The sequence below is a fragment of the Mobula birostris genome, chromosome 9, assembly GCF_030028105.1.
Source record: "Mobula birostris isolate sMobBir1 chromosome 9, sMobBir1.hap1, whole genome shotgun sequence".
NCBI classification, from domain to species: Eukaryota; Metazoa; Chordata; class Chondrichthyes; order Myliobatiformes; family Myliobatidae; genus Mobula; species Mobula birostris.
Genome location: NC_092378.1, coordinates 40,561,320 through 40,633,408, shown reverse-complemented (window position 1 = coordinate 40,633,408; position 72,089 = coordinate 40,561,320). Strand labels below are relative to the sequence as shown.

Genomic DNA, 72,089 nt, shown 5'->3' with positions numbered 1-72,089 from the left:
AGCAATCTCTGCTTTAAATATATCCAATGACTTGGCCTCCATAGCTGTCTATGGCAATGAATTCCACAGATTCACCACCCTCTGGCTAAATAATTCCTCCTCATCTTTGTTCAAAATGAATATCCTTTATTCTGAGGCTGTGCCCTCTGGTCCTAGGCTCCTCCACCATAGGAATTATCCTCTCCACATCCACTCCGTGTAGGCCTTTCAATATTCAATAGGGTTTGATGAGATCCCCCCTCATTCTTCTAAACTCCAGCGCATACAGGCCCAGAGCCATCAAACGCTCCTCATATGCTAACCCTTTCATTCCTAGGATCATTCTTGTGAACCTCCTCTGGACTTTCTCCGGTGCCATCATATATTTTCTACTTACATATCACTCATATCACTACTTACAATACTCCAAGTGCAGACTGACCAATGCCTTACAAAACCTCAGCATTACATTCCTGCTTTTATATTCTAGTCCTCATGAAATGAATGCCAACGTTGTATTTACCTTCCTTACCACTAACTCAACCTGCAGGTTAACCTTTAGTGAATGCTGCACAAGGACTTCCAAGTCCCTTTGCATCTCTGATTTTGAAAGTTCTCCCTGCTTAGAAAATATTCTTCACTTTTATTCCTTCTACCAAAAATACATGACCATACACTTCCCTAAATTACATTCTATCTGTCACTTCTTTGCTCATACCTCCAATCTGTCTAAGTCATTCTGCAGACCACCTGCTTACTCAACACTACCTGCCCATCCAACTACCTTTTATCATCTGCAAACCTGGCCACAAAGCCATCAATTCCTTCATGCAAATCATTGACATATAACATGAAAAGAAGTGGTCCAAAACACTAACCCATACAGAACACCATTAGTGACCGGCAGCCAACCAGAAAAGGCCCCCTTCATTCCCACTCTTTGCCTCCTGCCAGTTAGCCAATCTTCTATCGATGCCAATATCTTTCCTGTGATACTATGGGTTCTTATCCTGCTAAGCAGCCTCGTGTATGACGTCTTGTCAAAGTCCTTCTGAAAATCCTGTAAACAACATTCTACAAATTTACTTTATCTATCCTGCTTGTTATTTGATCAAAGAATTCCAATGGATTTGTCAGGCAAGATTTCCCCTTAGGGAAACCTATTCTGTCTGGTGCCTTCAAGTACCCCAAAGCTACATTCTTACCAATCGACTCCAACATCCTCCCAACTACTGAAGTCAGGCTAACGGGCCTATAATTTTCTTTCTTTTGTATTCCTTTCTTCTTAAAGAGTGGAGTGACATTTGCAATTTTCCACCCCTCAGGAACCATTCCAGAATCTACTGATTTTGAAAGATCATTACTAATGTCTCCAGAATGTCTTCAACCATCATTTTCAGAACCCTGGGGTGCAGTCAATTTAAGAGACCTATCTACATCCAGACCTTCCAGCTTCTCCTTAGTGATAGCAACTACACTCATTTTAGCCCATTATACTCTTGAATTTTTCACGGACTGCTAGTGTCTTCCATAGTGAAGATTTATGCAAGGTACTTATTAAATTCATCTGCTATTTCCTTGTCTCCCATCACTAACTCTCCAGCATCATTTTCCAGCAGCCCAATATCCACTCTTGCTTCCCTTTTTACTCTTTATGTACCTGAAAAAAAGTTTTGGTATACTCCTTTGTATTATTGGCTAGCTTAGCTTCATATTTCATCCTATCTCTCTTTATGGCTTTTTAGTTTACTTCTGTTGGTCTTTAAAAGTTTCCCAATCCTCTAACTCCCCACTATGTTTTGCTATATTATATGCCCTTCCTTTTGCTTTTATGTTGGCTTTGATGTCCCTTGTCAGCTATGGTTGTGACATCCACCCTTTAGAATATTCTTCATCTTTGAGATATATCTACCATGCACTTTCTGAATAGCTCCCAGAATTTCCAGCTATTGCTGTTCTGTTGTTATCCCTGCTAGTGTCCCCTTCCAATCAACTTTGGTCAGCTCCTTTATTGTGCACTGTAATTCCCTTAATGATACATCTCACTTAAGTTTCTCCTTCTCAAATAGCAGGGTGAATTCTACCATATTATGATCACTTTCTCCTAATGGTTCTTTTACCTTAAGCTCCCTAATCAAATCTGGTTCATTACACAAAGCCCATTCTAGAATTGCGTTCCCCTGGTGGGTTCAACCATGAACTACTCTAAAAAGCCATCTCACAAGCACTCTATGAATTCCCTATCTTGAGATCCATCACCAATCTAATTTTCCCAATCTATCTGCATATTGAAATCCCCTATGACTATTACAACATTATCCTCTTTGCATACCTTTTCTATCTCCCTCTGTAATTTGTAACCTACCTCATGGCTCAGCGATCTGATGTGATTTCCACCAGTCTTTTACCCTTGCAAATTATTAACTCAACCCACATAGATTGTATATTTTTCAATCCTATGTCACCTCTTTCGAAGGATTTGATTTCATTTTTTACCAATAGAGCAACCCCATCCCCTCTGCCTACCTGTCTGTCCTTTTGATACAATGCCTATCCTTAGATGTTAATCCCCCAACTATGATCTTCTTTCAGCCACAACACTTGATGCCCACATCATCATACCAGTCATCTGCAAGCATGCTAAAAGATCAACTACCTTATTCTGTATACTGCATGCATTCAAATTTAACATCAGCCATCCTTTATTCATAACTCTTTTTAATTTTGTCCCTCATGTTACACTTCAACTCATCGCTTTAACTGTAATTCTATCCTATCATCTGCCTGTCCTGCCTCACTACACACTGCCTCTGCTTATAAACCAACGGCCCCATCCTCAGCCATAAGACATGGGAACAGGATTAGGCCATCTGGCCCAGTGAGTCTGCTCTGCTATTCAGTCATGGCTGATCCTTTTTTTCAATCTCCTCCTCAACCCCAGTTCCCGGCCTTCTCCCCATAACCCTTGATGCCATGCCCAATCAAGAACCTATCAATCTCTGCCTTAAATACACCCAGCAACCTGGCCTCCACAACTGCACATGGCAACAAATTCCACAAATTCACCACCCATCGGTTAAATAAATTTCTCCACATCTCTGTTTTGATAGGGCACCCCTCTATCCTGAGGCTGTGCCATCTTGTCTCAGACTCTCCCACCATGGGAAACACCCTTTCCACATATATTCTGTGTAGGCCTTTCAACATGCAAAAGGTTTCAATGAGATCCCTCCCTCATCCTTCTGAATTCTAGCAAGTGCAGACCCAGAGCCATCAAACTTTCCTCGTATGATAACCCTTTCATTCCTGCAATCGTCCTTGTGAACCTCCTCTGGACCCTCTCCAATGCCAGCACATCTTTTCTAAGATGAGGGACCCAAAACAGCTCACAATACTCAAGGTGAGTCCTCACCAGTGCCTTATAAAGGCTCAGCATCACATCCCTGCTCTTGTATTCTCAACTTCTTGAAATGAATGCTAACATGGCATTTGCTTCCCTTACCACCGACTCAACCTGCAAGGTGAACTTCAGTGTATTCTGCACAATGACTTCCAAGTCCCTCTGCATCTCAGATTCATGAATTTTCTCCCCATTTAGAAAATAGTTTGCACATGTATTTCTACTACCAAAGTGCACGACCATGCATTTTCCAACATTGTATTTCATTTGCCACTTTTTTGCCCATTCTCCTAATCTGTCTAAGTCCTTCTGCATCCTACCTGTTTCCTCAATGCTATCTGCCCTTCCACCAATCTTCATATCATCTTCAAACATGGCAACAAAGCCATCTATTCCATCACCTAAATCATTTATATACAGCATAGAAAGAAGTGGTACCAACACCAGTCCCTGCAGAACACCATTAGTCACTGCCAGCCAACTAGAAAAGGATCCTTTTATTCGCACTCACCACCTCCTATCAATCCGCCAATGCTTGAACCATGTTAGTAACTTCCCTATAATACATGGGCTCTTAACTTGCTAAGCAGGCTCACGTGTGGCACCTTGTCAAAGGTCTTCTGAAAGTCCAAATATATAATGTTCACTGCATTCCCTGTATCTATCCTATTGTAATCTACTCAAAGAATTCCAACAGGTTCGTCAGGAAGAATTTTCCCTGAAGGAAACCATGCTGACGCTGTACTATCTTGTTCTGTGTCACCAAGTACTCCATCATCTTATTCTTAACAATTGACTTCAACATCTTCCTACTGAGGTCAGGCTAATACCAGAGTCCAATGATTTTTGAAAGATCATTTCTAATGCCACCACAATCTCTAACGCTACCTCTTACAGAATCCTGGGGTGCAGATCCTCTGGACTGGGTGACTTTTGTACCTTTAGGTCTTTCAGCTTTTTGAGCACCTTCTCTCTTGTAACAGTAACTGCACCCATTTCTCTTCCTTCACACACTACAACATTAAGCATACTGCTAGAGTCTTCCACAGTGAAGAATGATGCAAAATACTCATTTAGGTCATCAGCCATCTCTTTGTCCCCATTATTATTTCTCCTTTCTCATTTTCTATTGATCCTATATCCACTTTCATTTCTCTTTTATTTTTAACATACTTGAAAAAACTTTTACTATCAAATTTGTTATTATTTGCTAGCTTGCTTTCATATTCCATCTTTTCCCTTATAATGATTTTTTTAGTTGCTTTCTGTAGGTTTTTAAAAACTTCCCAATCCTCTATCTTTCCACTAATTTTTGTTTTGTTGTATGCCCTTTCTTTTGCTTTTACAATAGCTTTGACTTCCCTTGTCAGCCAAGGTTGTACTGTTTTACCATTTGAGTATTTGTTCATTTTTGGAAATCACATGTCCAGCACCTTCTTCATTTTTCCCAGAAACGCACGCCATTGCTGCTCTCCTGACATCCCTGTCAGCAGCTCCTTCCAATTTACTTTGGCCAGCTCCTCTCTCACACCACTATAATTTCCCTTACTCCACTGAAATACTGCTACATCAAACTTTACTTTCTCCTTATCAAATTTCAAGTTAAACACAATCATGTTGTGATCACTGGTTCCTAAATGTTTTTTACCTTAAGCTCCCTAATCACCTTCAGTTCATTACATAATACCCAATCCAGTATAACTGATCCCCTAGTAGGCTCAACAACAAACTGCTCTAAAAGGCTATCTCTTAGGCATTCAACAAACTCACTCTCTTGAGATCAATGTGATTTTCCCAATTGACCTGCATGTTAAAATCTCCCATGACTACCATAACATTGCCCTTTTGACTCACCTTTTCTATTTCCTATTGTAACCTGTGGTCTACCTCCCAGCCACTGTTGGGAGGCCTGTATATAACTGCCATCAACATCTTTTTACCCTTGCAGTTTCTTAACTCAACTCACAAGGATTCAACATCTTCCAACCCAATGTCACATCTTTCTAATGATTTAATGCCATTCTTTACCAGTAGAGCCACACCACCCCCTCTGCCTACCTTCCTATCTCTCTGATATAACGTGTAACCTTGGACATTCAGCTCCCAACTACAACCATCCTTCAGCCACGATTCAGTGATGGCCACAACATCATACCTGGCAATCTGTAATATTGCAACAAGATCATCCACCTTATTTCTTCTACTACGCACATTTAGATACATCACCTTGAGTACTGTATTTGCTATCCTTTCTGATTCTGCATTCCTTATGATTTGATACTCAGCCTGTTGGCTGCAACTAAGTCCTATCACCTGCCTGCCCTTCCTGACAATCTGACTGCCCGCCATCTTTACTTTTTTACCTTCCATCCTATCCTGAGTCCCTTCACTCAGGTTTCCACCCCCCCTGCCAAATTAGTTTAAACCCTCCTGAACAGCTCTAACAAACCTGCCCCTCAAGGATATTGGACCCCTTTTTTTTGTACAGGCCATATATTTCTCAGTAGTGACCCCAATGATCCAGAATTCTGAAAGCCTGTCTCCTCCACCAATTCCTCAGTCACACATTTATCTGTCAAATCATCCTGTTCTTACCCTTACTGGCACATGGCACAAGCAACAATCCAGGGATAATTACTCTGGGGGTCCTGCTCTTCAGCCTTCTATGTAACTCCCTAAATTCTTTCTTCTGGACCTCCTTGCTTTTCCTACCCATGTCATTGGTATCAATCTGTACCACAACTTCCTGTTGCTCACCTTACCCCTTTAGAATGCTGTGGATCCAATCTGAGACAACCCTGGCCCTAGCACCTGGGAGGCAACATACCATCTGGATGTCCCCATAGAATCTCCTGTCTCTATTTCTAACTATGGAATCCCTATCACTACTGTACTTCACCCCCCCTTACCTTCTGAGTAAATACTGAGACTCAGTGCCAGAAACACCGTCGCTACAGCTTCCCACTGGTAGGATTCCTTGCCCCCCCCCCCTGCTAACAGTATCCAAAGTGGTATAATTATTACTGAAGGGAGCTACCCACAGGGGTATTCTGCAATGGCTGCGTATTCCCTTTCCCTCTCCTGACAGTCACCCAGGTACCTGCTTCCTTCAACTTAGGGGTGACAACTATCTTCTCGTTCTCCTAAATGAGTTGAAGGTTATCAAGCTGCAGCTCCAGTTCCTTAACACTGTCTCTAAGGAGCTGTAGCTGAATGTAGTTCATGCAGATGTAGTTATCAGGGAGAAAGGGGTATCGCAGAGTCCCTACATCTCATATAGTGAACATACCACTAGCCCTGGACCCATTCTCATCGCACTACCCAGGTACTGAAAGGCAACGAACAAGAAAGAAAAATACTAGAAAATTACTTAGCACCTACATTTGTTCTTGCCCAAGCCTAACCACTCTGACACTGGCCCACTTTAACAATGGCCGCTCCGCCTTTACCTCACTTCTTTTTATTGTCCTTTACCAAGAGCCTAATAGATCATTATGATTTCAGCCCACCAAAAATTTCTGAAAGGCCCAAGCTCTTTTTAAACCTTACGTCGCTCAGCCAAATAAATGATCGCTTGCAATGATTACAGCCTGCCAAATAGTTTTGAAAGGCCCTGAGTGCCTTTTAACCCTCACACCACCTCAGTTATTATTTGCATTAATAATGTTTTGCATTGCAACACACTGGGTTATCTATCCTCTGCATATTCTAGGGTAAGTTCAATATTCAAAGCTCCAGCTTTCCACGCCTCAGATTTGAACCTCTGTCTTATCAGATACATTATCAGCTGTTAGCTAAGCTACCAGTGGAGCACTCCTTGATATTCAAATCAAAGCTTTCCACAATAACTTCAATCATACAGAACCTTTAAAGTCTAAAAGGGATTAGTAAACATGGGTCCTGCAGAAGCAAGGGAAAGCACCATGAGGAATAAGGAGATGACTTTGCTTATAAACGCAATAATGAGGAAATCTGCAGATGCTGGAACTTCAAGCAACACACATAAAAGTTGCTGGTGAACGTAGCAGGCCAGGCAGCATCTCTAGGAAGAGGTACAGTTGACGTTTTGGGCCGAGACATCGACTGTACCTCTTCCTAGAGATGCTGCCTGGCCTGCTGCGTTCACCAGCAACTTTGATGTGGTTTGCTTATAAAGATGTTTTGGGAAATAAATTGAAAAGCCCTGGAGAAGTCGCAGTGGGAGAGCCAACATGATAGATCTGTAGATTGTGACCTGATGCAGGATGAACACAAAGTAATCACAATTTTAGTATCTAAGTTGCACAATCAACACTATTTATTGACCTGGTGCTTGTCCACTGGCTCTGATTCCATGACTAGCTGCTCTCCCTCAACCAAATACAATTAAAGACATTTAAGGGCTATGCATTGCATGTGTAGAAAATGAAGCAATATGGACATTGTCTAGGTAAAGGTATTACTTTTGTTACATATTTCATTGCTAGTTTAATTAGAACATTGAACAACACATTGCAATACAGGCCTTTTGGCCTATGATGTTGTGCCAATCTCTTAACCTACTCCAAGATCAATGAAACCCTTCCCTCCTACATAGCTCTCCATTTTCTTCTTTCATCAGTGTGCTTATCTAAGATTCTCTTAAATGTCCCTTAAGCACCTATCTCTACCACCACCCTCAGTAGTGTGTTCAAATACCACTGTAAAAAACCAACATCTGACATCATTCCTGTACTTTTCTTCTATCCCCTTAAAGGTATGCCCTCTCTTAATAGCCATTGCCACCCTGGGAAAAGGGCAATGGCTGTCCAATGCCTCGTATCTTCTTCTACATCTCTACCAAGTTACCTCTTAGTTTGGTACAACATTGTGATACCTGTTCCTAAGCTGTACCCTTATGTTCCACGTCCTTTGCATCACTTTCCTGCTCTATTCTCAGATAGCCTGTTTCGATTAATATCTAATAATCTATCAATTTCTGTTTTGAAGGTACTGAGCACACACATCTTCATAAACCTCTTGGGTAGATAATTCCAAAGATACACCATCTTGTGGGTGAATATTTTTCTCTGATCTCCGTCCTGAATGGCTTGTTGGCTTAATGGTTGGTTCCAGAACCTCAGCCAAGGGAAACATCACCCCTGCATCAAACCCGTAAGAACTTTGTATATGTCAATGAGGTCATTCCTCTTTCTTTTTAACTCATTACTGAACTGATAATGCCACATAAGCTGAAATTGACCCTGCTTCCTTTTGATTCTGTTTATGACACCTAAAGCAATGGACAAGATACCCCATGCAAGGCTTATTGAGAAAGTAAGGAGGCACGGGATCCAAGGGGACATTGCTTTGTGGATCCAGAACAGGCTTGCCCACAGAAGGTAAAGAGTGGTTGTAGATGGGTCATCTTCTGCATGGAGGTCGGTGACCAGTGGTGTGCCTCAGGGATCTGTTCTGGGACTCTTACTCTTTGTGATTTTTATAAATGACCTGGATGAAGAAGTGGAGGGATGGGTTAGTAAGTTTGCTGATGACACAAAGGTTGGGGTTGTTGTGGATAGTGTGGAGGGCTGTCAGAGGTTACAGTGGGACATCGAAAGGATACAAAACTGGGCTGTGAAGTGGCAGATGGAGTTCAACCCAGATAAGTGTGAAGTGGTTCATTTTGCTAGGTCAAATATGATGGCAGAATATAGTATTAATGGTAAGACTCTTGGCAGTGTGGAGGATCAGAGGGACCTTAGGGTCTGAGTCCATAGGACGCTCAAAGCAGCTGCGCAGGTTGACTATGGTTAAGAAGGCATACAGTTTATTGGCTTTCAACAATCGTGGAATTGAATTTAGGAGCCAAGAGGTAATGTTGCAGCTATTTCGGACCCTGGTCAAACCCCACTTGGAGTACTGTGCTCAGTTCTGGTCACCTCACTACAGGAAGGATGCGGAAACCATAGAAAGGGTGCAGAGGAGATTTACAAGGATGTTGCCTGGATTGGGGAGCATGCCTTATGAAAGCAGGTTGAGTGAACATGGCCTTTTCTCCTTGGAGCGACGGAGGATTAGAGGTGACCTGATAGAGGTGTATAAGATGATGAGAGGTATTGATTGTGTGGATAGTCAGAGGCTTTTTCCCAGAGCAGAAATGGCTGCAAGAAGTGGGCACAGGTTTAAGGTGCTTGGGAGGAGGTACAGAGGAGATGTCAGGGGTAAGTTTTTTACGCAGAGAGTGGTGAGTGCGTGGAATGGGCTGCTGGCAACGGTGGTGGAGGCGGATATGGTAGGGTCTTTTTAGAGACTTTTGGATAGGTACATAGAGAAAAATAGAGGCCTATGGGTAGCCCTAGTAATTTCTAAGGTAGGGACATGTTCGGCACAACTTTGTGGGCTGAAGGGCCTGCACTGTGCTGTAGGTTTTCTATGTTTCTAAAACTGCTCAATTCATTCAGTATACATCACTCAGTTGCTATCAAATGCATCTATCTTTCCGATGTAGCCACCCAATTCTTCTTTTTTAAAATATTATTAATATCACCTCTTACTCATTGCTTATGAACCCATGAACTTTTTTTGTCTTATACCATTTTTTTTTAAACTTGGCCATCTCTGTCCCTTCCCGAAGAAGCACATGTTGTGCATTTTTTTAAACATCTCGCTGCACTTCAACTGGTAGATAAGCATCTCGGATTTGTTTTGAAACTTACTTGTCGCCACTGTTACGTTTCTTAACTCTGAAACGTAAATTTAATTGAAAGAAAAACATGGCGAGCTGGAGGTAACTCTTGTCTGTTCTTTGTTTTACTTTTGTCAAGGTCAGCACATATGACATGGTGGCATAATGACATATGCTAGTCACATATTTTTATATAAATTATGAATTATGTAAACAACAAAGAATGCTTAAGCAATCAATATATTTACAATATTATTCATATTATTGATATATTAAGTACACTACACTCCCCAAGATTGAGCACACCTGAACAGAGCGCTATCGCTGGAAAGCAGCACCCATCAAGGTCCCACACCATCCAGGTCATGCTCTCTTCTCACTACTGCCATCAGGAAGAAGGTACAGGAGCCACCACAGTAACAGTTATTACCCCTCAACCACCAGGCTCATGAACCAGATGGCATAACTTAACTCAACTTCACTTGCCCCATCATTGAACTTCTTCCACAAATTATGGACTCACTTTCGAGGACTCTTTATCTCATGTTCTCAACATTTATATTGCTTATTTTGCTTATTTATTTATCATTTTTTTGTATTTGCATTGTTGGTTGTCTTTTGTACATTTATTTGTCCGTCCTGTTGGATGCGGTCTTGCATAGATCCTGTTCCGTCTCTTGGATGTACTGTGTATGCCAGCAAGATAATTCATCTCCGGGTTGCCTATGGTTGTTTGTATGTGCTTTGATAATAAATTTACTTTGAATTTTGAATGGCAATAAACTTGCTGGGAGTTCAGTGATGACCCACATGCAGAGGGAGAGACACAGACAAGGAATGAACAGTTCACTGAGCTGTAATAAGAACTGTGCAGAGCAAAGGCAAGTAATGAACGCTAGGCCAACAGGACCACAAACTAAAATGCTCAAACTAACTAAAAACTAATGCCATCACTGTGATTCAAAGGCAGTAACCTGGAACTAAACTAATACCCATTCCTTTATCAGCAACTATCTAAATCACTAATCTTTCCTGGAATGTGGATTAAGGTAAGCAGGAAGAAAAAGTTTGAAGTTCAAAGTTCAAAGTAAAATTTACTATCAGAGTACTTACATGTCACCACATACAACCCTGAGATTCTTTTTCTTGAGGGCATACTTCGCAAATCTATAGACCATTAACTCTAAACAAGATCAATGAACAACAAACTGTGCAAATGCAAATATTAAAAAAAGCAATAAATAACAAGCCTGAAATAACAAGATAAAGAGTTCTTAAACTGAGACCATCAGTTGTGAGTATTCAAGAGGGATAGTAACTTTTCTTGAACCTGGTGGTGCAAGTCCTGAGGTTCTTGTATCTTCTACGGTGATAGAAGAGCATGGTCTTGGTGGTGAGGACTTTTGATGATGAATGCTGCTTTTCTACGGCAATGTTTCATGTAGATGTGCTCAATGGGGGTGGGGGGGGTGGGGGCGGGTAGGGTTCTACCCATGATGTACTGGGCTGAATCCACTACCTTTTGTAGGATTTTCTGTCCAAAGACATTGGTGTTCCCATACCAGGCCATAATGCAGCCAGTCAGCATACTTTCCACCACACATCTGCAGAAGTTTGACACGCTTTCATCGTCACTGTGCTTCAATCAAGACCTTACAAGACTAAAACAATAGATAATAGACAATAGGTGCAGGAGTAGGCCATTCAGCCCTACGAGCCAGCACCACCATTCACTGTGATCATGGCTGATCATCCACAATCATTACTCTTTTCCTGCCTTCTCCCCATATCCCTTCAGTCGGCTATCCTTAAGAGCTCTATCTAACTCTTTCTTGAAAGAGGAAGAGAGTTAAATACAATTACAGAGAAACCCTAATTGGCTGGAATGTGTGCGTTTTCACATGCAGTTGAATTTTGGCCGCCCACTTGCAAAAGCACCCAGAATCTGTGGCAGTGTCCACAGCTGTGACAAAACTTGAATTTGAACTTACACATTATTGCCTTCCTGAAACAGTAAGACCATATTTACATTCTGTCATTGATTTTCCTTTTGTACTATGTTGTTGTGCTTATGTTTGGAATGATCAGTTTGGACGACATGCAGAAACAAAGCTTTTAACTGTATCTCGGTACATGTGACAATAGTAAACAAAATACTGTTGGATTGTCGCAACACCATCAAAGTTGCTGGTGAACGCAGCAGGCCAGGCAGCATCTCTAGGAAGAGGTACAGTCGACATTTCAGGCCGAGACCCTTCGTCAGGACTAACTGAAGGAAGAGTGAGTAAGAGATTTGAAAGTTGGAGGGGGAGGGGGAGATCCAAAATGATAGGAGAAGACAGGAGGGGGAGGGATGGAGCCAAGAGCTGGACAGGTGATAGGCAAAAGGGATACGAGAGGATCATGAGACAGGAGGTCCGGGAAGAAAGACAAGGGGAGGGGGGGAACCCAGAGGATGGGCAAGGGGTATATTCAGAGGGACAGAGGGAGAAAAAGGAGAGTGAGAGAAAGAATGTGTGTATAAAAATAAGTAACAGATGGGGTACGAGGGGGAGGTGGGGCATTAGCAGAAGTTGGAGAAGTCGATGTTCATGCCATCAGGTTGGAGGCTACCCAGATGGAATATAAGGTGTTGTTCCTCCAACCTGAGTGTGGCTTCATCTTTACAGTAGAGGAGGCCGTGGATAGACATGTCAGAATGGGAATAGGATGTGGAATTAAAATGTGTGGCCACTGGGAGATCCTGCTTTCTCTGGTGGACAGAGCGTAGGTGTTCAGCAAAGCGGTCTCCCAGTCTGCGTCGGGTCTCGCCAATATATAAAAGGTCACATCGGGAGCACCGGACGCAGTATATCACCCCAGCCGACTCACAGGTGAAGTGTTGCCTCACCTGGAAGGACTGTTTGGGGCCCTGAATGGTGGTAAGGGAGGAAGTGTAAGGGCATGTGTAGCACTTGTTCCGCTTACACGGATAGGTGCCAGGAAGGAGATCAGTGGGGAGGGATAGGGGGGACGAATGGACAAGGGAGTCACGTAGGGAGAGATCCCTGCGGAATGCAGAGAGAGGGGGGGAGGGAAAGACGTGCTTAGTGGTGGGATCCCATTGGAGGTGGCAGAAGTTACGGAGAATAATATGTTGGACCCGGAGGCTGGTGGGGTGGTAGGTGAGGACCAGGGGAACCCTATTCCTAGTGGGGTGGCGAGAGGATGGAGTGAGAGCAGATGTACGTGAAATGGGGGAGATGTGTTTAAGTGCAGAGTTGATAGTGGAGGAAGGGAAGCCCCTTTCTTTAAAAAAGGAGGACATCTCCCTCATCCTACAATGAAAAGCCTCATCCTGAGAGCAGATGCGGCGGAGACGGAGGAATTGCGAGAAGGGGATGGCGTTTTTGCAAGAGACAGGGTGAGAAGAGGAATAGTCCAGATAGCTGTGAGAGTCAGTAGGCTTATAGTAGACATCAGTGGATAAGCTGTCTCCAGAGACAGAGACAGAAAGATCTAGAAAGGGGAGGGAGGTGTCGGAAATGGACCAGGTAAACTTGAGGGCAGGGTGAAAGTTGGAGGCAAAGTTAATAAAGTCAACGAGCTCAGCATGCGTGCAGGAAGCAGCGCCAATGCAGTCGTTGATGTAGCGAAGGAAAAGTGGGGGACAGATACCAGAATAGGCACGGAACATAGATTGTTCCACAAAGCCAACAAAAAGGCAGGCATAGCTAGGACCCATACGGATGCCCATAGCTACACCTTTAGTTTGGAGGAGGTGGGAGGAGCCAAAGGAGAAATTATTAAGAGTAAGGACTAATTCCGCAAGACGGAGCAGAGTGGTGGTACAGGGGAACTGATTAGGTCTGGAATCCAAAAAGAAGCGTAGAGCTTTGAGACCTTCCTGATGGGGGATGGAAGTATATAGGGACTGGACATCCATAGTGAAAATAAAGCGGTGGGGGCCAGGGAACTTAAAAACATCGAAAAGTTTAAGAGCGTGAGAAGTGTCACGAACATAGGTAGGAAGGGATTGAACAAGGGGGGATAAAACCATGTTGAGGTATGCAGAAATGAGTTCGGTGGGGCAGGAGCAAGCTGAGACAATAGGTCGGCCGGGACAGGCAGGTTTGTGGACCTTGGGTAGGAGGTAGAAACGGGAAGTGCGAGGTGTGGAAACTATAAGGTTATATTGTATTATGCTATTGTATTGTCATTTAACTTTATAAATAACCCCTCACCAGAACACTCCACCCAACTACAATGTATATTTTAATTGCTTATCTATAACCTTTGTTGAATGATTGATAAGGCACGGGTCGCTGCTCAATTCAAGTAAAGCTTGTTCCAGTTGAATAGTTCCTTTTTTCAATCGTCTATGAATTGAAAATAACACACACACAATGCTGGAGGAGCTCAGTAGGTCAGGCAGGATCTGTGGAGGGAATCAGTCCACTAATGATGTGTGTGTTGCTCTGGGTTTCCAGCATCTGCAGAATCTCTGAATCTCTGTTTGTATGATTTGCTGCTCCTCTGAGAAATCTCTCCAATGTAGAACATTAAATCTTCTCTTCAATGGAAGTTCAGTGAGACCCTCTCCCACTGCTCTCCCTCTGTGATTTCCCTTCTTTTCCAGAGCTGTTGAAGGGTCTTGGCCCGAAATGTTGACTCTTTATCCCCCTCCATAGATGGTGCCTGACCAGTTGAGTTCCTCCAGCATTTTATGTGTGTTGCTCTGGATTTCAAGTATCTGCAGAATTTCTTGTGCCTATGAATTGAACCTATTTCCCCCACAACAATATTTGAACCAAACATTTAACTCTTTGATTATGAGGGAATTTCCACCAATTGTCTCAATGGTCACAAATAATCTAGGATTATTATCCTTGCAGCTCTACTTTTTAGTTTAGCCACTCATATCTCCTCTGTTACTTTTGTTCACACCTGCACAAAACAATATCTATCTCCCTACCTGTACCCCAACCATTACTTATACTTTACATACAGTTATGAGTCATGTAGAGTGAAAACTGTATTCCGTTAAAAATTAAATTGAGAAATAGTCAGATTTTAACTCTTGTCTGGGAAATAAATCTGAGAAAATTCAGCTGCACTTTGCATAGTACACACAAGATGGTGCCAGTGAGCTCAGATTTTAATATTTAATATTGTCATGCCAACTTTTATTCCTGCCTTCCCTATCAATTCTGTTTTGTAGTGTAGTTTAAGATACTTAAACTGCATTAGAGATAGATAATCCTAACTGATATCAACTGTGAAATCTGTAACAAACTTGCACAAAACGCTTGATGGTGGGTGACCAGCTTGCAATGAGGGACCTGAGGTGGAAATACCGACTGTACAAGGGACTGGGTCATTTCTGGTCAAGCTCGAGAAGTTTCAAGTCTACATCTTTCTCTGTTGAATACAGCAGACTCAACAGCTGCTTTACTATTCTGCCTGGCCAACTCTCACGGTATGGTATGAATCCAGAGGACCAGCAAAGTACCAGATCTTGTGCTGTCTGTGGCCTTGACACAGTAAGTGTCACAACCACTAACCCTGCCATGGAGTCTGGGCACCTTCGCAGGTGGGAAGCTGAACGGGGTCGGCAATCATGATTGTGAGTATGCACGTTTCAGCCAATTGGCCTTTCATTGTGATTGTCTTTCACTCTCTTCCTTTCATTTTAGACATGTTGATTCTTGTCTAAAGGACAGCAAGGGCAATGCTTTCTGTTTACCTTAAGTCCTAGTGCCAGGAAAGAAAATTAGAATTTAGATTGACACTGTAAAGGTGTGGAATTTACTTGGAAGTTGGATACTGCTTCCAAGGTGCAGTGTCAGCATTATCTTTTAGTTTGAGCATTTTGATTAATGGCTCTATTGGCCTAGCATTTATTATTTTCCTTTTGCTCTGCAAAATTCGTATTAAAATCCAATGAACTGCTCGATCCACTTCAGTGTCGCTCCCTCTGCACTCGGGCCACCATCGCACATCCGTGTCAGGAAGTTGCGACCTCCAGAATGGACCCAGTGCAGAGAGAACAGCTGACCATGGCCCTGACATTTGTTGGTCAGGTAGGAGAAGAGTGGAGGATGGATGTGGCTCACACAGGGCGACAGCCACTCGCAGAACATCAAGTCCAGTCCAAACTGAAGTTTATGGAGGAAATTAGAGTCAGTAGAGACTGGATTGACAGAAGTGTATCAGGCAGTGCGGCAACTACATTCACAGCGGCAAGCCCAGTCCAAGCTTGAAGTAAAGCGTCAGCAATCGCAGCAACAGTTCAGAAACTCTCCACAGACAGCTAGAGTCAGATGGCAGCTATTAATTCTCTCACTGCCACAGTTCAGCCAGGACAGACACACTCCCAGCATTAGCTACATCCTCAAACAAGAGAAAATCTGCCGCTACTGGAAATCCAAGCAACACACACAAAATGCTGGAGGAAATCAGAAGACCAGGCAGCATCCATGGAAAAGAGTAAACAGTTGACGTTTCAGGCCAAGACCCTTCATCAGAACCCGCCCAAGTGTCTCAGCCTGAAACGTCAACTGTTTTCTCTGCCATAGATGTTGCATGGCCTGCTGAGCTCCTCTGACATTTTGTGTGAGTTGATCAGCTACAGCCTCCTCTTTGACAGACTCATCAGACTCAGCCGCTAATGCCCTGATTCCCTCAGCAGTTTCCAGATCAGAAACGAGTATTCCTCCACCAGGCAGATACTCTTGTGACCCCGATGGTTCCAGGAACTTCATTACCCAGTGTGAGCTCAATTTTTAAGTCCAGCCAGGGTAGTTCAGTGATGATGCATGTAAGCTGGTTTACATGCTGAGCCACTAGGTGGACCCCCCCCCCCCCCCACCCAACCAGCCTGTTCAACGCTCTACGAAAACAGGGTTTCCCTGCAGCCCAGTCCTTCCAATAATTCATGGTTGAGTTCAAGAGGGTGTTTGATCTTCCAGTATGGGGTCAGGAGGAAGACCACTGACTCCTGGACCTGTGTCAGGAGAAAGGGACAGTGAGGGATTATGCTGTAAATCTCCACGCTTGTGGTTGAGATGGGGTGGAATGAGGTATTCCTCATCACTGCTTTCTAACTTGGGCTGAACACAGGGATTTGGCATAAGTTTGCAGTGCGTGACAAACAGGACAGCCTGGATAACCTAATAGACCTGGCCATCAGAATCAGCAACTGGGCAACTGAGTGGCACAGAGAGAGAATGCCCTGAGCCTCCTACATCTTAGAACACCACCTGTCTTCATCAGCTCTCTCATCAGCTAGTACGCAGTTCACAGAGGAGCCTATGCAGGTGGAGGCTGGAGCGTGCACCTATCTCCGAAAGAATGAGATAGGTGCCAGAGAACAAGTTGCTACCTCTACCTCTGCTGTGGCACTCCAGAACACTTCCGGGCATCATGTCCCAAACATTCAGAAAAAGAGGACACCAGTTAGCAAGAAGGGGAATTCTGACCGGTCAATTCTCCCTGCAAGCATCTTCCCCTAATTGCATAATGCTCTCACCTTCCTTGTCATGGAAGGCAGCCAGGAACCTCATGGATATCTCTCTGGCTCAAAGATAGGGAGTTCCAACTCAACATTTGCGAGAGAATATTGATATCAAGGCTCTGGGTGGTTGGTGTCTGGGCACTGGCAAGGTCCACCTCTCCACAGTACAACTTGTGCCAGAAGGTAACTATAGGGAAAGGCTCTCCTTCTACATATCTTGTTGATTCACCTGAACTGACGCTGGAGTTTGGCCTTCCCTGGCTATCTTGACACAACCCACAGGTTGATTAGTCCTTAAAGGCACTCCAAGAGTGGAGACTGGAATGCCTGTCTGCCTGTCTGGGTCCGGCTCAAGATCCTGTCAGCGTATCCCTCCTGCGCCCTCTGCTGGGGTGGACCTGTCTGGGGCTCCCGCTCAGTATGCTGAGCTCCTCAGCAAGAGGAGGCCACCTCCATGCCTTCACGCTGGCCATACAGCTGTGTTATTGACCTCTTACCCGGTGCCAGCCCTCCCAAAGGCTGGCTCTTTTCCCTCTCTTGTCCTGAAACACTGGCCATGGAAGAATACGTCAAGGAAGCATTGGCCTTCAGATTTATCTGCCTGTTAACCCCGCCAGCAGGGACAGGCTTCATTTTTGTGAGCAAGAAGGATGGCAGTCTCTATTCCTGCTTTGATTATCGGGCCTGCAACAACATCATGGTGAAGGACAGCAACCCTCTTCCCTTGCCTCTACGTTTGAACATCTCCAGGGAGCAACCATATTTTCCAAGGTAGATCTGTGCAATATTTACAACCTGGTTCACTTCTGAGAAGGGGACAAATAGAAGACAGCATTCAACACCTCCACCGGCCACTATGGATTACCTTGTGATACCATTTGGTCTGGCCAGTGCCCCTGCTGTTTTTCAGGTACTGGTCAATGATCTGCACTAGGATGTTAAATCAGTTCATTTTTGTGTATTTGGATGGCATTCTTATCTATTCCTGCTGTTGCCAGGAGCACGTCCATCACGTCTGGAGGGTTCTCACACAGATCCTTGAGAACAACATTAATGCCAAGCCAGAGAAGTGTGAGTTCCACAAATAGCTGGTGTTGTTCTTGGGCTGTATCCTCGCCCCTTCCACTGTTCAAATAGGCCCATATAAAGTTCAGGTAGTCACAGAGAGTCTCGGGTCATTTATGGTCAAACAGGTGAGATGCCTCATGGGGTTTGCAAACTTTTATTGCTGCTTCATCAGAAGCTTCAGTTCCGTTGTGGCCCCCTCACCAAGATCTCTGTGGGAATCCCTTGGTCAAGAGAAGCAGACTAAACATTCTCGGAACTAAAGCAATGCTTCACCACTGCCCCAGTGCCGCAACATCCAGACCTATCCTGTCCATTCATTATCATGGTTGGTTCATCAGATGTCAGCAATGGAGCTGTACTCTCCCAATTCTCCTCTGTAGATAATTGGCTACACCCCTGTGCTTTTCTATCCCATCGCTTGACTCCTGCAGAGTATAACTAGGATTTTGGGAACCAAGAATATCTGGCATGGTGACACAGGCTGGAGGGGACAGAGCGCCCCTTTTTGGTGTGGACAGATCACAAGATTCTCTTCTACGTTGGGCAAGCCCAGTTCCATTTCATCTTCACCTACGATCCTGGCTGCAAGAATACCAGTGCCAATGCTCTCTCCCGCCAATTTGACATTGCAATGCTACTCCAGGGTCCATTATTCCTCACTTGTGCAGAGCTGCCCCAGTGATCTGGGGAATAGAGGCAGAGATGAGGGCTGCACCACAGTCAGATCCAGGCCCAGGTGGGGGTCCTCCCAACTGACTATTGGTCGCTACCACTATGTACACCAGAATGTTGGAGTGTGCTCCATCTTCCCATCTCTTTGGCCGTCCGAGAATTCAACGGACCTGGACAACGGATTTTGGTAGCCATCTATGTCCCAAAATGTCCACAACTTTGTGTCTGCCTTTTCCACGTATGCTCAGAACAAGACATCATGTCAGCGCCTTGGAGGCCTGCTCTGTCCGCTGCCTGTGCCCTGGTCCCACCTCTCAGTGGATCTCATCACTAGACTGCCCCTATCAGAGGGAAACATTACCCTTCTGGGAGCTGTGGACTGATTCTGTAATGCTTCACATTTCATTGCTCTCCCCGAGCTCCTGTCAGCTCACGAAACTGCCAACCACAGGTACAGCATGTGTTTAGACTGCACAGATTCTCCCAGGACATAGCACCTGTTCGAGGACCACAGTTTACATCCTATTTCTGTTCTCTTTTGGGAACTTCATCAACTTTCCACCCCCAATCCAACAGCCAAATCAAGAGAGTGATTCAGGAGATAAAGAGTCAGAATTGGGTGTGTTATCACCAGCGTGTGTCGTGAAATTTGTTTACTTAGCAGCAGCAGTTCGATGCAATACATAATATAGAAGAAAGAAACATAAAATAATAATAATTATAAATAAATAAGTAAATCAATTACAGTATAAGTATATTGACTAGATTAAAAATCTTGCAAGAACTGAAATAAGATATATTAAAAAAGTAAGGTAGTGTTCAAGGTTTCAATGTCCATTTAGGAATCGGATGGCAGAGGGGAAGAAGCTGTTCCTGAATCGCTGAGTGTGTGCCCTCAGGTGTGACAACCCTCTGTTGCCTTATCTCTTCCAACCCCACGACCTAGAGCTCCCAACTGGTTTGGGCAGAGATTGCCAACATAAACCCCAATTGTCCTCCACTGGCATGTCCCCCAAAGGCTATTCCAGTCACCGCTCTTCACTGACCAAGAGATTAACAAGGCAGGTCCTGCTGCCAAATAGTTGGTTGAACAAGGGCACGTGGACACAGCCAGGCCTTCTCAGCTGTGTACCTAGAAACAATATGCCTGGCAGGCTGCTGACAGGTGAGTCCTCTCAAGCTGGGGAAGAAAGTTTACCTGGCATCTAGAAATCTTCCTTTGAAATTTAAGAGCCACAAGTTGGCCCCATGCTATGTGGGACCATTCGTAGTCGAGAAGGCTATCAACAGAGTCTCGCACAGACTGTGCTGACCATCATCGATGAAGATTTACCCAGTGTTTTATGTTTTCCACTCAAGCCCATGACTTCCTCGCCCCTTGCTCTACTCATCTCATCCTCTCCTCCTCTTCCCTGCTTGGTGAATGTGTTCCTGGGCTGTTCTGTGTGGTGCCTCTGGGCATATCGCCAGGGATGGGGCAGGGTCCAGTATCTCGTGGACTGGGAAGGGTATGACCCTGAGGAACACGCTGGACAAATCTCTCATCTGGAACATCCAGTAGGTACAGATCTCTGGCACTTCGGGAGTCCACGGAGAGGTGCCCTGTCCAAACAATGCACTCTGCCGTGGAGTCTGGGTGCCCTCGCAGGTGGGCTGCTGAACAAGATCGGCAATCAGGTTCGTGACGATGCACGTTTTGGTCAGTTAGTGTTTCATTATGATTGTATTTAACTCCCTTCCTCTTGTTTCAATCTTGTCAGATCTTGACCAAAAGCAAAAAGATGGAAATGCACCTTTGTCCTTGTTCTGGGAAAGAAGATTACCATTCAGATCGACACTGTAGGGGAGTGGAACTTATTTAGTATTATGGCTTCCGAGCTGCAGTGTCAGCATTATCTTTCAGTTTGAGAGTTTTAGTTAGTGGCCCCATTGGCCTAGCATTTATTATTTTCCTTTTGCTCTGCACAATTCTATTTGAAATTCAGTGAGCTGTTCATTCTGAGTCTTTCCCTCTGCACTTGGGCCATCACCACACACCCGTGTCAGCAGGAGCCATACTTCAAAAGTACAGTATTACTTAGAGCATACACACAAATCATTGGTCTTCAGCCGTGCGGGGAACGAACATGTAAAGCCAGAAAGCTATTGCATGTACACACACACATACACAGATCAGCTTTGAAAATAGTTTTCCCATTCCCAAGAGCAGTGAATGGAAAAGGACATCAGCCACATCATTGCAAGTCAAAGATCAAATACAGAACCAAAGACGAAGGCTGTCTATTCCATTTCATTCACCTCCAGCTGAGGAATGGGAGCTTGCAAATAAAATTATAACTTCTCAAGTGCCTGTTCCATTTTGCTTCAAAAATTCTAATGTACTTCAATTCCTCCTTTTCATTGGATCTCAATCATCCTCTGCATGAAACACAATCTTCATTTCACCAACAATCTTTCTGCCTACCATTTTAAATTGAAGATCTTTGATGTGCTGATGATGTAATTTTCACTATTTGCCCTATTAAAACTTTATTAGCCCTTTGCTATATCTTTTCTGTTCTAGGCAAAACTGTGTCAATTTCTCCACTATCTCATCCTACCGAGCTCCCTCATCTCTGGTACCTTCTTGATATTCTTCCTAAAGAGTAGTAGGCAGAATTGTGCTCAGTGTCTCAGCCAAGTTCTTATCAGAGCCTTGCACATGTTTGGCACGAATTTGTTTGCACTGTACCCCATACACTTTCTTTACAAAGTTTTTCAATATTCACTTTTGTATTCAATGATTGCAGTACATGTATTGGAAGACTCCCTGGCCTTACTCAGAACAATGTCCCCTTATATTCACCCACCTTAAAAACAGAAACATTTAGGGTCATCTTTTTATTTCTTCCAAAATACATTCCTCTTCACAGATGCACACTAAGTTACCCATGACCTGTACGAGCCCTAGTTCTCCTGAAGTCTGTCACCATCAAAAGTGCTATTAAACACATTATTAAAATTTTTATCACCTACTAACTTCGAATAATCTTCTACCCAAGTGTAACCTGTTTTTTTTTTAACCTACATACACAAAGTTATTAGATTTTAAACAAAATCACCGTGAGATACAGTCTCATATTTGCTTTTTTGAACATTGCTGCGCACCATTAATCTTACAGGGACTGAATGTTCTTTGCCATGTCCCCAAGCAATTTTATAGCTAGAGCAGCCAGAACTCATGCAAGCCACCTGCTGACTTCCTGTCACCACACCCCAAAATTAAGTGCAAAAGGATTGAAAATACAATTTAGGAAACGTCATAGTTTTAAGCTCTGCCAATTTTTCAGAGTCAAGTATTACTTCAGTGCTATCCTACAAATCAATAAATTTTGATCCTTTCTGTCTCTCTTTCAGGAAATTAAAATGTAGTATTATGTGGCATTTATAACACAGAAGCAGGCCATTCATCTCAACAAATCTATGCTTGCTCTTCTGCCATCTTCCTCTCACCTTTTTTCATATAACTACCAGTGTTTTGTTCATTGGTGCATTTTCTCCAGCTTCTCAAAAAATATGATGTTTGTCCAGGTTAGAGGACACTTCATAGAAGTTCACCATCACGTAAACAGTCCTTGTAAACTGGCCCTGAAAAGGGAATTAACACTTATTCATCCAGAACAAATAAGATACTAAATTCAAGTACAGTACATAAAAACAGAAATTGTTGGAAATACTCAGTACGTTAGGCCGCATCTGTGGGAATAGAAACAGTTAACGTTTCAGGTTGAAACCTTTTGTCGGGTTTCCCAAACTGAAACAGTAATTGTTCTTCTTCCCACAGATGTGTCCTGAGCTGCAATTTATGTTTTTATTTAAAATTTCCATCACTTGCAATTTTATTTTGATATTCATAGTTAAAGTATAAATGCATACAAGATCCATAAACCAAACCAGCTGATTGACATATTCCAAGATGCAGAAATCTGTGCTGAAGCTCGGTCAGAGGACTCTGTGTAGAAGAACCACTGTCAAGGACCCTGCTGCTGCTGAACACTGAAGGGTTGCGAACTGTGTAACAGATTCTCAAATACTTCATTAGTGTGCTGCTGAAAGAGAAACCCAAGTGGCATTGGGGTTTCTCTTCTATTTCAACAGCACGTTAAATCTAGAAAAAGATGTGAACAGATTGTATTTGGTTTTGTTTATCTACTTTCATGAATAAAGTATATTTCATAAATAATGAAGAGTACAAATGCATAAATTTACATTTATTTTCTTCCCATGGACTTAGCATCTATTGGTACTGCAGTACTACACACCTGAATGGATTCATTCATTTAAAATTTGAAGTCAGGGCTACATCCTTGAAAGAGTTCCTGGCCGCTAAACTAGAGTGCTGCTGGAAGTGTCTCTGGAGTACAAGTACTGAGAGCAAATGGTTGTACAGGATGATTTGCTGGACAGATGGAGATCACCTTGCCCCTTTCTCATAGACAGACCAACTTGAAGATGCAAATAGCGGTGGGGGGGGGGGGTGGTGGAATGTGCTCTGCGTCAGGGACACTCCAAGCAACCCCAGAAACAAAGGTTCACCAGCAGGAGATGGCCACCGAGATCAGAGCTGGGGGCAGCTCACCAGGCCTTCGAAGGAGTGCAGGAAACTATACATCATAAATTCGCTGGGCTTGGCAAAAATACTGCAGATGCCCGAAACCTGAACTAGATGCAGATAATACCGGAAACACACAACAGATCAGGAAGCACGTGTGGAAAGAGCAGCAGAATCGAGGTTTCTTCCTGCACGGATCGAGTTTCAAGTTTAACCTAATTGTTAAAGAGAGAAAAGTTTGTTTTAAGTTACAAAGGATCTACCGAGGGAGAGACATTTCTAACTAGAGGGCTGAAAGCAACCACGTGCTCTGTGTGCCTGTGATGCTGCTCCAAGTAAGCTTTCCGTTGCACCTGTGCATACGTGTACTTACGGCTATGACAATAAACTTAACTTTGACCTTAAAAGCAAAAATCATACAGATTACTGTTTACAGCGTGCACAGGCATGAGCACTCACGAGGCGCCCACACACATACGCTTGTAGAAATTTTTATCACGCAATAACAACTCCTCCATATGAACTTCCTTTCACCTTTATTATGCAGGTCCAAACTGGCCTCTTCTCCCAGAAAAGAAAAGAGAGGCTTTTCCTGCCCCAGAGGCTCACCAGACCGGGCCCTTTTTCCAAGAGAATAAGAGGGCCCAGTCTGGTGAGGGCTCCCATTGTTAAGGGCCTATACCACACAGAACATGCCCTCTCTTCTCATTTCTACCATCAGAGAGGAGGTACATGAGCCTAAAGACTTGCACTCAATATTTTAGGAACAGCTTCTGAATGGACAATGAGCCCATGGACATTACCTCACTATTTTTGCCCTGTTTTTGAACTACTTATTTAATTTATTTTAAAATACTGTATTTTTGTTGCAATTTACAGCAATTTTATGTATTGCATTGCACTGCCGCTGTAAAACAACAAAGTTCACAGCATATGTTAGTGATAATAAGGCTGGTTCTGATTCCCAGCTAAATTACCTGTCAGACTGAAGGTTAGATCATTGCAGAGATGCCCCCTGTCCGATCCCAGCCCCAGCCTATGTATAGCAGCACTGAAGCAATACATTTGTTCTGCATTTGCTTCCATCATCAACAAGCATCGGTGTAAATACTGGTACTGCAAGGGTTGAAGAAGTTAGAATATGCTATGCTGGCAGGACAGGGAAGTTCCCCTGAAGGCAAAGTTGCAGATCATTACTGCTCTGGTGGACTGAGATAAAGAGTTTGTCAGGGAACTATAGAAGGAGAGTTGCTCTGGATGCAATCAGTATGTTTGATACACTAATCCAGCTACATGACTGGCTGTGGGAAATGTCAATGGGTGGTGGGGGTTGGGGTGGAGTCCATCTCCAACCTCTCACAGGACTGTGTGGAGCCAGAAACACGTCATTTCTGATCAGGAAAGAATGGACGCTTTAGTACCTGCCTTCCCTTGAGTTGACTCTCTCTTTGTTCAACAGCTGAAAGAAGCTTCTGTTGCCATGAAAACACAGAGGGAGGCAGTTGCCATCTATGCATCTCAGTTCGGCCACAGAACATCCCAATCATGTTCTGCTGCCTGCCACCAGGAGCAGACAGATGCCACTCAGGTGGATCAGTTTGCTATTGGAGAGAAAACAAATGCCATCAGATAACATGGACTTTGATAACATGGAGTTACCCTCTTTTGTGTGACTTTCATAAACCACCATATTTTGGGAGTTGAGCGTGAGAATAAATATTAAGAGCTGCAGCAGGCCATATGACCCTATGAACTGTTTAAACCGGATCTTGCTGACTGGCAGCCAGCAGTTCCACAGGGAACATGGGACTATCAGCCTTTGGTATAAAGGAACCAGTTCACAGTAATGTTTTGTTAACTTAGTGTGAGTGCTAGCCCACAGCTCTGAGACCAGATAAGGGTGGAAAACCATTCTGCAGGTGCAGATACTGCCTGATACTGTCTCGTGACAAACTACTGAAGGGTATAAATGGGACAATTTTTTGTGTAAGGTGGGGTCTTCTCTTATGCTGGGTTGCATCTAGTGTTAAGAGCTAGTGATTGGTTGTTAAGTATTATTTTGTCTTTTTCACTACTTTATTAACCAGTTTCCTTTCTTTCTGTATTTTTATAATACTCTAATAAAGTACTTTAATAACCTTGAATACATGTACAATGCCACCTTTGTTTGCAGACACTACTTGCTGCTGAATCATAAAAGAACAATTGAGGAATTCTTTAAAAAATTTTGTTACGGACTCACACCCACTTGTGACAGACCTTAAGATACAATTGTAATCCTTGAATCCTACTAATTGTAATCCTTGAAACTACACATTCACAGTAAGTAAAAAACAAATATGCAGGTATATAGATTCATTAGGAAAAACAATTGGCATGCTGGCCCTCATTGTAAGAAACTGGAGTACACAATGCTTGATGAGGTTTTTATGATGGTTCATTCAGAATATCATTTTTTAATTTTGATGTCTGCATATAAGGAAAGATAAACTTACCTTGGAGTTGGTATTGACCCATTAAGTCAATTTCAAAATTGATTGTCTAGTCCTGTCAAATATCTACGGAATTCAGAATTAAAATCACACTGAGAATTTAGAAGTCTAAGGAACTGCCAGTTAGATGCCCAAGAGATTGTTTTCTTTGGTTGGAGGCCATTGTCTCAGGATAAGGGGGCATTTAGGACTGAGGTGAGGGGAGGTTTCTTTACTCAGAGGGCTGTAAATACCTGGTGTTCTTTACAAGAGATAGTCTGGCTGAGACTGATGGAAATTTCAGCATTCAGGGGTCAACCAGCAAAGTGCAGTCAAGGCATACAAACTGTTGTACACTTATTGAATGGCAGACCACTCCTTTTTCTTACATTCTTCTGGCATGTAAGATACATCAAGGGACATGAAACAGTGACAATAAAATTATTTTGTATAAAATACATCAAATATAAAATACATCAGGATCCAAGTTTCTGCACTTCCTCACAAGCTCCAACACTTCACATTTCTGATGAGAAATGATTGTGCTTACATTGTGGCTTTTGAACATTAATTAGTATTACCGGAACTTCTTTTTTTATTTTTATTTTAGGTTTACAACATTATTTATACTTTTTACGAGTGATCTTTCAGAGTGTAGACTTAGATGACATACTGTACTTGTTTCAGAAATTACAAGTCTGAAAAAATGTTAATTATAAGAAGTCTGTGGTGCCATACTGACAAGCCAAATTATACAAGACCTGTAGATTCAACACATGACTTTAGGGGAGGATTGCGGTTATTTGCAGGTGTTGGGTTTAAGAGAAATACTATAAAAATAAAACAATTAAGATAGAAGGATGTAAAATAGTATGGCTCACAGCATAAGAATTTTTTTCAGATGACATACTTAACCACAAACCTTTTATTTCCTAGTTCCTTGCGGCAGAGTGAAAGACTTTTAGTGAATTACTGATATTATCCAGAAAAAGGAAGTACTGTTTTGTAAAATAAAGATCTATAAAAATGAGCAGTGAATGATTTTTAAAAAATATTCTGTCTTTATTTTCTACCATATAGCTTACTGAGTATAGGATCACAGATGTCCTCTAAGTGACTAAAACTGACATCATTTTCACTTGAGTCCGACCCCATAGAAGTCAGATTCACCAACATTTAATATTCACATTGTTCACCAGATTTAACAGAAATCTGAAAGAGCCTGATCAAATTTTGCAATTTAGCTCACTGATAATCAAGGTTATTTTAGATTAGACACAAAATGCTGCAGGAATTCAGCAGATCAGGCAGCATCTATGGAAAAAACAGAACAGTCAACATATCGGGCCAAGATCCTTCATCAGGACTGGAAAAAAAAGGGGTCTATTTTTGTGGGCCCTACAAGATGAGGGTTTTAATGAGTGAGTTGGAGTCAACAATTTCAAACATTCTATTGTGAACAACCTAATGCCACCTTGATTTCAACTACAATGAGAGGCTTCCTTGGCCTGTATTTTGAATCAGCTGGTCGTGGGTTCAGATTTTGAATTTTCACTGAGGTGACAATAAAGTTCCCATATACCATTCAAGGGGCTGGATATTGCTTAATGTTCTGGGCAGCATTTAACCCAGAATCGATACTGGTAGTACACCATCTGATCACTTATTTCATTATTGGTTGTGATGGTTTACAATGGACTATTACAAAAACATACAGTACTTGTTTCCTTGGTGTCCTTTAGAGAAGGAAATCTACCAACATAGCTAATAATCCTGGATCATCGGGGCCCTTTCTGGGGGAGGTATGACCTGTACAAAAAGGACGAGTTACACCTGAACACAAAGGGTTCCAATATCCTAGTGGACACATTTAATAGAGCTGTTAGGGAGGGCTTAATCTAATTTGGCAGGGGGATGGAAACCGGGGCTGAGGAAGGGGAAAAGCAATAAATACTGGACTGAGAGTGTTGTATTTGAATGCACATAGCACAAGAAACAAAATGGATGATCTTGAAATTCACCTACAGATTGGCAAGTATGACATTGTGGCCATCTCTGAAACTTCGTTATAGGATGGCTGCCATTGGGAGCCGAATGTCCAAGGATATATGGTGTATCGGAAAGATAGGTTAGTTGGCAGAGGGGGTGGTGTGGCTCTGTGTATAAGAAATAATATTAAATCATTGGAAAGAGTTGACATAGGACTAGATGGTGTAGAGTCTCTATGGGTTGAGTTAAGAAATGGCAAAGGTAAAAGGACCCTAATGGCAGTTGTATATAGGCCTCCAAACAGCAGCCGGGATATGGATTACAAATTACAGCTGGAGATAGAAAAGGCATGTCAGAAAGGCATTGTCATGGTAATCATTGGGGAGTTTAACATGAAAGTGGATTGGGAAAACCAAGCCAGTACTGAATCTCAAGAGAGAGAATTTGTAGAATGTCTAAGGGATGGATTTTTAGAACAGTTTGTTGTTGAGCCCACTAGGGGATTGGTTGTGCTGAACTGGGTGTTGTGCAATGATCTGGAGGTGATAAAAGAGCTTAAGGTTAAGGAACCCTTAGGGTACAGTGATCGAGTTCACTTTGAAATTTGAGAGGGAAAAAATAAAATCTAATGTGTCGGTATTTCAGTGGAATAAAGGAAATTACAATGGCATGAGAGGGGAACTGGCCAAAGTTGACTGGAAAATGACATTTGCAGGAAGGACAGAAGAGCAGCAATGGCTGGAGTTTCTGTGACAAATGAGGGAAGTGCAAGAAAGATATATTCCAAATAAGAAGAAATTTTCAAAGGGAAGAAGGACACTACTGTGGCTGACAAGTGAAGTCATAGCCAAAGTAAAAGCAAAAGAGAGGGCATACAAGGAAGCCAGAGCTAGTGGGAAGATCAAAGTTGCTGGTGAACGCAGCAGGCCAGGCAGCATCTCTAGGAAGAGGTACAGTCGACATTTCAGGCCGAGACCCTTCATCAGGACAGGGTCCTTATGAAGGGACACGGCCTGAAACGTCGACTGTACCTCTTCCTAGAGATGCTGCCTGGCCTTCTGCGTTCACCAGCAACTTTGATGTGTGTTGCTTGAATTTCCAGCATCTGCAGAATTCCTTGTGGCAGTGGGAAGATAGAGGATTGTGGAGCTTTTAAAAACTTGCAGAAGAAAACTAAGAAGGTCATTCAGAAAGAAAAGATGAATTATGAGAGGAAGCTGGCAACTAGTATCAAAAAAGATACTAAAAGCTTTTTTAAGTATATAAAGGGTAAAAGGGTATAGGACCAATATAAAATGATGCTGGAGATATTGTAATGAGAGATGCAGAGATGGCAGAGGAACTGAATGCGTATTTTGCATCAGTCTTCACAATGGAAGACGTCTGCAGTACCGGATATTCAAGAGCGTCAGGGAAGTGAGGTTTGAGCAGTGAAAATTACGACTGAGAAGCTTAATGGTTTGAGGGTGGATAAATCTCCTGGACCTGATGGAATGCACCCTCAGGTTCTGAAGGAAGTAGCTGGAGAGATTGCAGAGGCATTAATGATGATCTTTCAAGAATCGATGGATTCTGGCATTGTACCGGATGACTGGAAAATTGCAAATGTCACTCCACTATTTAAGAAATGTGGGAGGCAGCAGAAAGGAAACTATAGACCTGTTAGTCTGATATCAGTGGTTGGGAAGTTGTTGGAATTGATTGTTAGGGATGAGATTACGGCGTACCTGGAGGCACATAACAAGATAGGCCAAAGCCAGCATGGTTTCTTGAAAAGAATTTCCTGCCTGACAAACCTACTGCAATTCCTTGAGGAAATTACAAGCAGGGTAGACAAATGAGATGCAGTAGACGTGGTGTACTTGGATTTTCAGAAAGCCTTTGATAAGGTGCCGCACATGAGGCTGCTTAGCAAGATAAGAGCCATGGAATTACAGGGAAGTTACTAGGGTGGGGGGAGCATTGGCTGGTCAGCAGAAAACAGAGAATGGGAATAAAGGGGTCCTATTCTAACTGGCTGCCAGTTTCACAGGGGTTGGTGTTGGGACCATTACTTTTTACGATTTATGTCAATGATTTGGACTATGATATTAAGGGATTTGTGGTTAAATTTGCTGAAGACAGAAAGATAGGTGGAGGAGCGAGTAGTGTTGAGGAAACAGAGAGACTTAGATAGTTTAGGGGAATGGGCAAAGAAGTGGCAAATGAATTACAATGTTGGAAAGTGTATTGTCATGCACTTTGGTGGAAGAAATAAATGGGCAGACTATTATTTAGATGGGGAGAGAATTCAAAATGCAGAGACACAAAGAGACTTGGAAGTCCTTGTGCAAGATACCTTAAAGGTTAATCTCCAGGTTGAGTCAGTTGTGAAGAAGGCGAATGCAATATTGGCATTCATTTCTAGAGGTATAGAATATAAGAGCCAGGATGTGATGTTGAGGCTCTATAAGGCACTCATGAGACCACACCTGGAGTACTGTGTGCAGTTTTGGGCTCTTTATTTTAGAAAGGATATACTGACATTGGAGAAAGTTCAGAGAAGATTCACGAGAATGATTCCAGGAATAAGAGGGTTACCATATGAGAAACATCTGGCAGCTCTTGTGCTGTATTCCCTGGAGTTCAGGAGAATGAGGGGGGATCTCATAGAGACATTCCAAATGTTAGAAGGCCTGAATAGATTAGATATGGCAAAGTTATTTCCCATGGTAGGGGATCCTAGGACAAGAGGGCTCGACTTCAGGATTGAAGGACATCCTTTTAAAACTGAGATGCGGAGAAATTACTTTAGTCAGAGAGTGGTAAATCTGTAGAATTTGTTGCCATGAGCAGTTTTGGAGGCCAAGTAATTGGGTGCATTTAAGGCAGAGATAGATAGGTTCTTGATTTCTTGATTAGCCAGGGCATCAAAGGATATGGGGTGAAAGCAGGGGAGTGGGATGACTGGATGAAGTGGATCAGCCCGTGTTTGAATGGTGGAGCAGACTCGATGGTCTTATGGGCTCAATAACTGATTCCAGACCCACAAACAGGATTGACTCTTAATTACCACCTCAGTTCAGCAATTAGGGATGGACATTAAATTCCAGTGAAAAGTCATGAAAAGGTGCCACTAATATTACTTTCTTTATGACTCTGCCATTGACTGAATAAACATTAAGAAATAAAAACACCTGTAGTGTACCTTGGCAAATTGTAGAGGATATTTTCTATTATGGAATTCAATTAACTGATTTATTTTGTAAAATATTAGTGAATGTTCTGTTCCAGTCAACTTAATCTCTTGAGTATGGAATGTCCTTTACAATGCTCTAAAAAGAATGCCCAGCTTTCAATATGCTGCACACTTCCATGCAGTTCTTCAATTCAATAGCTTCAAGAACAACTGCAAACCCTTTCAGGATTCAGCAGGCATTCTGGCCTCCTTTTCGGGAATTAGGCGGTATCAGCCACTCAGTACAACCTTGACCCTCCCTGGTGTTATTTTCAACTAAGTTAATCGAAATAAAAAATAAATACAGTGGATTCCGGTTAATTGGGACACATCAGAGGCCAGTACGTTTTCGCCCAATTAAGCAGCTGTCCCAACTAACTGAAGTTTCATGAAAGTAGCTAAAAAGGTATAAAAAAAAGTCTAACTGAGTACAAATTATGTATTTAAATGAAATACGGAACAAATTAGTGTATTACCAACATTACTAATGTACTATAAAACTGTGTATTCATTTCTAATAGTTATCAATGAAGGAATTCATCAAGTATATGCAATGAACAAAATCAGCGCAGACATTTAGTGTAGGTAATGAACTGCCTTCATACAATGCTATCGATGATTGCATCCTCCAAATCTTCATTTTCATTGTAACATTCAAGATGATTGTCATTACCTTCAATTTATTCATAATTCCTAACCTGTTGAGGTAGTGAAATGGTTTCATTTTCGCTCCCAGCCATTTCTGGCATCTCCAAGCCTGAATGCTTGAAACCGCTGTGAGCAAAACAATTCGGAATTGTCTTACTGCTTATTTCTTGCCAGCTATCAGTGACAAAAATCACTGCTTTTTAAACACAAGCACATGTAAATGATGCAATTTAAAAATTATTCACTTGAAGCACAGTGTACCATTTAACGGCCAGACAAATGTGCGCGACTGATGCTAGTTAGAACCTGCTTGGCAACAGTCTCCTGCCCAAATTAAGTGGCACAATGTTCCAAACAAATGAATAGAATCCCAAAAATTTTCTCAGTTAGTTTTTGTTCTTTAAGAGTTGTCTCAAATAAGCAGCTGTCCTGATAAACTGGAGGCCCAATTAACCGGAATTCACTGTATAGTAATTTTGAGAGCAAGTAAGTTATTTTTGGTAAGAGGGATCTTTTCTAATAATTCCATGGAATATAATTGGGGCATAATCATAGCTTGACTTTTCAATAATACTTAGCTTTTGATTGGTCCATACAATGTTCATGTTGAATTAACTGCATAAACAAAGATACCAGAGAAGAGATGTTGTGGATTCCCATTCCACTCTGAAATCTTATTCGTAAAAAAACTATGAGCTGATATTCTAGTCCAGACTTGAGGAAATGTTCCTTCTTCCTAGGCAGTCCTTCTGGGACAAGGGTAACTTCTGTTCTCATCAGTCTGAGGTGCCAGATGAGGACAATATAGGATCCATAAAATTTAAAGAAAACATATTGTAGTGAGAAAGATTGTGGTAAGTGTTAAAGAGAAATAACATCAGTCTTGATACTGGTCTACACTGAAATTGAATAAAATCTTAGCTTTGCCTTTCCCCATCCGGCAGGTGAGCATGCAGCTGAAGTTCTGTCATCCAAAATTCAGGAGTATTCTCCATTATCTCCTTAAATCATTGAAGACTATTTTGAGATCAAGAAAATCATGTACAGTGAAGATCACATACAGTGTGCCTCCTAATGGACAGGACCAAGGCTTCAACCACAAAGAGGAGGCAACTGGTGATAACTTTCGCTGTGGCCTAGAGTAATGAGACCACTTCATAGTTTCCTGAACAGGATTTGTATACTTTCTTGAAAATGTTTACAATTTTGGTGTTTCTAAAGTTCCTCCCTACACTTTTGTTCACATCTTCCCACATGTAGGAGACAAGGTCAAAAGTTTGTTACCAAATTTTAGAGCTTCAATGAAAATATCATTCACTCTTGAGGCTTTGTTGCTTCTCTGTTGACATATGGGGCTACTGGTAGGATAGTGAAATTAAGGACACTCACTTCAATGATAGAGTTACAGTTGAGGTGTTTTTTAAAATGTTCCTTCCAACAAACTTTATTTTTGATAAGCTGTCCTCCATTCTTGGCTCTCAGTGGCATGAATCACTTAACATTTGGGCCATAGATCATCCTGATGAGAAGTACTGCAGATAAAATAAGTTGCTGGGTCACCTATGGTCTCTCCACTCACTACTTTGCTTATAGACTCTAGTTCATGATTAGCTTGATGTGCCTGTAAAACTGCTCCTGTTCTCTTCAGGTACAAATGAGCTTCCAATCCATGAACACTGTCTTTCGTCGTTAATTATTCCTGGATCTCCTGGTCATTGTCATTAAACAAGTCCCACTGGTGTCTTTGGAGAAGTCAAGAGATTCTCTACAGGTGCTAATAATGCGGAGCTCAGGATAATCCAGGCACCATGTGACTCTGTGACTCCTGCTGGCTGGGAGTCATCTCACTAGCTGTGCGGGAGTGGCTGAGAAAGGTTTTCTTTGTTACATCCTGAAACTTTGAGTGTGGATTCAATTATGGCTGTATGTCAGTTTTACCATTGCATTGGGACCGGAATGATCTGTCATGGTGGCATAGTGATCAGCGCCATCACTTTACAGCAGCAGAAGTCACTGACTGGATTCGGTTCCCAACACTGTCCAGAAGGAGTTTACACAACCTCCCCATTTGTTGCTCTCGGTGTTCCAGTTTCCTCCCACAGTCCAAAAACATATAGTTAAGTTAGGGTTAGTAAGCTGTGGGCACACTATGTTGGCACCAAAAGGGTAGCGACAGTTGCGGCTACCTCGAGCACAATCCAAAAAACCATAAGACATAAGAGCAGAATTAGGTCGTCTGGCCCATCGAGTCTGCTCCGCCATTCAATCCTGACTGATAATCCTTGCCGATTTGAGGCTATGCACTTCATTGTATGTTTAACATTTCAATGTACATGTGACAATTGACATTGATCTTTATAGAGAACAGTGGGAAGTGGCTGGTCCAACAGTCATCAGTAGCTGTCGTGGTGCTGATGATGTAGCCATCCTGGAGTCTCTCACGCATAATGTGACATAATCCAGCTGCCAGTCTCCACATTGGGTATTGCCATCTAGTCTGGAACTCTTCCTGTGCTGCAATGTCAGAGCTACCATCTTCCAGATGAGACCCCAGCCTGAAAACTTGTAACACACATAAAATGCTGGAGGAACTCAGCAGGTCAGGCAGTATCTATGGAAAGGAATAAAGAGCCAACATTTCAGGCCGAGACCCTTCAACAGGTCTAGAAAGAAAAGGGAAAGAAGCCAGAATGAGGTGGGAATTTGTCTTCTCTTTCAGAGGATATACAGCATCCTGTGGCAGTACATTGAAAGGAAGGAGGAGGGTTATCCCATGTGTTCTGGTTGACATGCACCTCTCGCACAAGATTTCTAAAACAGTTATATAACCATATAACAATTACAGCACGGAAGCAGGCCATCTTGGCCCTTCTAGTCCGTGCCGAACTCTTACTCTCACTTAGTCCCACCGACCTGCACTCAGCCCATAACCCTCCATTCCTTTCCTGTCCATATAGCTGTCCAATTTATATTGTGAACAAATTGTGGAAGATTGCTATGCATAAACTGACCACCATATTTGCTGCAATAAAGTACTTCGCGGTGCTGCAGGTTCCTTTGGAACATACTAAAAACTTGGTAAAAGCCATGATTTAAATTGAAGTCTGTTAGATTTAAGCGTTAGCTAAACTATTTCCACAGTCGCAAAACAGTGTCCTTACATATTAAGTGGTGCCTACAAAGGCCAATTAACCTGTCAACCTGCAGTTTTGGTATATGAGAGGAAAGGAGTGCATCCAGAGGAATCCTGGGAAACAGGCAGGAGAGATTTGGTGAGCTAACTGCATGAAGGATGCAAGGGAGCAAGATAAATAAATTGCAGTTATGAATGAAATCTCAAAAAAATTAACCCAGGCAGGCTCACTATCAAAACCTGGACCGGGTTTTTTTTTCAGGTTTTGTTTATATCTGTAAATATTTTTATTTTTTCTATGTTTTATTGAAGATATGAACGAAAACTGAAAAATGCTCAGGTAAATGTTAATGGCATTCTCTTCAAAATACTATGTTACCAGCTGCAGTCCCAGAATCATCTGGCTCTGGAGTGTCTATCAACAGTGCAAATTGTGAGTAAAGATTTCTACTTCCGTAGCACCCAAACCATTTTTAAAGTTAGAAGCGCTCAAAGCATTTGTTCAGATTATAAAATCTTACCCTTTCTGCCAAATATGCGGAATGCTTTTGCTTTGTTTTCACATGTAAAATAATCAAGATTATGTTGGATCTGTTGGTTGCCTAAATCTTGTGGAAACTCAAGCAATAATAAAAACATTTATAATATATTTTAAACAGACTGCATTCCATGTTTCCATTAATTAAACACTAAGAAAACACTCTAATAACCAATTTTGCCTATTTTAAATGCTTCTATTGTGAATTAGTTTTGAACATATTGTATTCTTTAATACCATCCTTATCTTGAGAAGAGTGGAAATGAAATACCCTCATTGATAAACTTTTGGCTTGTTAATAGACCACTTTTCATTGCAGGAAAACAAAGGGCCCTTTCCCGATGGAGGGGAAACAGTCAGGCTCTATAATCACCTTTTTTTTCTTCATGACTCTTTCCCACTCTCACCTCCCCACCCTCTTCCGTATCATTATGTATAAGATGTAAAAGGCTTGCTTGGTGCTATCGATTCGTCTCCCGCCAGGGCAGAACTAAATGAAGGTACCGGACAAGGAATGCTTTCCAAGTTAAGAACGGTCATTTGAATTTTTTTTTAAAAAACACAGATTTTTAGATTCATTTGGGAGATGTTTCCTAATTTGGAATGATTGTATGACTACGGGAAGAAGTGCTATTAAATGGTCACAATTTGATACTTTAAAAAAATCTTCAGGATAGTTCCGGTTTACCGAAGCTTGTAAAATACGTCGAATTACGTTGGCAGCGCACACCTTTATTTAACTTTACAACAGCTTTTCTGCGGCTGTGCCGCAAAGGCAATCACTGTTTATCTACTAGTGAACTTCAGGTGATCAATTAAACCTCACCAACTGAAATCAAAGCACGAGTTCGTAAAAGAAAACAGGAAGCACTCGCAGAGATTTCCATCCAAGAACCTGTGGAGTCTGTTGCCGACTGAAGGTAAGTGCCGATTTTGCAAACAAATTGAAAGGCGCGGCATTTGTTTCAGAAATAAAAGTTTTTGAAAGTTTATAACAATTCTGATAGAAGGAAGATTCCTTTTTTGACCTAAATACAGCAATGAAGCGAAATTTAATATGAGCTTCAATTTTGTGTAGGTGAGATTCTAAAAGACCTCCCCGAACTAAATGATTAGCTTCCAAACATGTTTGTAGAGATTATCACCCGTGGTCCTTATTTGATTTTGTTGTCGAATGGTTTTGACCTATTGTGCCTTCGCCTCTCGTTGGCTGATATTCGAACTGCTTCACATCATATATCAACATTTCGGATGCTGGAATTGATGGTTTTGTGGCCAAGTTTGCAGGTGATAGAAAGATAGGTGGAAGCGCTGGTAGTGTTGAGGAAGCAGGGAGTCTGCAGAAGATCTTAGATTAGGAGAATGGACAAAGAAGTGGCAGGAATATAGTGCTGGGAAGTGTATGATCATGCACGTTAGTCAAAGCAATACTAGCACAGACGATTCTCTCAACGGGGAGAAAATCCAAAAATCAGAGGTGCGAAGGGATCTGGGAGTCCTTATGCAGGATTCCCTAACGGTTACCTTGCAGGTTAAGTCGGTGGTAAGGCAAATACAATGATAGCAAACGACAGGAATTCTGCAGATGCTGGAAATTCAAGCAACACACATCAAAGTTGCTGGTGAACGCAGCAGGCCAGACAGCATCTCTAGGAAGAGGTACAGTCGACGTTTCAGGCCGAGACCCTTCGTCAGGACTGTACCTCTTCCTAGAGATGCTGCCTGGCCCGCTGCGTTCACCAGCAACTTTGATACAATGTTAGCATTCATTTTGAGAGGACTAGGATATAACAGCAAGGATGTAATGCTGAGGCTTTCTAAAGAAAAACTGGTCGGACTGCATTTGGAGTATTGTGAGCAGTTTTACGCCTATTACGTATCGAAGAAAAGATGTGCTGGCATTGAAAAGGATCCAGAGGAGGTTTACGAGAATAATTTTGGGAAGAAAGGTTTAACGTACCAGGTGCGATGATGGACCGGGGTCTGTACTCGCTGGAGTTTAGAAGAATGAGGGTGGATCTCATTGAAACCTTTCGAATATTGAAAGCCCTGGATAAAGTAGACGTGGAGAGGATTTTTGTCTGTAGTGGTAGAGGGGCACAGCCTCAGAATAGAGGGATGTCTATTTAGAACGGAGATAAAAAATTTCTTTAGCTAGGGGGTGGTGAATCTGTGGAATTCATTGCCATGGTTGGCTGTGGAGGCCAAGTCACTGGGTGAAGTTAATGCAGCAGATTAGTCAGGGCGTCAAAGGTTACGGGAAGAAGGCAGGAGAATGGACTTAAAGGGATAATGAATCAGCCATGATAGAATGGCGGAGCAGACTCGAGGGGCCAAATGGCCTAATTCTGCTCCTATGTGTTTACGGTCTTGTGATCGCACTGCTTTTGCCAAGGCAACGAGAGTAGCTAGTGTACCACCGATGCAAACACAAGCTCAGCATGTGGTGTGGGTTCCCATGTGTGCAAGGTTTTCGAAACACAGCATAAATCGCTCGTGTCATTTTCACTGGCCAAGCATTTATATTTCCTGATGGTTCCAATATGTTAAAAATGTCAGTAACCTGTAAGTATTAAAATGGGCATCAATTATAATCCAGTCAGTAGCCTGAGTGAATTTAACATATTCAGTGAGGGAATTTCAATATTGTTTGGTGGTTGTAGTTTTAAATCACGCTGTTTGAGAACCGCAGAAAACGTTTTTGGTTTCGGGCTTCTAATAAGTTCACAAGTTCGAAGATCCGACAAAGCGCGTGTTTTAAATATTATGTTTGCACATATCGTATATAGAGTTATATACAGCGCAGAAACAGGCCTTTCGGCCCATCTAGTCAGTGCCGAACTACTTAAGCTGCCTACTCCCATCGACCTACACCGGGACCATAGGGCTGCATACCATCCGTGCCTACCCAAACTTATCTAAAACTTTGAAATTGAACTCCAGTGCACCACTTGCACTGTCAGCTTGTTCCATACTCTCTCAACTCTGAGTGAATGAGTTTTCCCTCATGTTTCCCTTAAACTTTCACCTTTCACCCATGACCTCTAGTGGTAGTCCCATCCAACCTCAATGGAGAAAAGCTTGCTGGTATTTACCTTATCTATACCCCTCATAATTTTGTATACCTCTATCAAATCTCCCCTCAGTTTTCCACGTTCCAAGGAATAAAGTCCTAACCTTTTCAATCTTTCTCTATTTCTTGGGTCTTCCAGATCTGCCAACATCCTTGTACATTTTATCTGTACTCCTTCAATGTATTTACATCTTTCCTGTAAGTAGGTGACGAAAACTGCACACAATACTCCAAATTAGGCCTCACCAATGTCTTATACAACTTCAACATAACATCCCATCTTCTGTACTCAATACTTTGATTTATGAAGGCCAATGTGCCAGAAGCTTTCTTTACGATCCTATCCACCTATGAAGTGGCTTTCAATGAATTATGGACCTGTGTTCCTAGATCCCTTTGTTCTACTGCACCTAGGGTATCACTGTGTAATACCCTGGCTGGTCCTGCCAAAGTGCAAGACCTTGCATTTATCTGCATTAAATTCCATCTGCCCATTTTTTCAGTTGGTCCAGAACCTGCTGCATGCCATGATAGTCTTCCTCACTCTCCACTACACTCCCAAACTTGGTGTTGTAATGTATGGATCTCTTTCTGTTAGAGCAATGGTTCCCCCCTTAGCTCTGCATTTTGTTCTGTTGTCTGCACCTGCATTGTTTCTCTCTCATACCAGTTAAAGCCACCTCCCGCATGCATGCTTTTATTTAATTGATGTGTTGTTTTGCACAGACACAACAGATGTCATCCACAGATTTGCCACATTATTATCCAGATCATTGATATAGATGACAAACAACACCAGACCCAATACCAATTCCTGCAGCGCTCCACTAGTCACAGGACTCCACTCAGAGAGGCAACCATCTACTACCACTCGCCGGCTTTTCCCACAAAGCCGATGTTTAATCCAATTTACTATCTTCAATGCTGAGTGAATGAACCTTCTTGACCAACCTCCCCTGTAGGACCTTGTAAATGCCTTGCTAGAGTCCATGTCAGCAATACCCACTGCCTTGCGTTCATCCACTTTCCTGGTAACTTCCTCGAAAAACTCTATAAGATTGGTTAGACATGATCTACCATGCATGAAGCCATGCTGACTTTCCTTAATCTGTTGATGTCTATCTAAATGCACATATATCCAGTCCCACTACTGATGTCAGAATTACCAGCCTATAATTTCCTGGTTTATTTTATAGCCCTTCTTAAGTAGCAGAACAACATTGGCTATCCTCTGGTCCTCTGGTACCTCATTTGTCACAAAGGATGATTTAAATATCTTTGCTAGGGCCCCAACAATTTCTGCAATTGCCTCTCACAGGGTCTGAGGGAACACCTGGTCAAGCACTGGGATATATCTACCCTAATTATGAGGCAAATTATATGAGGCTATAAGGCTAGAACTTTCAGGTGTGAATTGGGATGATGTTTTTGCAGGGAAATGTACTATGGACATGTGGTTGATGTTTAGAGATCCCTTGCGGGATGTAAGGGATAAATTTGTCCCGGTGAGGAAGATAAAGAATGGTAGGGTGAAGGAACCATGGGTAACAAGTGAGGTGGAAAATCTAGTCAGGAGGAAGAAGGCAGCATACATGAGGTTTAGGAAGCATGGATCAGATGGGTCTATTGAGGAATATAGGGAAGCAAGAAAGGAGCTTAAGAAGGGGCTGAGAATAGCAAGAAGGGGGCATGAGAAGGCCTTGGCGAGTAGAGTAAAGGAAAACCCCAAGGCATTCTTCAATTATGTGAAGAAAAAAAGGATGACAGGAGTGAAGGTAGGACCGATTAGAGATAAAGGTGGGAAGATGTGCCTGGAGGCTGTGGAAGTGAGCGAGGTCCTCAAAGAATACTTCTTCGGTATTCACCAATGAGAGGGAACTTGATGATGGTGAGGACAATATGAATGAGGTTGATGTTCTGGAGCATGCTGATATTAAGAGAGAGGAGGTGTTGGAGTTGTTAAAATACATTAGGACAGATAAGTCCCCGGGGCCTGACGGAATATTCCCCAGGCTGCTCCACGAGGCGAGAGAGGAGATTGCTGAGCCTCTGGCTAGGATCTTTATGTCCTCGTTGTCCACGGGAATGGTACCGGAGGATTGGAGGGAGGTGAATGTTGTTCCCTTGTTCAAAAAAGGTAGTAGGGATAGTCTGGGTAATTATAGACCAGTGAGCCTTACTTTTGTGGTGGGAAAACTGTTGGAAAAGATTCTTAGGGATAGGATCTATAGGCATTTAGAGAATCATGGTCTGATCAGGGACAGTCAGCATGGCTTTGTGAAGGGCAGATCGTGTCTAACAAGCCTGATAGAGTTCTTTGAAGAGGTGACCAGGCATATAGATGAGGGTAGTGCAGTGGATGTGATCTATATGGATTTTAGTAAGGCATTTGACAAGGTTCCACACGGTAGGCTTATGCAGAAAGTTAGAAGGCATGGGATCCAGGGAAGTTTGGCCAGGTGGATTCAGAATTGGCTTGCCTGCAGAAGGCAGAGGGTGGTGGTGGAGAGAGTACATTCAGATTGGAAGATTGTGACTAGTGGTGTCCCACAGGATCTGTTCTGGGACCTCTACTTCTCGTGATTTTTATTAACGACCTGGATGTGGGGATAGAAGGGTGGGTTGGCAAGTGTGCAGATGACACAAAGGTTGGTGGTGTTGTAGATAGTGTAAAGGATTGTCAAAGATTGCAGACAGACATTGATAGGATGCAGAAGTGGGCTGAGAAGTGACAGATGGAGTTCAACCTGGAGAAGTGTGAGGTGGTACACTTTGGAAGGACAAACTCCAAGGCAGAGTACAACGTAAATGACAGGATACTTGGTAGTGTGGAGGAGCAGAGGGATCTCTGGGTACATGTCCACAGATCCCTGAAAGTTACCTCACAGGTGGATAGGGTAGTTAAGAAAGCTTATGGGGTGTTAGCTTCCATAAGTCGAGGGATAGAGTTTAAGAGTCGAGATGTAATGATGCAGCACTATAAAACTCTGGTTAGGCCACACTTGGAGTATTGTGTCCAGTTCTGGTCACCTCACTATAGGAAGGATGTGGAAGCATTGGAAAGGGTACAGAGGAGATTTACCAGGATGCTGCCTGGTTTAGAAAGTATGCATTACGATCAGAGATTAAGAGAGCTAGATCTTTACTCCTTGGAGAGAAGGAGGATGAGAGGAGACATGATAGAGGTGTACAAGATAATAAGAGGAATAGATAGAGTGGATAGCCAGCACCTCTTCCCCAGGGCACCACTGCTCAATACAAGAGGACATGGCTTTAAGGTAAGGGGTCGGAAGTTCAAGGGGGATATTAGAAGAAGGTTTTTTACTCAGAGTGGTTGGTGCGTGGAATGCACTGCTTGAGTCAGTGGTGGAGGCAGATACCCTAGTGAAGTTTAAGAGACTACTAGACAGGTGTATGGAGGAATCTAAGGTGGGGGCTTATATGGGAGGCAGGGTTTGAGGGTCGGCACAACATTGTAGGCCGAAGGGCCTGTACTGTGCTGTACTATTCTATGTTCTATGTTCTAATTTGCTTCTAGACAGCAAACTCTCCCTCCTCTGTAATCTGTATAGTCCATGGAGTTGATGCTGTTTTGCCTCACTTCTATAGACTTTGTCTATTTCCTGAGTAAATACAGATGCAAAAAATGCATTTAAGATCTTTCCCATCTCTTTTCACTCAACGCATGGTTACCATTCTGAACTTCCAGAGGATCAATTTTGTCCCTTGTGATCATTTTGCTCTTTATATATCTGTAGAATCCCTTAGGATTCTCCTTCACCTTGCGTGCTAGAGCAACCTCATGCCTTTTTGTCCTCCTGATTTCCTTCGTCTTTCTTAAGTGTTCTGTTGCATTTCTCGTCCTCCATAATCATCTAATTTGTTCCTACCTGCCTGTAGCTGCTATGCACCTGTTTTTTTTCCTAACCGTGGCCTCAATATCTTTTGAAAACCAAGTTTCCCTGCAGCTGTTACGTTTACTTTTTATTCTGACAGGCACATACAAGCTTTGTTCTCTCAATATTTCACTTTGAAGGCCTTCCACTTACCAAGTACACCATTGCCAAAAAACAGCCTGTCCTAATCCACACTTGCCAGATCCTTTCTGATACTATTAAAAAAAATTGGCCTTTCTCCAATTTAGAATCTTAACCTGAGGACCAGACCTACCTTTTTGTATATTTACTTGGAAACTAATGGCATTGAGATCACTAGATGCAAAGTGCTCACCCGCCCTGACTCATTCCCTAATAGCTCACAACTTCTGACACCCGCCCTGTCTCATTCCCTAATAGCAGATCAATTATTGCTCACTTCCTTGTTGGGACTTCCATGTACTGATTAAGTAAACTTTTCTGAACACATTTGACAAACTTTATCCTATCTGGTCATTTTACAGTATGGGATTCCAGTCAATATGTGGAAAGTTAAAATCACCTACTATAACAACCTTGTGTTTCTTGCAACAGTGTGCAATTTCTACAAACCTGTTTCTCTAAATCCCTCAGACTGTTAGATGGTCTTCAATACACTGTAGCCCCATTAACGTGATCATACCTTTCTTATTATTCAGTGACACCCATAATGCCTCCAGGTAAAATAAATCAATCAGCTGACGCATGGACTTGCAAGAAGGTATGATGAATCTAGAATGAAAATAGATCATTCTGGAAATGCTCACAGGTCAGGCAGCATCTGTGGGGAGAGAAGTAGTTAATGGTTCAAGTCATCACAAATCTAGAGTTCCATCAAAGCCCCTCTATTTTATAAGTTAAATCTCCTCCCCTTAGAATAACAGGATTTCAATATGCCTTTAGAGTTGATATCAAACAGTTTGCTGCTACAATTACTTAGCAATAAAAATCTTTTGTTTTCTTTGATACAGTATCTTGATGCAATAATGAGGTGCCATAACTTTAAATGCAGCCACAACAACCGTCTCTCTATAGCAATTATACAGTTTACTCTACTTGCTTCCAGCTGCCTCAGTCAACCATTACCTCAAACTGTGCATCTCTTGAACAAGATCTCCCCCTTCACTGCTTTGTGGAATGCACCCACTGAATTATGTGACAGTCGATTTGGTATAACAATAGATTTGAGCCTGTTTGAAGTTGTTGGCAGCCCCTTAGAATCCGCTACAGGACAACAGATCACAATATTCTACCACAACAGACTTGGCTATTATCCATATTATGATGAGTTGACTAACGAAGCTTTTAATGGTGGCTTACCTCAGCTGGTGTCTTTATACCATCACCTATTAAAGACGAAGGAAGATTTTCAGCACTATATTCCTTCAGATGTGAATCCTGGACTAGCAGTGATAAACTGGGAAAACTGGAGGCCACAGTGGATAAGAAATTGGGACCAGAAAGATATTTACAGAATAAAATCTATCAAGCTGGTTATGGAACAAAATGATCTAATGAATATGAAAGATGCAACTGAGATTGCCAAGAATGAATTTGAAGAACATGCAAGAGAATTAATGTTAGCAACTTTAAAGTTGGGTAAATCATTAAGACCAAATCACTTATGGGGATATTACTTGTACCCAGAGTGTTATAATTACAACTACAAGGATTCAGTTGTTAACTACACAGGGAGATGCCCTGATATTGAAATAGCAAGAAACAATGAACTTCTCTGGCTTTGGAATGAAAGCACAGCACTTTTCCCATCCATTTATCTGCAGACAACACTACGAGATTCAGTCGCTGCTGCTAAGTTTGTACGTCACCGTATCGAAGAAGCAAAGCGTGTGGCAGTACTTTCTGCCCAGGAGTACTCTCCTCCTCTGTATGTTTACACCCGCCCTGTGTTCACTGATTCTCCCATGGAATATCTATCTGAGGTAAGATGAAACAGGCTTTTGAGAAGAGACAAATCTTTAGTTACCTACCAAAGTAAATCCAAGATTCCCAATTTCAAAGCATTAACTACTAAAATACATTAAGCACTGGGTGAACAGACATAAACATTGGGAAGATCAAAAGCTAGTCCTTCAGTCCTAAGTGAGTGATTCCTTCCCTCTTGCTGGCCACTGTCCAATAATGGAAAAAGACCTTTCACAGCTGGATGTCACATGTGACCCCTGGTTGAGTTTAAACTTTGCATCCATTGTATGTTTATCATATGGGCTGGTCATGGAATCATAGAAAAGTACAGCACAGAAATGGGCCCTTTGACCCATCTAGTCTGTGCCGAACGTTTGTGGCATGTCAGTAAGAAAGTGGCTGATGTAGTCAGTACATATAGGTTAAACATTATTGTCGGTGATGCACCCATACAAATAGCAAATTAAGTTCCTTTCCCTCCTGGTTTCATTAATTTCTCTCATTTCCTCCTTCATAACAGTCCAGCCCTTTCTCAGATCACCTGCTGCTGAAACATTCTGCCACACCCGTGTTACCTTGGGAAGAAGTTATTCCACTGCAATTTGTTCAATTCTCTGTAAATGAGATCATGAGGTATTTTCTGTCCTATCCCACCCACAACATTTCAGTCATCCCTCATCACCTATAGTAACTCCTGATTTTAAAATTGCCTTCCTTGTTTTCACCTTTCAAAGATGACTCGCATGTTTCTTTAAAATCCTTCTGAGCTGGAACCTTTCAAAACAACCACCTGTTCTTATTCATTCCCAGAGTTAACTGGTGTTAGTACCTTCAGCTGCTGAATCCCTAAGCTCTGCAATACTACGGAATCTTAACCTCTACTTTTCCTTCCTCTTGAACACCTCTTGGAAATCCATTTGACCAAACGTTTGGTCATCTGTCTGCATGTTTCCTTTGTGAAACCCCTGTTTTCTTGGGTTGCGTAAGTCTGGGGAATACACACTCGGTCCTGCCAAATCCGTGAGATTGGGACATCTCTCCCACCCAAACCCTGGTTTGTGTGAGCAGTTGGTTCACTCCAGCGTTTTCTCTCTTCATTCCCTGCTGAACAAAGACCAAAGGTCACACCGCTGTCAGGTACACAAAAAAAAACCGCTCCTCTGATTGGACAGCTCGCATTCCGAAGCACCCGTTATCTCTAACCATAACCTAAACACTGCTTCTACAGAAAGACCATTATGTGAAATACTCTATAATGTTAGCAGTGAAACCTTTACCAGGGTGTTACATTTGTTAATGTACCTTGTAAATTGCCTTGAGTTGCTTTGTAAATGGAAGAATTTGCCATGAGTTACAAAATGCAGAAAGATTAAAACAAAAGTATTCTGGGTGATGTATATGGAAATATTTTCTTTGACGGAATTTAAAGCATAACTTTTTCTTTTTGAACTTTCTCTTTACAGATTGATCTTCTCCACACTATTGGGGAAAGTGCTGCTCTGGGAACAGCTGGGTTTGTTGTATGGGGCAGTTTGAATATGACAGAAACAAGGGTAAATATATTTGAAGTCTGATAATTTTTGAGATGAAGGTGCATTATTTGTACTGCAGTTATTTGGGGTTAGGCTTCTTCCCAATTTCAGCAGTGGGTTAATGTGGTAATATGGTTACACAGGACTTGGTATCATTTTTGAATCATCAAACTGGCCTCTGCTAACCATATAACCATCTAATAATTACAGCACGGAAACAGGCCATCTCGGCCCTTCTAGTCCATGCTGAACGTCTCTGCCCTTCTGGTCCATGCCGAACACTTACTCTCACCTAGTCCCACCGACCTGCACTCAGCCCATAACCCTCCATTCCTTTCCTGTCCCTATAACTGTCCAATTTAACTTTAAATGACCACATCGAACCTGCCTCAACCACTTCTGCTGGAAGCTCGTTCCACACAGCTACCACTCTGAGTAAAGAAGTTCCCCCTTATGTTACCCCTAAACTTTTGCCCTTTAACTCTCAACTCATGTCCTCTTGTTTGAATCTCCCCCACTCTCAATGGAAAAAGCTTATCCATGTCAACTCTGTCTATCCCCCTCATAATTTTAAATACCTCTATCAAGTCCCCCCTCAACCTTCTACGCTCCAAGGAATAAAGACCCAACTTGTTCAACCTTTCTCTGTAACTTAGGTGATGAAACCCAGGTAACATTCTAGTGATTCTTCTCTGTACACTCTCTATTTTGTTGACATCTTTCCTATAATTCGGTGGCCAAAACTGTACACAGTACTCCAAATTTGGCCTCACCAATGCCTTGTACAATTTCAACCTTACATCCCAACTCCTATACTCAATGCTCTGATTTATAAAGGCCAGCATACCAAAAGCTTTCTACACCACCCTATCCACATGAGATTCCACCTTCAGGGAACTATGCACCATTATTCCTAGATCTCTCTGTTCTCCTGCATTCTTCAATGCCCTACCATTTACCATGTATGTCCTATTTTGATTAGTCCTACCAAAATGTAGCACCTCACATTTATCAGCATTAAACTCCATCTGCCATCTTTCAGCCCACTCTTCTAACTGGCCTAAATCTCTCTGCAAGCTTTGAAAACCTGCTTCATTATCCACAGCTCCACCTATCTTAGTATCATTTGCATACTTATCTAATTTTCTGCCCCATCATCCAGATCATTAATGTATATGACAAATAACATTGGACCCAGTACAGATCCCTGAGGCACACTGCTAGTCACCGGCCTCCAATCTGACAAACGGTTATCCATCACTGCTCTCTGGCGCCTCCCATCCAGCCACTGCTGAATCCATTTTACTACTTCAATATTAATACTTCTTTTAATACAGCAGAAGGTATATTGCATTTGGCTTAAATGCTCCAAAGCAAGAACCAAGTGCTAAGCCTAACGCCAACATGTCGTAAGAGCTGGATATCCTACGCAGTGTTCAATTATTCACAAGCTACAGGTTTTGTATAGAATAGAATCAGCCTCTTGCCCACAAAGGTCTTGCCTCTTTCAACCTGTTCTTCCCTCGTGAGGGGAAAAGAAGAATTGCAAGTGAGATCCTGATGGAAGAGAGCAGACCAGATATTCAGTTGTGATGGCATAGAGTAACAAGACCTTGACCATGGAGTAACAAGGCCTGAGTGTTGGCTTGGTTTCAATAGGTGTTAAAAGAATCACTGCCAGTTTCTGATAAGGGACTGGATTGTAAAAGGATAGTGGATAGGTGATTAGGCTGAGGTTTGGTAGTGGGAAGCCTAAACTTGTAGCAAAGCTGAGTAGAGTTCTTGAGGGAGACCTGCTTGTAGGTAGCTCTATGTTCCAGACTCCATTGCCTTGAACTAGGCCAAACAGACGTCTGCTAAGTCCCACTGTAAAATGTCTTGTGTTCATTACAATATACTGTTCCTGTATGAGTGCTCTGTATCATTCATGCCATCAGTAAAAGTTCCCAGAAGTAAGCTGATTTAAATATTATTGTGGAAAAAATTAAGTCATGCATTTTAGCATATGAGGAAACTTAACCAATATAGCAACAAAATTAATAGCTAGCTTAAATAACACACACAAAATGCTGGAGGAACTCAGCAGGCCAGGCAGCATCTATGAAAAAAAGTTCAGCTGACATTTCAGGCCGAGACCCCTTTGACAGGACTCAAATAGGTAGTTTGTTCAGTCTGATTAAATTATTGTATAACAAGGGGATAACTTTTCTCTGAATGATTTATGATGAATAAGTAGATACTTCTGCTTATTTTAGTAACTATATGTGAATAGTCTGTCATAATTAAACATGGGAGAAATCTTTTGTAATTGTATCTTACAGCTGGTGTGTTTGACCGTTGATAACTACGTTAAAGAAGTCCTGAATCCTTACATTGTTAATGTGACATCTGCAGCCAAGCTCTGCAGTAAAATACTGTGCCTCAACAAAGGGCGGTGTGTGCGGAAGGTCTGGGACTCTGCTCATTACCTGCATTTGAACCCTGCGAACTTCAGAATAAGGAGAACCAACAAAGGATACATAGTTATAGGACAAGCTTCTTTTGAAGATATAATCTTCTTTGCTGAAAATTTTATTTGCCAGTGCTATGCAGGGCAGACTTGTGAATCGGTTGGTGATATAGAGAACTATATCACTGAACTGGACACCTGTGTTAATCCAGACTATTGCAGCATCAATCTGGATACCTACATAGAAATGCCCACCAAGTCACAAATTACAAATCTAATGTCAACTACGTCTTCCCCAAATTCTGTTTATTCTAGCAATGGCAATGTTGGCTGGCTAGTTTGTACAGCTATTATTGCATGCTATGTAGTGCATCAAATGCTGTTTTGAAGAAAATACCTGTACTCTATCATCTCTAAAACATTTTTTATTTACTTAGTAACTGCAGCACAACAGGGATTTTACTTGAAGCATTGCCTATTGTGTTTCAGTTAATGTACTACTGTGAATGTTTCAGTGCTTGGATTGAACAGTGTATTGAATCCTCCAATGATTGATCAGCCACTATTTAAATATTTGAGTGCTTGACTCTGTCTCTGGTTGATTTTGTATAGACTCTGTTACTGATGTTTATTTGTTTCCGTCAGGTAGAGTTTGCTCATGTTCACGTGGTATACTGAAGTAATTGTGGACGATTCAAAAAAATATGGCCTGTCTCTGTCAAAAACTGTCAATTAATGTTTGAGTAATAGGCCACAGAATTTTATTTCTACAACAATTAAAATAAAATTGGACCATTTGAGTATCTGTTGTAACGTGATATAATTCCATTTCAGCATTCTAACTTAAGAATCTGTGAGATTCTAATCTCTTATAGCACTGGTGAAAATGGAGATGAAGAGAGGTTTCCATATATTAGTAAGTGACCTTTGAAAAGAGAGGACAGAGCACAATGTCTGCTGTGCTAGTCTCTGTTCATCATCAGGTAAGTATCATAGAAAGTTACAGCAGGAAACAGGCCCTTCGGCCCATCAACTCTACACCTGCCACGCATTTGCACAAATCCATCAGTTCCACTTTTTGTTTTCCCAACCTTCTCATGACCATCCACTCCCCCACCCCCACCCCACCCTTATTATATTTAATACCGACAAATGCACACATTCATAGAACACAAAGTCCACATAGACACTCCTCCCCCCCACCCACCTCCCCAGGAGATTAGGATTGAACCTGGGCCACTGTGCTACTCTGTATGGAATATCAAAAAAAAACTTCCAAGCAAGAAATCTGAACTAAATACAACTTCAGTGTAGTTAATAGGACAAGCTTCCTATCCCAGGTGTCCTTATGGTTAACTCTCAATATTGGACAAATTTCATTATCTCCCATGTCATTATTTTCTAGATGCTCTATTACCACATCCTTAAGAGATTCCAACAATTTCCCTATTTTTGACATCAGGAAAACTGGTCCTTGTTTCCCCTCTGCCCCTCTCTCTTTATTATTGGTTTGTGGAAACTGTTCAAGTATCTGTGGAATTTTAAGGTGAATGCCAGAGCATTCATTATCTCTACAGGTCACTTTCAAAGGAGGTTCCTGTGGAGATAGTGAATGCACTAGCAGGTACCTTTACTAGGGCAGGTCAATTGATCCAGGGGAGTAATTGTTTTTAATGTCCATTAGTTTCCAAAACTAGTTTCTTACAAATGCTGATTATTTTAATTCCTCATTTAATCTGGACATATACAGCTCTACCATTCACATTAAGTTTTCAGTGCTTTCTTCCCTAAAACAGACAAAAAATACTTCTTTCTTTAGGATGAGGCAAAGGATATCGACAAGCTGAAGATAAACCAGAGTATACTTCCTCTGATGCTTACTCATGCCTTAATATAATGTCTGCCAATTTAATCTGTTAAAAATTACAGTTTAAATTAATGCACGTCGCTAACAATCTATAGGAGCTCCTATAATATGTTTTAGGTTTCACATTAACCTGCTATCATTTTAGTTTCCTTTCTTGATTTCTGAAGTGCTCCCATTTCTCAGCCTTACTCTTTTTGTCAACATTTTAAGCCTTTGCTTTTAATCTAATTTTAATTCCTCTTGGCAGCCATATGTGAAACACTCTTCATGTGCTTGTTTTTGCCTTAAAGGGAGTATATATTACTTGTAAACTACTGCATATACTATTTTTAAACATTAACCATTGTTGTTTGCATTGTCTTTTGATTCATCATAATCAAAATATTAGAATCTGGTTTATTATCATTTGTCATGCAATTTGTTGTCATGAATAAAATACTTTGTAAGTTACAATAAGAAATATATTTAAAAAATAAAGAGCATAAGGAGAGCAAACTAATGAGGCAGTACTCATGGGTTCATGTTATCTTCTATGACTTCTGGCATCCATCGGATCTACCACCTCGTGCCCTCCAAGATTGCATATCAGCATTTAAGACTGGAAAGAACTAAAGCATTTTAAGATGATAGTCAATCATTAAAAGCCACACATCTTCAATGAGCTATTAGACCATAAGACAGGAGCAGATTGGGGCCACTTGGCCCATCCTCTCTGCTGCACCATTTCATCATGGCCAATCTATTTCCCCTTCAACCCCAATCTCCTGTCTTCTCCCCGTAACCTTTCACACCATGACTATTCAAGAACCTATAAACCTCTACCTTAAATACACACAATGACCTGACCTCCACTGCCACCTATGGCAGTGAAGTCCACAGATTCACCCCCACCCCCCCCCCCCACCCCGGCTAAAGAAATTCCTCCTCATCTCCATTCTTAATGTATGCCTTTCAATGCTTGGGCTGTGTCCTCAGTTCCTAGATTCCCCCAGCATATGGAAACATCCTCTCCACATACATTCTATCCTGACCTTTTGGGGAGGTCCCCCTTATTCTTCTAAATTCCACCAAGTAAAGGCCCAGAGCCATCAATCAGTCCTCATACAATAAGTTTTCAGTCCTGGAATCATTCTCATGAACCTCTTCTGAAACCACTGCAAATTCAGCGCATCTTTTCTTAAATAAGGGGCCACAAAAATGATTACAATACTCAGCGAGACCTCACTTCTGCCTTATAAAGCCTCAGCCTTGCATCTTTGTTTATATTCTATTCCTCTCGAAATGAATGCTAACAATGCATTTGCCTTCCTCACCACCAACTCAATCTGCAAATTAACTTTCAGGAGATCTGCATAAGTCCCTTTGCACCTCAGATGTTGGAATTTTCACCCCGTTTAGAAAATAGTCTATACTTCTATTCCTTCTATGAAAGTGCATGATCATGCACTTCCTGACATTGTATTCCATTTGCCACTTCTCCTAATCTGTCTTTCTGCGGCCTTCCTGTTTCCTTAACACTTACTGCCTCTCTGCCTATCCTCGTATCGTCTGCAAACTTGGCTAAAAAGCCATCAATTCCATCATCTAAATCATTGATGTACAACATAAAAATAAGAGGTCCCAACACTGACTCCTGCAGAACACCAGTAGCGAATCAGGAAAGGCTCCCTTTATTCCCACTCTTTGCCTCTGGGCAATCAGCCAATGGTCTATCCATACTACTACCTTTCCTTATCTTGTTAGGCAGCCTCATATGCACAATATTAAATCTATAGCCTCCTGTTCTTTTATCTGTTCCTCGATGTAATTATTTAGAAAATCGTCAGATATATGTTCCAATAATTCATTGCTCACCCCATTGCACACATTGTGCACAAAGTTCCCTTTTATTAATGGAATAGTCTTGGTGCATGCATCTCCAGTTTCCTGACTTACACAATGTCCCACATGATTGTGATTGTTTGGGAGGTTTATGTCCAAATTCCAGCAATATTCTTTCTCATACCACATCAGGTAGTAACTTAATAGAATTCAATAAAGCTTTGGCATATATTCTGCAAAAATGACTCAGAAGCCATTTTCTGATATATTACAATGGCCATGACAGTAAAGAAAACTCTGAAAATCAGAGAGGTTAAAAACAGTGTGCTTTGGGGAAACTTTTGGAAGAACTTGTTGAGAATTAATGATTGGCAGCACCGAATGCGGAAACTTCAAACTCTGAAAAGAGAGTAAAGAAACTGGATAGGGTAAAGATTCTGACGAAATTGGCGCAAGGATTCAACAAGCAGGAAAAGTAGTCAGCAAATAGACTATTGTATTGAAGGGTTTATCCTGACATACAGCTTCAGTAAACCCTGAAACCCTGCACTGTGGTACAGATTTGTCAGTGGCTGAGAAGACCAGTGGATCAGTTAAAAACACAGAATAGTAAGTTTGAGTTGGCTTGTAAAATGTTAACCCTGATGAAAATGGTATTGAAAAGTTGCAAAAGGAATTCCAGGCATAAATATAGGACACAGAATAGTACAGCACAGTATAGGCCCTTTGGCCCACAATGTTGTGCCAACCCTTAAACCCTCCCTCCCATATAACCCCCCACCTTAAATTCCTCCATGTACCTGTCTAGTAGTCTCTTAAACTTCACTAGTGTATCTGCCTCCACTACTGACTCAGGCAGTACATTCCATGCACCAACCACTCTCTGAGTAAAAAACCTTCCTCTAATATCCCCCTTGAACTTCCGACCCCTTACCTTAAAGCCATGTCCTCTTGTATTGAGCAGTGGTGCCCTGGGGAAGAGGTGCTGGCTATCCACTCTATCTATTCCTCTTATTATCTTGTACTCCTCTATCATGTCTCCTCTCATCCTCCTCCTCTCCAAGGAGTAAAGCTCTAGCTCCCTTAATCTCTGATCATAATGCATACTCTCTAAACCAGGCAGCATCCTGGTAAATCTCCTCTGTACCCTTTCCAATGCTTCCCCATCCTTCCTATAGTGAGGCGACCAGAACTGGACACAGTACTCCAAGTGCGGCCTAACCGGAGTTTTATAGAGCTGCATCTTTACATCGCGACTCTTAAACTCTATCCCTCGACTTATGAAAGCTAACACCCCATAAGCTTGCTTAACTACCCTATCCACCTGTGAGACAACTTTCAGGGATCTGTGGACATGTACCCAGAGATCCCTCTGCTCCTCCACTCTACCAAGTATCCTGCCATTTACTTTGTACTCTGCCTTGGAGTTTGTCCTTCCAAAGTGTACCACCTCACACTTCTCCAGGTTGAACTCCATCTGTCACTTCTCAGCCCACTTCTGCATCCTATCAATGTCTCTCTGCAATCTTTGACAATCCTCTACACTATCTACAACACCACCAACCTTTGTGTCGTCTGCAAACTTGCCAACCCACCCTTTTACCCCCACATCCAGGTCGTTAATAAAAATCACGAAAAGTAGAGGTCCCAGAACAGATCCTTGGGGGACACCACTAGTCACAATCCTCCAATCTGAATGTACTCCGTCCACCACGACCCTCTGCCTTCTGCAGGCAAGCCAATTTTGAATCCACCTGGCCAAACTTCCCTGGATCCCATGCCTTCTGACTTTCTGAATAAGCCTACCATGTGGAACCTTGTCAAATGCCTTACTAAAATCCATATAGATCACATCCACTGCACTATCCTCATCTATGTGCCTGATCACCTCCTCAAAGAACTCTATCAGGCTTGTTAAACATGATCTGCCCTTCACAAAGCTATGTTGACTGTCCCTGATCAGACCATGATTCTCTAAATGCCCATAGATTCTATCTCTAAGAATCTTTTTCAGCAGCTTTCCCAGCACAGACGTAAGGCTCACTGGTCTATAATTACCCGGACTATCCCTACTACCTTTTTTGAACAAGGGGACAACATTCACCTCCCTCCAATCCTCCAGTACCATTCCCGTGGACAATGAGGACATAAAGATCCTAGCCAGAGGCTCAGTAATCTCTTCTCTCGCCTCGTGGAGCAGCCTGGGGAATATTCCGTCTTAATGTATTTTAACAACTCCAACACCTCTTCTCCCTTAATATCAACATGCTCCAGAACATCAACCTCACTCATATTGTCCTCACCATCATCAGGTTCTCTTTCATTGGTGAATACCGAAGAGAAGTATTCACTAAGGACCTCGCTCACTTCCACAACCTCCAAGCACATCTTCCCACCTTTATCTCTAATCGGTCCTACCTTCACTCCCGTCATCCTTTTTCTCTTCACATAATTGAAGAATGCCTTGGGGTTTTCCTTTACCCTACTCACCAAGGCCTTCTCATGCCCCCTTCTTGCTCTTCTCAGCCCCTTCTTAAGCTCCTTTCTTGCTTCCTTATGTTCGTCAATAGACCCATCTGATCCTTGCTTCCTAAACCTCATGTATGCTGCCTTCTTCCACCTGACTAGATTTTCCACCTCACTTGTCACCCATGGTTCCTTCACCCTACCATTCTTTATCTTCCTCACCGGGACAAATTTATCCTTAACATCCTGCAAGAGATCTCTAAACATCCACCACATGTCCATAGTACATTTCCCTGCAAAAACATCATCCCAATTCACACCCGCAAGTTCTAGCCTTATAGCCTCATAATTTGCCCTTCCCCAATTAAAAATTTTCCTGTCCTCTCTGATTCTATCCTTTTCCATGATAGTGCTAAAGGCCAGGGAGCGGTGGTCACTGTCCCCCAGATGCTCACCCACTGAGAGATCTGTGACCTGACCTGGTTCATTACCTAGTACTAGATCTAGTATGGCATTCCCCCTAGTCGGCCTATCCACATACTGTGACAGGAATCTGTCCTGGACACACTTAACTAACTCTGCCCCATCTAAACCCTTGGAACTAATCAGGTGCCACTCAATATTAGGGAAGTTAAAGTCACCCATGATAAGAACCCTGTTATTTTTGCACCTTTCCAAAATCTGCCTCCCAATCTGCTCCTCTGTATCTCTGCTGCTACCAGGGGGCCTATAGAATACCCCCATTAGAGTAACTGCTCCCTAACTTCCTGACTTCCACCCATATTGACTCAAAAGAGGATCCTGCTACATTACTCACCCTTTCTGTAGCTGTAATAGTATGCCTGACCAGTAATGCCTCCCCTCCTCCCCTTTTTCCACCCTCTCTATCCCTTTTAAAGCACTGAAATCCAGGAATATTGAGAATCCATTCCTGGCCTGGTGCCAGCCAAGTCTCTGTAATGGCCACTACATCATAATTCCATGTATGTATCCAAGCTCCCAGTTCATCACCTTTGTTCCTGATGCTTCTTGCATTGAGGTACACACAGTTCAGCCCTTCTACCTTACTGTCTTTACACCGTTCATGCTGCTTCTCTTTCCTCAAAGCCCCTCTATATGTTAGATCTGGCTTTACTCCATGCACTTCCTTCACTGCTCTATCGTTCTGGGTCCCAAGTCCTTTGCAAATTAGTTTAAACCCTCCTGAACCATGCTAGCAAACCTACCTGCAAGGATATTGGTCCCCCTCGAGTTCAGGTGCAACCCATCCAATCTGTACAGGTCCCACCTTCCCTAGATGAGATCCCAATGATCTAAAAATCTAAAACCCTGCTCCCTGCACCAACTCCTCAGCCACGCATTCAACTGCCATCTCCTCCAATTCTTACCATCACTGTCACGTAGCACTGGCAGCAATCTTGAGAACGCCACCTTTGAGGTCCTGTTCTTCAGTCTGCCTATTTCCCGAAACTCACACTTCAGGACCTCATCCCTCTTCCTGCCTATGTCGTTGGTCCCTACATGTATCACGACTTCTGGTTGCTTTCTCTCTCGTACCAGGATGTCGTGTACCTGGTCAGAGACATCCCGGACTTAGTTGAACTAGTGCAAAGCATCAGTACCATTATGCAATTAAATATGATCATAGCTTATAAGAAAAGACAGCAGTGAGAGCTTGATTCACTAAATAAAGTTCACATCAGGTGGGACCAAATGGCAGCCATTCACTGCAGGCTTGTTCTATTAGGGGTTATATATATCAGAAAAGGAGACATAAATTGGTGGCATATAAATCAAAATCCACTTCAGCTTACCAGTATAGTTAAGGGACAGAGGATTCCATGACAGCAGACAGCAAAGGTTTTGCTTCCTGAATACTTTTGTGTGTATCTTATGGATTGTGTTGGGTACGTGGCCAAGTGGTTAAGGCGTTTGTCTAGTGATCTGAAGGTTGCTAGTTCGAGCCTCAGCTGTGGCAGCGTGTTTGTGTCCTTGAGCAAGGCACTTAACCACACATTGCTCTAGTGTCTGTGCGAGGAGTGGCGCCCCACACAGACTTCCAATCTGCGCCTTGTAAGGCATGAAAATGCCCGAAGCAGACCTCTTATGGTCTGAGTCGATGTTCCCTCCCTCTTATGGATTTTGGGCTGCTGATCATGAAAGTTACCATGAAATTTCTCTATCACACACTATTTTTTAAATAATTGCCTATATGTTATTTCAATCCATAATTCAAACCAATTAAAATGTTACTCAAAATGTAAGCTGAAAAGTTTCCTATCTTGTCCAGGCAGGCCTGGGCATGCTTAGACAGGGCAAATGCTGCATGGTAGGACAGGTTTCAGAAAAACAGGACATGGAGTTAAGTGGAGGCAGATGAAGATGCCATGATGCATGAGCCAGGAATAGAAAACAACATTGATACTGATACACATTTTGAACCCTTTATGTCGAGTGAGCCTCATCTGATAACCCAATCTGAGTTAGATGACCAGGTCAGAGATTTGGGTTTGTCAAAGACAAGAACAGAATTACTGTGTTCAAGATTGCAAGGATGGATTCTGCTGTCACCAGACACAAAAATTTCTGTGAAGGATTAAAATATTTGTAACAGATGTTTCCCAGAATAACTGATGCCAAGATTAATGAAGCCATTTTTGTTGGTCCACAAGTTAAATGACTCATCAATGACAACCAATTCAAAAACCGGAGAAAGTTGCATGGAAGGCGTTCAAGGATGTTGGTGAAAATTTTCTTGGCAACTACAGAACACCAAACTACATGCAGTTGGTTGATGACATGCTTCAAGCATACAAGACCATTAAGTGCAACATAACTCTGAAGATTCATTTTCTGCATTCCCACTTAGAATTTCTCCCTGCAAATCTTGGTGCTGTCAGTGACGAACATGGTGAAATGTTTCACCAGAACATTGCAGTTATGGAGAAATGGTGTCTGGGCAACTGGAATCTATCAATGCTAGCTTATTATTGTTGGGCACCTAAGTGAGAAGCTGCAGACACTGAGTACAAATCAAAATCTTCAACAAAGCATTTTTAGCTTAGTTGAACTAGTGCAAAGCATCAGTGCCATTATGCAATTAAATATTCAATAAAAGTTAATTTCTGGTTTCTCCAAGTTCGTACATGATGTAAGTAATCTGAAATTTTATTTGTATTTCGCTTCAAGTGATCTATCATAAACAAAAATAATTCTGAGGAAGCAGAAAATTTGTTGTCCAGTGTTATTTGAGGTGCAGGCAGCAGATTCTGTGGATGTGAAGGAGGCACCCAGATGATATGTTGCCTTCCAGGTGTCAGGGTCAGGGATATCTCATTTCAGGTCCATGGCATTCTAAAAGGGGAGGGTGAACAGCCAGAAGTTGTGGTACATACTGGTACCAATGACATGGGTATGAAAAGGGAGGATGTTCTGAAGAGATAAATCAGGGAGTTGGGTAGAAAGCTGTAAAGCAGGACTTCCAGGGTAGTAGTCTCTGGATTTCTGCCTGTACCTGGCACCAAAGAAGGTAAGACTATCATGAATTGGCAGATGAATGTGTGGCTGAAGAATTGGTGCTGGGGTCAGGGTTTCAGATTTCTGGATCATTGGGATCTCTTCTGGAGAAGATATGACCTGTACAAAAAAGGGTGGGTTACTCCTGAATTCAAGGTGGGGGGCAATATTCTTATGCTTGAGGTTTGCTCCACCTGCTGGGGTGGATTTAAAATAATTTGGCGGGGGGATGGAACCAGAATGATAGGGCTGAGGAAGAGGCAGTTAATATACAACTAGGTGCAGTGTGTGGTGAGACTGTGAGGAAGGTAGGGCAAATTTGCAGTCAGTGGGATGGCTTAAAGTGTAACAGGGGTCCAAAATTGAAAAGGGTAATGAATACAGGACTGAAAGTGTTATAATTGAATGCACACGGTATACAGAAAAAGGTAGATGACGTTGTAACACAGTTAGAGACTGGTAGGTATGATGTTGTGGGCATCGTTGACTTGTGGCTGAAACGAGATCATAGTTGGGAACTTAACACCCAAGAATGATGCACATGGTATCGAGAGGATATGCAGTTAGACAGAGGGGGTGGAGTGGCCCTGTTGGCAAAAAATGAAATAAAATCCTTTGGATCAGAAGATGTAGAATCCTTGTAACAAAGTTAAGAAACTGCAACAATGAAAAGACCCTGATACAGGCCTCTGACAGTAGCCAGGATGTGGACTGCAAATTACAATGGGAGTCAGAAAAGGCATGTGACAAGAGTAATGTTGAGATAGTCCTGGGGAATTTCACGATGCAGGTAGATTGAGAAAGTCAGGTTTGTGCTGGATCATGAGAAAGGGAATTTTTAGAATGCCTACAAGATGGCTGCTTTAGAGCAGCTTGTGGTTGAACCCACTAGAGAAATGACAATTCTGGGTTGGATGTTATGTAACAACCAAGATTTGATGAGGGAGCTTAAGGGAAAGGAACCCTTAGGAGTCAGTGATCATACGGCGCGCGCGGCCGTTCTGAATGAATATCGATATGTGTAACTAGAGGTGCCGTGCACAATCCAGATTTGATGGAAGCAGCCGTGAGAAGCGCAGAGGAACATCTGGAGTAACTTCTGAAATGCCTGCTTCGCTGCCGCTGCTACTGTGCGATCGAGAATCTCCGGAGATGAAGGCCCCAAATCCTCGGCTTTGCGTATCACCTGTTGCCGGGGCCAGGGTCGAAGCGCTCGGCAGAGATGGTGCTCGGTGCTCGGCGTTGAACAGGGGTCAGAGGCTAGGAGTTTTTCGGATGGACTCGGAGTCGGACTCTGGTCGGATGCTTCCAGGATGCTGCACTGGCAAGTTGGCGGCGCTGGAGGTTTACCGTCTGCATGAGATGATGGGACTTTCGAGAGACTTCGTTGACTTTTACTGTGCCATGGTCTGTTCTTATCAAGTTACAGTATTGCTTTGCACTGTTGTAACTATATGTTATGATTATGTGGTTTTTGTTAATTTTTAAGTCGGTTTGTCATATGTTTTCGTGATATCATTCTGGAAAAACATTTTATCATTTCTTAATGCATTCATTACTAAATGACAATAAAAGGGGACTGCGTGTCCTCATAATCATAATCATAATAATATGATAGAATTCACCCTGCTGTTAAAATTGAATGTATCAGTATTACAGTGGAGTAAAGGGAATGACAGCGGCTTGAGAGAGGAGCTGGCCAAAGTTGATTAGAAGGGGAAACTAGCACAGATGACTGTAGAACAGCAATGGCTGGTGTTTCTGGGAACAATTCAGAAGGCACAGGAAAAGTATATCCCAAAGATGAAGAAGTGTTCTTAAAAGTGAATGAGGCAACAGTAGCTGACCAGGGAAATCAAAGACAACATAAAAACAAAAGAGAGGGCATATAACATTGCCAAAATTAGTGAGGATGTAGTGAATTGGGAAGCTTTGAAAAGCATCATCATCATCATCATCATCAGGTGCCGTGCCCAGTTTGAGCTTTGACTGCCATGGCCCACACACTCCTGTTTTGGGTCAAGTGGATCAATTCATTGGTATTCATTTCCAGTTCTCTAGTTGCTGTCTCCATCATCATTTGTCTTTGTCTTCCTCTTGCTTTCTTCCCTTCAATCTTTCCCATAATTACCGTGCATTCTAACTCTTCTTTCCTAATCACATGTCCAATGAAGTTACATTGCCTTTTCATGATCTCATACATTATTTCTCTTCTTGTGTTTGCTCTGTTCATGACATCCTCATTAGATATTTGTTTCATCCATGATATTCTTTGTATCCTCCTCAAAAACCACATCTCTGCTGCTTCAATTCATTTCTTCATGTTATTAGATATTGTCCAACATTCTGAGCCATATAACATAACTGGATAAACGTAACATTTCGGTACTCTGAGGTGGGTCGTCATGCCTAGTTTAGTATTGGTCAGTATACTCTTCATTCTCGTAAAGGTGTCTTTTGCCATCCCTGTTCTTCTTTTGATGTCCAAGTCGCACCTGCCATCTGATGTCACCCAGCTTCCTAAGTAGCAAAAGTTCTGTACTTGTTTTATGTCTTCCCTGTTTACTCTCAGCCTGCAGATTGGATTCTCGTTCTTTTTGGATATCACCATTCATTCTGTCTTTTTGCAATTGACAGATAGACCCATTTTTGCACTTTCTTCAACAACTATATCAATTAAATTTTGTAGTTCTTCCTCCATACTTGCAATTAACACAGTGTCATCTGCATATCTGAAAATATTGATGTTTTCACCACCAACTTTGTTTAATATGTACTATCGATTTGTACTCCAGGGAGCACAAAGAGCAGAATCAAATATCGCTGTGATGATTGTATGCTCTAGTATCAATTGTTTGGCGACAATAATGTATAAAGTATAAAGTATAAAGTACCTGTAAAACAGAAATGTTTAGGTTTCAATGAGGTTATCTGTCTCTCCACAAAACTCTAGTGAATGTAGACTTACCTTTCTCAGCCTCTTCCTTATTGGATAATCTATCATTCAACAAGCAGTACTATAAATCTGCAATATATTGAATCCAAGATAAGCATATCCTTCTCCAAATACAGAGACAAAAGCTACACACAAAATTCCAGGTGTGGTCCCACCAAAGCACTTTACAATCTCAGTATTATGTTTACATTCCAACCCTTTTTGCAGTGAAGGCTAACATTCCCTTTCCTTGAGGCTTGCTATACTCGCAAACCAATATCTCCTGCTAGATCCATTTAAACACCTGTTTTATTAGTTAGCGACCAGCATTTAAAAATATGCTGTGTCTATATTTATTTTACCAAAGTGGAAAACAACTTTTTTCCCACATTGTTGACTCACTAGCTGATATCTCTTCGATACTTTAACAAACTCTATATCACCTCACTTCTCAATTTCCCATCTGTTTAAAATTTTTCTTATCATTTTCCTTAAAGTAAACAGTATGTTGTCTATTTCTCAGTTAAAATGTATTTCTGTAAATTAGTATAGATATCTAAAAATGAATCATGAGAACATACGTTAGATCTCCCAATGTTTAGTAAGAAGATGAAATGGCATTATGTTTTAGTGAAGATCTTTCAACAAAATGTATCACTGGATGATAGTCCCTTTTTCATGGACTGACTAAATCAAGGGGAGAATGATGCGAAGTGTCATGTATTAGATTTACTAGCTTGGGCTAACTCAGGCTGCGAAAAGACATCAGGGAGAAAAATGTGAGTAAACAATCTGATATGGATCTCCTCTTCCACTCATCCCTTCTAGATATTTTCAGTTTGAAAGTTTTATGATTTGAATTGTCTGTGAGTCAGGTCCTGACAGGCACATTGCTTTAACTGACAAAGACTAACATGTCCTGAGTTCAGCAGTGGGAGCACAATATATTCCCTTAACTCAATGCTCTAATGCTCTGCAGTCTCCGAACTGAGAAATGTTTGCACAATGCATTGTGTGAATTTGACAGCGAGAGTTCTGTAGTTTAACTGAACTCAGCAGGGCAAGAGCAATGAGTACTCTGAACCTGCCTGTACTAAACCGTGTCCTCTCTCAGTTACATAAGATATTACTGTAGCCACTTAAGTTTTGCAGGACATTGGTGATGCCATATATGGAATACTGTGTTCAACTTTGGTCTTCCTACTATAGAAAGATGCAATTAAATTGGGAAAAGTGCAGAAAAGATTTATGAGGATTTTGCCAGGATTCAAAGGATTAAGTTATAGAGTTTTGGACTCAGTCTAACCGCGAGTCATCATCTTAGTCGCCTTTCTTATGATCACAGGACCTGTTGGATATTATTAATGTGGAATACTGCAAGTCCAAGTCACTGTTCTTTTGACAGACGGCAAGGGTGGACAGCAGGGAAGCTGTGTAGCCACTGTTATAGCCAGGACTAGGCCTCAAGCCACTGTGTTGCCTGTTTACAGCTGCCTGGAAGCAAAGCATTCGAGATGGTGTGCTCCACCAGAGTGCCGGGAGTGGTGTGACACAGTGCCCAAGCTGAAGCCTGTGCTGCCCAACTACCACCCCACCCCGCCACCGTGTTCACTCGGCGGAAGACAAGCCATATTGTGTTCGATAGCAGACTGCTGCAACATTCATGGATTCAGGGTCTTGGACTGTACTTTTTTCATGTGAATGCATTTTACTGATATGCTATATGTGCTTGCTATCTTATATGTTCTATATGTGCCTTGTGCTCTGTGTGGATGTTGGTACTGTGTTTTGCAACCTGGCCCTGGAATAACACTGTTTCATTTGACTTTATTCATGTATGATTGAATGACAATTAAACTTGAACTATGATTAGGAGAGGCTGAACAGACTAGGACTTAATTCGTTAGAGCATCAGAGAATGAGGTGTATAATATGATGAGGGGTCCAGATAGAGTGAATGCACAGTGTTTTCCCTTGGACTGTACAACTTCTGAATTAATTAGTCTGATCACTATGTGCTTTCTCAATGAGTGAGTGTATTTTTACTGTTCTCAAGTGATGTAAAAGACGGCTGCTGGTGAAGTGACATTCGCACCGGACTTCGAGGCATGCTGTCCCCCGGCTGCTTGCATGCTTTCCATCCATGATGGGTTGACTATCGAGCTAGCAGCTCAGCCTCATGTTTAAAAAAAAACAGACAAATGCTACAGAAGCAGCAAGGTTGCCAGCAATGCACCAGAGGGATGCAGAGGAACAACAAGTGATGTAAGTCCTGCTGGTTAGATCAATATTTAACTCCTATTTTTAATTATCCTTGAGAATGAGAAGGTGAGCAGTCTTCTCAAACCAGAACTGATGATAAAATCTAAAAAAAAACAAATAATACAGGAGAGACAGGTCTGATGAAAGGTCCTCAAATTAATATGAAAGATTTATATTTAAGATTAGCTTTATTTGTCACATGTGCATTGAATCACAAAACATTCCGTTTAAATGCGTGCTTTGTGTCAATGAATAACACAGTCCGAGGACTAGACTGGGGGCAACCCGCAAGTGTGACAACATAGCATGCCCAAACCTCACTAGCCCTAGCCCATATGTCTTTGGAATGTGGGAGGAAACCGGAGCAGCTGGGGGAAACACGCATTGTCATGAGATGAACATACAAACCCCTTACAGGCGGTGGTAGGATTCGAACTCCAATCATCGACTGCTGACACTGTAAAGTGACTCCACCAACTGCTATGCTATCGTGCCACCTATTATTGAATATTTAACCGTGCTTTTCTTTTCCCAGACGCAACCTGACCTGCTGAGTGTTTTCAGCATTTCCCATTTTATTTCAAACTGCATGTCTAAAATGCTCCAAAAGTTCTACCAAGTCGGGAGTTCAGGATTTTAACTGGTGATGATGAAAGAAAAATGGTATATTTGCAAGGAGGGATGACTTGAAGGGAAACTTGCAGCAATTGTCCTTTTCCCAAATGCTCAAGCCTTTGACCAATTGATAAAGGTCATTAGCGTGGTTGATGCTATCATGGAAACTTTGGTGATTTGGTGCAATGCATTTTATAAGAGGTATAGATTGCCATCACAATTTGGCTGTGACAGGGGAGTAAAAGTTCGGCTTCACATCTGGAGTGCCCATTCAGCCGGATGGTGTGTCACAGATCACTTTGATATTCAGAAGCAGGATATGGAACATGGAACAGTACAGCACAGGAACAGGCCCTTCAGCCCACAATGTTTATGCTGAGCATGATGCCAAATGAAACAAATCCCTTCTCCCTGCACATGGTCCATGTCCCGCCATTCCCTGCATATTCATGTGTCTGCCTAAACACCTCTTGAATACTACTATCCTGTCTGCTTCAACCTGCCCTACACATCTTTAAACTTACCCCCTCTTACCTTAAAGCTATGTCCTGTTGTATTAGTCATACATGCTGGAATTGAGAGCTAAGAACAACTCTTGGTGGAGCGGAGCAGATCGGTCAGTATCTTTGGAGGCATAGAGATCATTGATATTTCAGGTTGAGTTCCTGTATCAGGACATGAGTGTATAGAGACGAGCTAGCCAGCGAAAGGGGGAAATGATTCTGTCCCTCTGCCCTATCTATGCCTGTCATCATTTCATAAACTTCTATCAGGTCTTCCCTTAGCCTCTGATGCTCCAATGGAAGCAATCCAAATGTGTCCAGCCTCTCTCATCCAGGCAGCATTCTGGTAAACCTCTTCTGAACCCTCTCCAAAGTTTGAAGGGTCTTGGCCCAAAACATCGACGGTTTACTCTTTTCCATCGGAGCTGCCTGGCCTGCTGATTTCCTTCAGCATTTTGTGTGTGTTGCTTGTACTTCCAGCATCTGCAGATTCTCTCATGTTTGTGTTTCTATACATCCTTCCTGAGCTGGGACAATGCAAGTGGAGCATGCAATCCTCCAGATGCAGTCTAACCAAAGTTTTATGGAACCGCAGCAAGGATGGCTGGAGTTGCACTCACCTCTAATTCCCGCACACTTATGAGTGGCCTTTTAGATGCTCAAGGTGCCTTGTGGGTCAGAAAGAGTGTCACTTACCACAGACTACTGGCAACCCAGAGTTATTACATGCTGTAGTTATTCTTCTGTCAGTGTACCATGATATAATTGTGTTCCATCTACAATGCACATTGCAGCAACTTGTCAGTGTTTATTTAACAACATTTCCAAAACTATGATTTCTACCATCTCGGGCTACAATATCAAGCACATGAGAAAGCTGCTATCTGTAAGTTTCCCCTCAATACACATGCCTTACTGACTTCGGCATAAATAAATGCTGGGTCTATATCACTGCTTAACACCACTGTGAGAGCATTTCACTACAGAGCGCAGTGTTTCCAGAAGTGGCTTCTAGGGAAGGAGGAAGGGAAAGGAACTGGCTGCGGTGGTGGGAGGGGGTGCGGTTTGTGGTATTGGTGGTAAGGGCTGGTGCTTTCCTCTCCCCCGTCATTCCATCTGTCCATTCTAGATTCTCGAATATGCAGTCCTTAGCTGTCTCCACTTTCCACTATTTCTATCTTCATGCTCCCCACCACCTGCTTGGCTCCATCTGTCCATCATCACCCTCCTCGCCTGATTCCACCTACCGTTTGCAAGCCTCACCTCACCCCTTTTTATTGGCTATCTCCTCTCTATACTTTCATGTCCTGATGCAACATCTCAACCCAAAATGTCAACTTTTTACGCCTCCAACAATGCTGACTGATCCATTCAGTTGCTCCAGCAGTTCTTTTGCTCCCATTTCCAGCATCTGATGTGTTTCAAAGATATGTATCTTAAAAGACTGTAACAATCTCTTTAAATAAAGAAATGCCATCTTTGTAAATAGCTTACCTTAATCATAGGCTTCTGTCATTTATGACTTGCTGATCTCATAGTTGATAATATGTTAACTACCAACTCTCCTAGTTTCAGGCAAACTCTTTCTCCCTCCTGTGGCCAACTATTTCTGCTGCAACTCAAGCTGATTTTTAGCATATTTTATAATTACCTTTGCAAGTTTATGAAAACTTCATTGTTGAGGAAGAGAATATTTCTTGCTTGCAGAAAGCTAATTCAATTGAAAGTGATACTCCATTAGATACCATGCCAACAACCTATTTTGAACTGGTGTCATTAAGAGAAAAAGCTAACATTTTGCTTGAAAGAGCACCGTGATATATGGTTTTCAAATACATGTGCCTGCTGGCATTTCCAATTTTTTGCAGGACAATTTATAATTTAGTAATGTTTATGTACAGCTTTGGGAAGCAACACATTCTTTGAGATTTACTCAATTACATTGGGGAGTCATAGAAGAATTTTCCCAGATATTTTCTTGAAATATTGCAAGTTTTATTTTGATCCTGATTCTGAGATGCAATAGTTAAGTGTATGTATTTGGACTGCATAATGTGCCTGCATAAGGTGGTAACAGTCCAATATGCTTTTCTTTTTCTTCATATAAGTTAAAGCCTATACAGTAGAATATAATATAGATATCAAGATCTACATCATGAAGTATTACTGCAAATATACAGTAATCTTTAAAACATTGATTTCAAAAGCCATATTTAACACTTTCTTCCCCTTTAAGATGTCAAACTCTATATTCTGTAAATTCTGGTATCAACTGGAGTGTAATTAACCAGGGGAGTTTGCTGCTTGCCTTGCAAATTTCCCTCTTAAAGTAAGCAGCATATAAAAGTTGCCTTTTTTGCTTTCATAACCTTCACTCCCTGAAGTACAGTATATGCAGAATCTACCAGCCTCATGCTCGCTGCTACCAGAGAAGATGCCTGCGTGTGGCGGTTTCTTGCTCTCTCTCGCTTGCTGCTTCCTTGTGTTTGAGTGATCTCTCTCTTCCTCAGTGCTGTCGATGGATGGTGTTGGAGCAAGGATTGTAGTTTTGGACTTGAATTCAGATTTATGATGTGTTCAAGTTCTTCTGGTTATGATCGCTCTTTTTGTTAATACTTTTGAGTGATTTTTGAATCGGGGCAGCCTGTAGATATTGAGTAGTGAGCTGAACTGAACTGAAATATGCCTTCGGAATTTCTGTTTTATATTCTGTGTTTTCCTTTTTTTTTGTTACCGTTTGCATGATTTTTTTCAGGTGTTGGGGAGTGGGTGTTGATGTTTGATGTTTGATATTTTTTCTTTGAATCGGTTGGTGCTATGGTTGTTTGTTTCATGGCTGTCTGTGGGGAAGACAAATTTTAAGGTGGTATTCTGCATACATACTTTGATAATAAATGTACATTAATCTTTGAATCTTTGAATTGAATTACAAGCAAGTAATTTAGCAACATTTCTTCCCTGGTCCTTTTTAACTTTGGGATTTTAAAATGAACCTAATTGGTATTTTAAATAAAATAAAAGAGCCTAGGTTAAGAGATTATTCTTTGATGGGAATTTAAGAGGTCAGTCTGCAGGTGGCAGATTTCTGTTGTTTCCATAGATTAAAGACCCCAGTTACATTGTTCTCTGAGTCCTCAAAAGATTCTTATAACATCCATAATGATAGGTATGGCAGAGTAACTCTCGAACAGTCAATACAATGTTCCCCCCTTCCCTACATAAACAATACTTCTTTTCTTCTGAACCATGTGAGTGAGACAGCAATAAATTGCCCGAAGCAAGGTTTCCAAATGCAGATAGGGAGCCACCAAAGATTATGCAGCTTATTTACAATTTCCAGAGATATACAAGCTATCGCCCACGAATGCCACACAACACTTAATGAAAGTTATTTTGTAAATAACACCCATAACTTAAATGTCTGAATTAAACCTAGCGGTAACTAAGGACTCGCTAGTAAAGAAGATAATATAAACTAAAGCTCAGAAATCATTTGCAAACTTGAGTTCAGAGCAATGACATTTACACAAACACTTTCTTCCTAGCTTAGGATTAAGATAAATATTTCAAAAAAGTGCTTATCTGTATATTGCCATCCTAGCGTTTTTTTTCTCCATTCCTTACATGTAAGGTACCTGGCCCTATTGACTATACAGGCTGCTTTCAATCAAATAAATCTAGAACAGAACTTTCTTGCATTTTTTTAAATTTGGATGTTCACTCACTTAGAGTTCCATCAGAAACTCATTTTTATCTCTTACAAGAACTGAAAACATTTGCAGGCCATTCTGCCTATCAAACCTAGTACAAAAGTCAATCACTTAGTGGCTGGTCTGTAAGCTGCTAGTAAGTAAGCTGCCAGTTAATATTTCGCAAAATCAACTCTCTAATAAAAGGAGTATGTTAGAAAGAAAACAACAGGAATTCTGCAGATGCTGGAAATTCAAGCAACACACATCAAAGTTGCTGGTGAACGCAGCAGGCCAGGCAGCATCTGTAGGAAGAGGTGCAGTCGACGTTTCAGGCCGAGACCCTTCGTCAGGACTAACTGAAGGAAGAGTGAGTAAGGGATTTGAAAGTTGGAGGAGGAGGGGGAGATCCAAAATGATAAGAGAAGACAGGAGGGGGAGGGATAGAGCCAAGAGCTGGACAGGTGATAGGCAAAAGGGGATACGAGAGGATCATGGGACAGGAGGTCCGGGAAGAAAGAGGGGGTGGGGGACCCAGAGGATGGGCAAGAGGTATATTCAGAGGGACAGAGGGAGAAAAAGGAGAGTGAGAGAAAGAATGTGTGCATAAAAATAAGTAACAGATGGGGTACAAGGGGGAGGTGGGACCTTAGCGGAAGTTAGAGAAGTCAATGTTCATGCCATCAAGTTGGAGGCTACCCAGACGGAACATGCCATCAGGTTGGAGGCTACCCAGACGGAATGTCTCTCCACGGCCTCCTCTACTGTAAAGATGAAGCCACACTCAGGTTGGAGGAACAACACCTTATATTCCGTCTGGGTAGCCTCCAACCTGATGGCATGAACATCGACTTCTCTAACTTCCGCTAAGGCCCCACCTCCCCCTCGTACCCCATCTGTTACTTATTTTTATGCACACATTCTTTCTTTCACTCTCCTTTTTCTCCCTCTGTCCCCCTGAATATACCTCTTGCCCATCCTCTGGGTTCCCCCCCCACCTTGTCTTTCTTCCCGGACCTCCTGTCCCATGATCCTCTCGTATCCCCTTTTGCCTATCACCTGTCCAGCTCTTGGCTCCATCCCTCCCCCTCCTGTCTTCTCCTATCATTTTGGATCTCCCCCTCCCCCTCCAACTTTCAAATCCCTTACTCACTCTTCCTTCAGTTAGTCCTGACGAAGGGTCTCGGCCTGAAACGTCGACTGCACCTCTTCCTACAGATGCTGCCCGGCCTGCTGCGTTCACCAGCAACTTTGATGTGTGTTAGAAAGAAGTTGCATAGAAATAAATAAATAAACAACAGTAAATAGTTGTGTAAGGACTACAGTAAAGACTAAAAACAAATAGAATTAGTACTATATAGGGCACAACACTGATGCTAATCCACATGAGACCAATGTATGATTATAGCTTTCCTAGAATTCTGTGATACCCTCTGTCAAATGTTATGGATATGAAATCCAGCTTAGTGGTAGTCACCTTTTGAACATAATGGATGCTAATTTGTTTTAAGTCTGCTGGACAATGCATGGGTTTGTTTTGGGCATATGTTGTGTGCTCCACTGGGAAGGGTATAGATCCACATGATTAATTGTATGCCTCACTCGGTACGTGGAGATGTGGTAACGGAATACAAATTCTCCTGCGCTGCTGTATTCAGTCCAGTACTGCTAAAGTGGACAAACAGTGCATCAAATTTCATGTCTTCAAGTTACCCAGAAAACCGAGCAATATTTAAAATGATCATCGATTTCTTGCTGGTTTGCTGATGATTGATTTGTGTGTACAGTGCTGTGGAGAAGTTTTGGCAGTGTCTCTGAAATCTGCAGGATGATTGGCTCTAGCCAAGCCAAAAGGAATGAAGAATAGGCAAGGTTTTCTCAGCCTGAAACCCTACTTATAATGAGATGTTTGGAAATAGTTCTCCTACACACTTTAGCAAGGGGTAGACTAAAGTCTTTACTTCTGAAAGGGGATGCCAACAATGATATGACTGAAAGATCCACACAGATAGCACTTCTGATTTACACTAACTGTTGCACAAGTCACAAATAATCCCCTCTTTAGGAGAGAAGAATTCATCACCTGCTCCTTCAAAATTAAGCTTCATGGAACAAGCGTACATGAACCGTTGAGGATTGCATGATTTCCAGTGGTCCAGGGTTCCATTAAATGCAATCATATCACCGTCATGGAGCATTATTCAAATTCTGAAATATTGCTGGAGAGATTTCACTCTTTGAATGTACATCTAGTCTACAACCATCCCCAAAGGATAGTGTTGGCCACTGCCTGATATACAGGTAACACCCACAGAACTCTAATTTTACCACATTCCACTTTGACATCTTGTCATCACAAGTATGCTTGATTAAAGAGTAGTCACTCCCAGATCAGTTCACTCCTTTTCTCTACTTTGTTTTGAACTCAAGTACAAAAGTCTTCTTCAAGGGAACATACTTGCACCCGATGAAATCGTGCCAACCACAAATGCATCCTATAGATCACTGAAGTGTAGTCCTTGATCATTATTTCCACTGGTTGGAGCACACTTGAAAGGAAACAACACAAACTGAAGTAATCATATGGAGAGATGGGTGGGAGAGTCTGTTTACACTATGTGCAACATGTCATCAAAAGGGACTGGGATAATGAGGAAGTGGAAGGCTGTGAGATTTCATCATTCACAATCACCTCTGCTCCTTCGCTTCCCACAGGTGTGGAATTTTGCTGCAGTAATGTCCTGCGCTCCCTCCTGCAGACCTCTGGATGTGTGTGTTCCCTGCAGGATTATCTCTGCCAATATGGGTTGTGTGCCACCTCTTCCAGCAGAGAAGATGAATGTATGGCTTAGACTCATTCAAATGTTTGACTGATGCTCCAGCCATTGTTGGCTATGTAGGCAGGTACAATATGCAGTGAGATGCGTGCATGAAGTGTGGACTAATACTGTGTAAGTGACAGTATAATAGGGTGCATAAGTGTTCAGTCTGAATTCTGGTTGGTAGAGATTGTAAGCAAATTCACAAGTTTAAGGAACAGGGATCAGAGAATATGGAATTGCTGAGATGATCTGGCAGAGAGCCAACACATGCAAGCAGGGCTAAATGGCCACCTTCCATGCTGGAACAATTCAATGATTTTTATATTGATAATTGAGTGATGGCGAAAATTTGGTTTTTAGGGTGTTTGGTGGGTGATGGCATTTGAAGATTTTTTTCCCTAAACTCAACTGGGTGAGGTAGGTCATTAAACTTTGCTCTTGCATTGCACATATGTCCTTGGGAGTTGCCTGCTTGCCTTTCTTTATCTTCATTGTCATCTCTTTTTCCTGTTTTAGTATTTGTGTGGGGGTCCTCCTGCCATCTAGTGGCAGACGTGTTATCTACAGAGCTGTCAGACACATCAGAGAAGCTACCATTTTACCTGATATAAACCACGACGCACCAAAACTACCAAAGTCCTATCAATTGACATCAACCAAGAAATCTGGGTACAAAGCGCTTTCTCATTATTAAGGGCAGGCTGGCTTTAATCAGTCATAGCTTGGACTGGTGGCAATCACTTAAAAAAATTAGACCTATTGTTATTCTCTTAAAGCTGCACACAGCGTGGGTTAATCATGGTAATGAGATTATTCCTCAGATTACATACATGGATCACAGTGATGCATGTT

General features: G+C 42.1%; 1 protein-coding gene across 2 annotated transcripts; it reads left to right on the top strand.

Moving 5' to 3' along the window:
- The first annotated feature begins 36,498 nt into the window (after positions 1-36,498).
- LOC140203366 (hyaluronidase-5-like) lies at positions 36,499-50,921 on the top strand. Of its 2 annotated transcripts, none has more exons than XM_072269412.1 (4): positions 36,499-36,767; positions 43,806-44,777; positions 46,224-46,313; positions 48,614-50,921. In XM_072269412.1, the coding sequence occupies exons 2-4, from the start codon at positions 43,821-43,823 to the stop codon at positions 49,127-49,129; spliced, it is 1,563 nt and encodes a 520-aa protein (XP_072125513.1). In that variant the 5' UTR covers positions 36,499-36,767; positions 43,806-43,820; the 3' UTR covers positions 49,130-50,921. The 2 variants fall into 2 exon arrangements, with proteins under 2 accessions (XP_072125513.1, XP_072125514.1); XM_072269413.1 differs by lacking the exon at positions 36,499-36,767 and adding an exon at positions 38,392-38,412.
- The last annotated feature ends 21,168 nt before the right edge of the window (positions 50,922-72,089 follow it).

Bases quoted from the DNA above. Each gene is read 5' to 3' on its own strand.
- LOC140203366 (XM_072269412.1), top strand. From the start codon at position 43,821: ATGAGGTGCCATAACTTTAAATGCAGCCACAACAACCGTCTCTCTATA. The intron at 44,778-46,223 runs GTAAGATGAAAC...TTCTCTTTACAG, and splicing joins CCATGGAATATCTATCTGAG to ATTGATCTTCTCCACACTAT. The intron at 46,314-48,613 runs GTAAATATATTT...TGTATCTTACAG, and splicing joins TGAATATGACAGAAACAAGG to CTGGTGTGTTTGACCGTTGA.